This window comes from Capricornis sumatraensis, chromosome 7 (assembly GCF_032405125.1).
Source record: "Capricornis sumatraensis isolate serow.1 chromosome 7, serow.2, whole genome shotgun sequence".
Classification (NCBI taxonomy): Eukaryota; Metazoa; Chordata; class Mammalia; order Artiodactyla; family Bovidae; genus Capricornis; species Capricornis sumatraensis.
The window spans coordinates 41,311,372-41,383,460 of record NC_091075.1 but is presented as its reverse complement, the minus strand read 5'-3'; positions in this window follow the sequence as shown (position 1 = coordinate 41,383,460).

Sequence of the window (72,089 nt, the reverse complement as noted above, 5' to 3'; positions counted from 1 at the left end):
TAAAAATACATAAAAAGTAGTTCCTGAAAATCTAACCCATATAATATTTTAAAAGTTCACGAACTAGAGTCCTAAATTTGTTTAGTTTTTTTTTTTTTTTTTTTTTATGGAGAATGTGACATTTCCTTATAATGGTATGCACAGATCTTAAGTATATGATTAGATTTTATCAGATGTATACTCCAGTGTAACCTATATCACTGTCAAGATATATAACTTCTTTATCCCCTAAGAATGCTCCATTGTGCTTCTTGGCAGTCAACAGATCTTCTGAAGTAAGCACAGTTCTGATCTGTTTTCATCATTGATTATTTTTGTTTTAGAGCTTCATATAAATGGCTCTGCTGCTGCTGCTAAGTCACTTCAGTCGTGTCCAACTCTGTGCGACCCCATAGACAGCAGCCCACTAGGCTCCTCCGTCCCTGGGATTCTCCAGGCAAGAACACTGGAGTGGGTTGCCGTTTCCTTCTCCAATGCATGAAAGTGAAGAGTGAAAGTGAAGTTGTTCAGTTGCGCCCGACTCTTAGCGACCCCATGGACTGCAGCCTACCAGGCTCCTCCGTCCATGGGGTTTTCCAGGCAAGAGTACTGGAGTGGGGTGCCATTGCCTTCTCCATATATGGCTCTCTACAGTATATATTCTAGTTTCACTTGCTGATCATAATGTTCAATAGTCATCCTTATAGTAGCATGTGTCAATACACTGCCTCTTTTTATTGCTCAGTATTATTCCATCACATGTGTATTCTACAAGTTATTTATTCTTTTAGAATAGCAACTATTTGTATGGCTTTCACTAGAAGTCCTCCCTCTGTGCAAAGTCAAATAGAAACTCTCTCAGCTCAGCTACTGTCACTACTGGTCTTGATTTTCTTGTAGTATCCATGAGTGTAAGAGAAAAGGGACAGGGAAAGCCTACTCTCGATTTCATTCTTATTTGGCAATCCCTGTTATTTGGCTTGCTATCTATTCTAGTCCAAAACCCAATATCACTTCAGGAGGAAACTTGTTACCACACACACTAAAAAGGATGTTTCTAGAAAACATAGTTTACTGTCCAGAAAAATCACAGGGATTCCGCTTAGTATAGGCTTAAATCTTTGAACAGTCTCTTCTAGGCTTGTGCTGTCAGCATTACTCTTTCCCCACTTTTATCACACTTTCATGGGACAGAAAAGGAGGTCCCTTTTAGGAAGTTTTAACGCTGTGTTGTATGTGCTAGTCGTTCAGTTGTTCCAACTCTGTGCGACCCCATGAACTGTAGCCCACCAGGCTCCTCTGTCCATGGGATTCTTCGGGCCAGAATACTGGAGTGGGTTGCCATTCCATTCTCCAGGGGCTCTTCCCAACCCAGGGATTGAATCCGTGTCTCCTGCACTGCAGGTGGATACTTTACTGTTGTCTGAGTCACCAGGGAAGCCCTAACACTGTGTCAAATAAAGGTAAATTGGTTAAAAATGTTTATTTTTTCAATGCACATGTTTTCCAGAATTTTAGTGTGCTAATATGAATCATGGGCTTCTCTGGTGACTCAAAATGTAAAGAATCTACCTGCAATGCAGGAGAACTGGGTTTGACCCCTGGATTGGGAAGATCCCCTGGAGGAAGGCATGACCTTCACCCTCCACTTGGTCTTTTTAAAGGTCAATATTCTTGCCTGGAGAATCCCCATGGACAGAGGAGGCTGTCAGGCTACAGTCCATGGGGTCTCAAAGAGTCGGACAGAACTGAGTGGATTATGAATTTTCATGGAGGAGTCAGCACTTTCCAAGGTGATAAGAATACAGAACTATTTTTCTCCTAATTGAAGAAAGGCAGATATTTTCATAGGCAAGTAAGCTTCTACAGAATCCCCTTGCACAAAGCCTTCCTTAATGCAGGCATATGATGATATTTAACTATTTCCATCCCTTCTAGAGTAAGAGTACTTCCTAACTGTGCCCTGATACATCCTCTCTTGCTCCTATATTTTTTATTTTATTTTTTACTTTTCAAAGGGTCTTACGCTTCATAAGTTCAACCACTGTTAACATTTTAAGCTCTGCTTACAAAAAGTCATTTGCTCATCTATGCCATTGCCCTAGATAAATTTCTTAATTTAGCTACATCTTTCAGAGGAAGATCCCCTGGAGAAGGAAATGGCAACTCACTCCAGTATTCTTGCCTGGAGAATCCCATGGAAGGAGGAGCCTGGTAGGTTACAGTCCACGGGGTCGCAAAGAGGCGGACATGACTGAGCGCTTTCACTTCACTTCACTTCACTTCACTTCTGTACTGAACTTTTATTACTCTGTACTCTCCACCCAGGTTCTCACCCGTATCATCACAACTTCTTTGTTCTTTTCTCTCTCAAACGTATTGGCTGTTCAACTAACTATTGAAAGTGTTAGACGCTCAGTCATGTCCAACTCTTTGTGGCCCCAAAGCCCTTCAGGCTCCTCTGTCCATGGAATTTTCCAGGCAAGAATACTGGAGTGGGTTACCATTCCCTTCTCCAGGGGATCTTCTCGAGCCAGGAATCAAACCCAGGTCTCCCACATTGCAGACAGATTCTTTACCATCTGAGTCACCAGGGAAGGTTGGTGCAAAAGTAACTGTGGTTTTGCATTGTTGATCTTTGCCATTTGATTTTAGAATACATTGTTAAATAAATGTGGTTATGTTACACATCACTTTAATTCATATTTCTCCCTTTGTGGTTTTTTTTTTTTTTTTTCTAGAGAAGGCAGTGGCAACCCACTCCAGTGTTCTTGCCTGGGGAATCCCGGGGATGGGGGAGCCTGGTGGGTTGCAGTCCATGGGGTCGCAAAGAGTTAGACACGACTGAGTGACTTGACTTTCACTTTTCACTTTCATGCATTGGAGAAGGAAATGGCAACCCACTCCAGTGTTCTTGCCTGGAGAATCCCAGGGACGGGGGAGCCTGGTGGGCTGCCATCTCTGGGGTCGCACAGTCGGACATGGCTGAAGTGACTTAGCAGCAGCAGCAGCAGCAGTGATTTATAAGTTGCTGTGTATTTTATATTCATTTTTGACTATAGAAATGATGTTAGAAGAAAAGCAAATTTGAGGGATTTTTTCATTCAAGTTCAAAATGGGTCTTAAAACAGCAAAGACAAATTGCAACATCAACAACACATTTAGCCCAGGAACTGCTAATGAACATACAGTGCAGCAGAGCTTCAAGAAGTTTTGCAAAGGAAAAGAGAGCTTCAAAGATGAGAAGCATCATGGCCAGCCATCAGAAATGACAATGACCAACTGAGAGCAATCTTCTAAGCTAATCCTCTTACAGTTACACAAGAAGTTGCCAAAGAACTCAACATGGGCTATTCTACGGTCATTTGGCATTTAAAGCAAATTGGAAAGGTGAAAAAGGTCAGTAAGTGGGTGCCTCATGTGCAGATTGAAAATTTTAAAAAAACTGTCATTTTGAAGTGCTATCGTCTCTTCTAGGCAACAACGATGGACCATTTCTAGATCTGACTGTGACATGTGTTGAAAAGTGAATTTTATACAACAACTAGTGAAAACCAGACAAGTGGTTGGACTGAGAAGAAGCTCCAAAGCACTTCCCAAAGTCAAACTTACACCAAAAAATGTTCGTGGTCACTGTTTGTTGGTCTGCTGCTGGTCTGATCCACTACAATTTTTGAATCCTGGCAAAACCATTATATCTGAGAAGTATGCTCAGCAAATTGATGAGATGAACTGAAAACTGCAATGTCTACAGTCACCATTGGTCAAAAGAAAGGGCCCAATTCTTCTCCATGACTGTACGTGACCACAAGTCATCACACATCCAGAGCTTCAAAAGTTGAACGAATTGGGCTACAAAGTTTTGCCTCATGCATCATGTTCACCAGACCTCTTGCCAACTGACTCCCACTTGTTCAAGCACTTCAATAACTTTTTGCAGGGAAAATGTTTCTACAACCAACAGGAAACAGAAAATGCTTGCCAAGAGTTCATCGAATCCTGAAGTTTGGATTTTAACATTATAGTAATAAATTTATTTCTCCTTGGCAAAAATGTGTCAATTGTAACAGTTCCTATTTTAGTTGTTAAAGATGTGTTTGAGCCTAGACATGATTATGGTATGGTCTGAAACTGCAATCACATTTGCACCAACCTAATACTTCGTAATCCAGGTGTGCATTGAAATTATTTTACTTACAGAGATTAAAAAAAAATAGGTTAGACTTTGTCTCATGAGGTGGTGAAAATTTCATTTTCTTCCTGAATATTTATTTGACTATCTAGTGATTCAACATCCCATCTCTGCTGAGCTCCAAATCTCATCTCTGCCCCATGGACTAAAATTCTTCTCTCTGTCCTAAAAGACACAAATACATGATTAAAAAGTTCTTATTAATTTTAGGAATCCACTGTTCAAGTGGTCAGGTTTGAATTCCACCATTTTCCAATTTAACAATTTTCCTCTGTGTGTTTTAACTCACTCATTTTATATCCTATATTTTCTGAAAGATGATAATATTTTAGATATATATATAAAGTGCAATATAATGAAATATATATTAATACCAACCTGTCTTCTAAATTTCAGGCACAATGGAGCTAGAGCTGATATTTTCCATACATTATTATTATGGTGATAATTGCTTCTTTTAAAATCAAAACATCTAGCTTCTTTTAATTTGATTTATGAAATATAAATATATTTAATCTGTTATCAATAATTCTTATATAACTTATTAATAAATAACATCATATATTATAAAATTAAAATGATCAAATCACTAAAGTGATTATTTCTTATCACTTAAATTAACAAGAAGAAAAGTAACAGCCAACTAGTAATTTCCTTTTTTTCTTTTTCAGAACCCATTTGCTTCCTGTATTTTCTTTGTGGTCTTAAATTGAAGCATAAAAAGTCATTTGATAGAATCTCATGGTTAAATTATGATTCAGGAAAGCTCTTACACACTGGATTTTTATGAGTATCTTAATTGTAGAGCTAATGCAAGTTATAGATTTATGCTGATTAACTCCAGATGGCTCTCTGTCATGATCCTCAAAAGTTTAAATTGTCAGTTACTGATTCTACTTTTCCTACTGTGTATTCTTAGGAGCAATATCGCTCTCCCTTATTTAGAAAAGATATTCCACTCTTTGTTTTACATTTAGATTAAAATTTCTGCATGTTAATGTTTAAGTTAATGGCAAAGCTTATAGAAAAACAACAAAATGTATTTTAAATATTCAGAATCTCCCTGAATATGAAAAATTCTTATATTTAAAAACATAAAAATGTCTTTCTTTTGTGGTTCAAACTAATCCTTTAATTGGAAGAATAAAAAATCAACTTGCTAAATGATCCAACTTTATCTGTTTTTGTGTTAACAATACTGAACAAATTGCTTGAAAATAAAGTCTCACTGATTTAGCCAAGTTTAATTTTGAAAGGTATATATGCTGAAATGAGCCTCTGATCCCTAGTCATGCAACAGTACAAGTAAAAAGGAAAGAAAAAATCGCTAGTCTGAGATGGATTTTCTAACTCTAGCTAAGTGACTGTTGAATAATCTGTGCTGACACCTTTACCTCTGAGAAAGACACAATGCTTAGAACAGACTCACCATGACTGTTTCCTAAAGACTAGGCAGCTGCTGCTGCTGCTGCTGCTAAGTCACTTCAATCGTGGCCGACTCTGTGTGACCCCATAGACGGGAGCCCACCAGGCTCCCCCATCCCTGGGATTCTCCAGGCGAGAATGCTGGAATTGGGTTGCCATTTCCTTCTCCAATGCATGAAAGTGAAAAGTAAAAGGGAAGTGGCTCGGTTGTGTCCGACCCTCAGCAACCTTGTGGACTGTGGCCTTCCAGGCTCCTCCTAGGCACTAGTGTCTTAATGCTCACTAGTAGATGAAAGCTATAAAATGCAGGGTTCTCTCAGCAGTTGAAATTATATATGAAATAAAATGAAGTGAAGTGAAGTGAAGTCGCTCAGTCGTGTCCGACTCTGCGACAGCATGGACTGTAGCCTACCAGGCTCCTCTGTCCTCCAGGCAATAGTACGGGAGTGGATGGCCATTTCCTTCTCCAGGGGATCTTCCCGACCCAGGGATCAAAACCAGGTCTCCCGCATTGTAGGCAGACGCTTTACCGTCTGAGCCACCAGGGAAGTCCATATATGAAATGGTAAACAGCAAATAAATATATGTATATAAGGAATTAGGTGAAAACAAAATGTTGTCACCTTTCTTCTGGTCTGGCAAATGTGGAACTGTGTCTTTGATGATGTCCCATGTGAAGAGCTATATTCACACATGGTTTGCTTTTCTTTCATCTGGCCCTTCTTTAGTGAGGCAATCTCATTTCCCAAAATAGTTTTCTTGAATTAAACTAGCCTGATCACCTACTCCTTCTGACTTTTGCCTTGGAGGCATTGGGAAAATTTTGGATTTTCTTTTAAGAGGAATGGATTGTGATGAGAGAGACTTCAGCTGGTGAAAAGTAAAAAGTAGAAATCATTAGTCACTCAGTGGTGTCTGACTCTTTGTGACCCTATGAACTGTGGCCGGCCAAATTTCTCTGTCCGTGGAATTTTCCAGGCAAGAATACTGGAGTGAGTTGCCATTTCATTCTCCAAGGGATCTTCCTTACCCAGGATCAAACTGGGGTCTCCCAGATTATAGGCAGACTCTTTATGGTCTGAGCCACCAGGGAAGGCCTGGCTGGTGGACAACACAAATATAGAGATTATTGTCTGTTCTATTTAGAAAATCATATATATGAATAATTTCTTAATAATTATATTGTCATGGCTATGAGTATAAGTTAGGAGTCAACTCTCTGGGTTCACACTTCAGATTAATGATATGTAAGTCATGTGACCTTAGGTAAGTTATTTATAAATGGGTATAATAATAATACTTGGTTCATAAGAGAACTAATGGTTTCAAATGAGATAATTAATATACAGAGTTTGGCACACTGCTTCACAGTGTTGGTGAAATCATCATAATCATCATTATCATCATCATTAGTCTTTGGATATCATCATTTGTAATACAATTCTCTTGACAAGGCAAGTCAATAAAATGAAGGCTTTGAAAGAGCTAAAAATCAAGTATTTTATTATCTATTCAACACATTTTACCAGAGCATCTTTTTAGATACAGCAACTCTTTTAAATTAGCATTTTGTAGAAAAAAAAGACAAAATGCTAATTTAAAATTTCATAACATTTTTTCCTGGATGTTTGCATCTGCCATCTAATCAGATGCCAATACTAATATTTGCCACTCCAATGGTACCATTATAAAAATTTCACAACAGTAATTATTTAACTAGAACAAACAAAAAATTTCTAACTACCAAAATCTATCTTAATAACTATTGACAGATTAATATTCTAAATGTCCAGTTCTAATCACACAAAGGCCTCAGGTCATCACCTTCAAAGAAGCTTTCACTCAGCACTTCTACTTCTTCACATGTATCCAAGAATTTTCATGACCCAGAAAGTAATTCCGCAACTTTATTGCCATTGTTGAAAATATTTTCTATGACTCTAGAACCTTAGAATAAAGCTTTTATTATTCCTAATCTATTTTTATTGCCAAATTATTCCTTATAACCAAAATGTCCCTTATTTTCTCTTCACAGTTTACATGTTTTCTTTCTATTTAGAACTTGCTATGTTCTTTATTTTAACTATATATTTTCTTTAGGGGGCTAACCAGGCTTCAACAGTATGTGAACTGTGAAATTCCAGATGTTCAAGCTGAATTTAGAAAAGGCAGAGGAACCAGAGATCAAATTGCCAGCATCCATTGGATCATCGAAAAAGTTAGTTCCAGAAAAATATCTACTTCTGCTTTATTGACTATGCCAAAGCCTTTGACTGTATGGATTACAACAAACTGTGGGAAATTCTTCAAGAGAGTGGGAATACCAGACCACTTGACCAGCCTCCTGAGAACTCTGTATGCAGATCAAGAAACAACAGTTTAGAACTGGACATGGAACAACAAACTGGTTCCAAATCAGGAAAGGAGTACATGAAAGATATATATTGTCACCCTGCTTATTTAACTTCTATGCAGGGTACATCATGAGAAATGTTGGACTGGATGAAGCAGAAGCTGGAATCAAGATTGCCAGGCGAAATATCAATAACCTCAGATATGCAGATGACACCACCCTTATGGCAGAAAGTGAAGAGGAACTGAAGAGCCTCTTGATGAAAGTGAAAGAGGAGAGTGAAAATTTTGGCTTAAAACTCAACATTCAGAAAACTGAGATCATGGCATCTGGTCCCATCACTTCATGGTAAATAGATGGGGAACAATGGAAACAGAGACAGACTTTATCTTTTTACTCTGCCAAATCACTGCAGGTGGTGAATGCAGCCATGATATTAAAGACATTTGCTCCTTGGAAGAAAAGTTATGATCAACCTAGATAGCATATTAAAAAGCAGAGACATTATTTTGCCAACAAAGTTCCATCTAGTCAAAGCTATGGTTTTTCCAGTATTCATTTATGGATGTGAGAGTTGGACTATAAAGAAAGCTGAGCACCAAAGAATTGATGCTTTTGAACTATGACATTGGAGAAAACTCTTGAGAGTCCCTTGGACTGCAAGGAGATCCAACCACTCAACCCTAAAGAAATCAGTCCTGAATATTCTTTGGAAGGACTGATGTTGAAGCTGAAATGCCAATACTTTGGCCACTTGATGTGAAGAAGTGACTCATTGGAAAAGACCCTGATGCTGGGAAAGATTGAGGGCAGGAGGAGAATTGGATGACAGAAGATGAGATGGTTGGATGGCATTACCGACTCAATGGGCATGGGTTTGAGTGAGCCTCAGGAGTTAGTGATGGCCAGAGACATCTCGCACGATGCAGTCCATGGTGTTGCAAAGATTCAGACACGACTGAGCGACTGAAGTGGCCTAAACAGGTGATGTAGCGGTAAAGAATCCTCCTGCCCAAGCAGGAAGCACAAGAGACATAAGTTTGATCCTTGGGTCAAGAAGATCTTCTGGAATAGGAAATGGCGACCCACTCCAGTATTCTTCCCTGGAAAACTCCATGGAGAGAGGAGCTTGGTGGGCTACAGTATATGGAGTCGCAAAGTGTGGGATACGACTGAGCACACACACACACATTTCCTTAGTTGGAATACATTTTCCTTATTTTGATAACTAGACTGCTATTGTCTGATTCAAATTCTCATACTGGGTTTTTGTTTAGGGTGGATTTACATTAGTTCTATTATTACATTTATTTATGTACACATTTCATCTCCATTTCAAAACTGTGAGCTTCTAAGCAACAATCTCTGATCCACATGATCTTTTTAGCTGTCACAGGATCTGAATAATGTTTCCTAGATGTTAATTATTCATGTATTTATTAAATTATATAATGTTCTAGCCCTTTACAAAGGTCACCATGACTTCTGCTGACGATCCATGAGTCACTCTTCTATTTCATGTATACAGGTAATGAAGGAGGCGAGGGGTCTTCATCTGGAATTCATTAACTGCCACTCCTAAAGAACAATACTCTATTAAGCTTCTCTTAAGTGTCAAAGATCTTCTTAAATGAAAATTAAACTGATTGAGGAGCCAAAAAGATTTTTTAAGTACTAGATTTTTATCAAAGAACCATTATCTCAGCAAGAGTAGAGGTCAGAGTCTCCTTTATCTGCCAAGAAAATCAGAAATCTAGCAAAGCCTTGAGTGCAATTATTGGACTTAAAGAGCATCAGTGTTTCATTTCTAATGTGATTAAGAGAGTATACCGGGAATACTGGATATCAAAATTGTCAATTAATGCAAGGTTCCAACTGCTGTTTATTATCTCTGTTTTAATAAATTGTATCCCGGAGGCTTGGATTTTCCATGAATTACTGAAGGTAAATCAATTTTTAGAGATTTCTGATTTCCTGGGTTTAACGATGTGGTACCTTACCATTCTAATATATATGAATAAAGAAATATTTGGGGGGGAATAATCATCTCCAGACAGACAAGATGAAGTTGGAGATCTTTTCATTTCACCCCTGAGTAAAGGCACCAGGGAAGAAATTCTGTCACTTGAACCCTAATACCTCACTTTGGATTTCTGTGAGCCCCATTGTGAACTACAGCCGTCTGCTCATTTTTTTCTTTTCTTTTTTTTTTTTTTCAACTTTTTAAACTTCTGTTTGTATCACATTTGTATTGTTTTTTTTAATTACTTTATTTTAATTGGAAGCTAATTACTTTACAATATTGTAGTGGTTTTTGCCATACATTGACATGAATCATCCATGGGTGTTTTGCTCAGAGGTCAGGAAAACCAAAAATCCCTCCCTCATTCCTAAAAAAGACAAAGCGAAGAGTGCCAGAATATATCAAGTAGATTTTGAAAAAAATGTTACTGTACTTTTTGTTTTCAATAAAATTAAACCCTAATTCCAGTTTCCTTTCTAAATAAAAGCATCTTATGAAAAATAAAAACTTCTTTGTTATTATTAGTAGTGAAAATAATAGTAATAAATTATCTCAAGTGATAAATGTATTTTCTTCTTTTTCTTTAAATTCTAAGTTTGATCTTTGTTCTTGGGATTTCTTATTTTGTATGCCACTGCAAAATTCAAAGGTCTATATTCTTCAAAGTTTATATGAGGTGGTCAAATTACAGTATAAGGTAGGGAAGAGAGTAGACTGGCTCTGGCTGTTTCTCTGGAAGGCACAATGTCTTAATGCATTTGCCAAATCCTCTATCAGAAGTTCCCTCCCCTCCTTCATTCTGCTGTTTCCCACTCTGTTTATTGCAACTGACTTTTTTTTAAACTTAATTTTTAATTGAAATACAGCTGCTTTACAATGTTGTGCTAGTCTCAAAAGTAAAGTGATTCAGTTATACAACATGTATGTGTATAAATAATCATATATATATGATTCCTTTTCCTTATAGGCTATTACAAAATATTGAGTATAATTCTCTGTACTATACAGTAGGTCTTTTTTGGTTATTTATTTCATATATAGCAATGTGTATATGTTCATCACAAACTCTTAATTTATCCCTCCTTTCTACTTTCCTTGTCCCTTTGATAATATGTTTGTCTTCTAGGTCTATGAATCTATTTCTGCTTTGTATGTAAGTTCATTTGCATCATTTTTAGAATCTACATATAAGCAGTATCATGTGGATAAAGAAGATGCCTTGTGTTTATATAATGGAATATTAGCCACAAAAATCATGAAATAATACCAATTGTAGCAACATAGATGGACCTAAAGATTACTATATTAAGTGAAATAAGCCAGATAAAAACAAATGTAATATAAAATTACAATTGGCTTCTAATGACGACTGTGTAACGTCCTTTTCCTTGTTACTCTAAAATGTGAGACAACGTTTTTCTATTTTTGTCTGTTCAGATCAGTTCAGTTCAGTCGTTCAGTCGTGTCCGACTCTTTGAGACCGCATGAATCGCAGCACGCCAGGCCTCCCTGTCCATCACCAACTCCCGGAGTTCACTCAGACTCACGTCCATTGAGTCAGTGATGCCATCCAGCCATCTCATCCTCTGTTGTCCCCGTCTCTTCCTGCTCCCAATCCCTCCCAGCATCACAGTCTTTTCCAATGAGTCAACTCTTCGCATGAAGTGGCCAAAGTACTGGAGTTTCAGCTTTACCATCATTCCTTCCAAAGAAATCCCAGGGCTGATCTCCTTCAGAATGGACTGGTTGGATCTCCTTGCAGTCCAAGGGACTCTCAAGAGTCTTCTCCAACACCACAGTTCAAAAGCATCAATTCTTCAGTGCTCAGCTTTCTGCACAGTCCAACTCTCACATCCATACATGACCACTGGAAAAACCATAGCCTTGACTAGATGGACCTTTGTTGGCAAAGTGATGTCTCTGCTTTTGAATATGCAATCTATGTTGGTCATAACTTTTCTTCCAAGGAGTAAGTGTCTTTTAATTTCATGGCTGCAGTCACCATCTGAAGTCAATTTGGAGCCCCCACAAAATAAAGTCTGACACTGTTTCCCCATCTATTCCCATGAAGTGATGGGAGTAGATGCCATGATCTTCGTTTTCTGAATGTTGAGCTTTAAGCCAACTTTTTAACTCTCCTCTTTCACTTACATCAAAAGGCTTTTTAGTTCCTCTTCACTCTCTGCCATAAGGGTGATATCATCTGCATATCTGAGGTTATTGATACTTCTCCTGGCAATCTTGATTCCAGCTTGTGCTTCTTCCAGCCCAGCGTTTCTCATGACGTACTCTGTATGTAAGTAAATAAGCAGGGTGAGAGTATACAGCCTTGACATACTCCTTTTCCTATTTCGAACCAGTCTGTTGTTCCATGTCCAGTTCGAACTGTTGCTTCCTGACCTGCATATAGGATTCTCAAGAGACATGTCAGGTGGTCTGGTATTCCTATCTCTTTCATAATTTTCCACAGTTTATTGTGATCCACTAAGTCAAAGGCTTTGGCATAGTCAATAAAGTAGAAATAGATGTTTTTCTGGAACTCTCTTGCATTTTTGATGATACAGCAGAAGATGGCAATTTGATCTCTAGTTCCTCTGCCTTTTCTAAAACCAGCTTGAGCATCTGGAAGTTCATGGTTCATGTATTGTTGAAGTCTGGCTTGGAGAATTTTGAGCATTACTTTACTAGTGTGTGAGATGAGTGCAATTGTGGAGGGCCGAGAGGAGCTACTCCATGTTCAAGGTCAGGATGGGAGGCTGTGAGGAGATACCCCTCCTCCAAGGTAAGGAGCAGGGGCTGCACTTTGCTGGAGCAGCAGTGAAGAGATACCCTACATCCAAGGTAAGAGAAACCCAAGTAAGACAGTAGGTGTTGTGAGAGGACATCAGGGGGCAGACACACTGAAACCATAATCACAGAAAACTAGTCAATCTAATCACACTAGGACCACAGCCTTGTCTAACTCAATGAAACTAAGCCATGCCCGTGGGGCCACACAAGATGGGTGGGTCATGGTGGAGAGGTCTGACAGAATGTGGTCCACTGGAGAAGGGAATGGCAAACCACTTCAGTATTCTTGCCTTGGGAACCCCATGAACAGTATGAAAAAGCAAAATGATAAGATACTGAAAGACGAACTCCCCAGGTCGGTAGGCGTCTAATATTCTACTCGAGATAAGTGGAGAAATAACTCCAGAAAGAATGAAGGGATGGAGCCAAAGCAAAAACAATACCCAGTTGTGGATGTGACTGGTGATAGAAGCAAGATCCGATGCTGTAAAGAGCAATATTGCATAGGAACCTGGAATGTCAGGTCCATGAATCAAGGCAAATTGGAAGTGGTCAAACAGGAGATGGCAAGAGTGAAGATCAACATTCTAGGAATCAGCGAACTAAAATGGACTGGAATGGGTGAATTTAACTCAGATGACCATTGTATCTACTACTGCAGGCAGGAATCCCTTAGAAGAAATGGAGTAGCCATCATGGTCAACAAAAGAGTCCAAAATGCAGTACTTGGATGCAGTCTCAAAAATGACAGAATGATCTCTGTTCCTTTCCAAGGAAAACAATTCAATATCACAGTAATCCCAGTTTATGCCCCAACCAGTAACACTGAAGAAGCTGAAGTTTTACTGTTCTATGAAGACCTACAAGACCTTTTAGAACTAACACCCAAAGAAGATGTCCTTTTCACTACAGGGGACTGGAATGCAAAAGTAGGAAGTCAAGAAACACCTGCGGTAACAGGCAAATTTGGCCTTGGAATACGGAATGAAGCATGGCAAAGGCTAATAGAGTTTTGCCAAGAGAACGCACTGGTCATAGCAAACACCCTCTTCCAACAACACAAGAGAAGACTACACATGGACATCACCAGATGGTCATGAAGGATAGTGATACAAAATAAAAGAGGTAGTCATTAGGCAATAAACACCAAATCCCTAATGACAGATTGTTTGATCAAGGAAGACATGTATGAGAAGAAAAAATTTGAATAGAATCCTAAAGCATAAAAAGGGATCAGCTAAGATAAGTAAAGCAAAGAAGATAAATTTAATCAATGCCACTTAGAGAGCCTTTCATCAAGCACAGGCACTGTTAAAATGAGAAATATTCACCTTGCTTCAGGATATGCAAAGCCCTCACTTCTATGTGAAGCACTCAAAGAGCTCTATTTCCAAATTTGACTTCCCCCCTGAGTTTTGCTACACACCAGAGAGCCCTAAATGGAAAGTTTCAAGGTCTATCAAATCAAATCCATCATCCACTCCTCAAAGCTGTTCCCTTAGAACTCACAGGTGAACACAAGGATGGATTGATCTAGTGTTGTCTCCTTGAAATCCTCTATTAACTAAGATATGTAAAAAAGCAAAAATTGACAACAGATCTATGTATTAAAAACTTGCATAGAGCATATATGATCAGTATGGATAAACCTTTTATCAGTGGTGTGAATGCAAATAGATTTAGAAAAACACATAATTCTGCACATAGCATATGTCCAATCTAACACAGATAGGATATACTCTCAAGGAAACCAGGAAAAGATTTTGCCTTTTTCTCCCCATTGTGTCTAATTGTGGAATATAGAAAGTATGTTTGATCAGAAAACCAGATGCTGTTAGATGGTGAAAGAGTTCTCTTAACCTCTGTCCTCAGAAAGTAAAAAAAAAAAGCACATTTGACTCTATTTCAGTCAAAAAACCTAATAGTGAGGGGAAAGAAGTAGCCTCCCTCATGCAAGGAGATCCAGGACAATCTCATATTTGTTGGGTATCAGTAATTTAATAAAAGTCTGCATGAGAGCTTTGGGCTTTTATTTCTGTTCTGGCTACACTGGTCTTTGTTACTCAAACCGACCGACTCTACTGCACCTCAGTGCCTTTACACTGGCCTTGCACATGTGCCTAAAATGTCCTATGCCCATTTGCTTGCAGAAACCTACCTTTCTTCATTCAGTTCTCTGTCGAATTGCATCCTCCTTCCATTCTAGTCTCTAAAACTTTACAGTTCCTTATCCTTAGGTTATTTTGCTGCTGCTGCTAAGTCGCTTCAGTCGTGTCCGACTCTGTGCGACCCCATAGACCGCAGCCCACCAGGCTCCTCCGTCCCTGGGATTCCCAGGCAAGAATACTGAAGTGGGTTGCCATTACCTTCTCCAATGCATGAAAGTGAAAAGTGAAAGTGAAGTTGTTCAGTCGTGTCCGACCCTTCGCGACCCCGTAGCCTGTAGCCTACCAGGCTCCTCCGTCTATGGGATTTTCCAGGCAAGCGTACTGGAGTGGGGTCATTTCCTCCTCCAAGGTTATTTTAGGTGTATATATATTGTTTATCTACTGTCTGTCAATTACATAAGCAGTAGTCATTTCTGGCCTGTGCTTCATGTGTCCCCATCATTTAGAACAGTGTCTGCAAGTTAGTAACTCCTCAGCATATACTTTCTTGATAATTGAATGGATATTTGATGGCTATAAAAAGTCTAGTCATTGATCACACAATGAAGAGTACTACAGACCCAACTATCACCTTTAAATAAATAAAAACTATAAACATATGTCACAACTGTACACAGCTATTCTAGCTATTTTTCAGGAAATATATTGAAAACTTACATTATCTTTTTTTCTCAATATAAATTTATTTATTTTAATTGGAGATTAATTACTTTACAATATTGTATTGGCTTTGCCATACATCAACATGAATCCACCATAGGTATACACATTTTCCCCATCCTGGACCCCCCTCTAACCTCCCGCCCCGTCCCATCCCTCTCCGTGCACCAGCCCCAAGCATCCAGTATCATGCATCGAACCTGGACTGGTGATTCATTTCATATGTGATATTATACATGTTTCAATGCCATTCTCCCAAATCATTATAATTCAGAAAAAATAAGATTCTCTGGAAATAATCACTTGAAAAATTAGACTTTTAGAAAAGATTTCCTAAATGTCATAAACTATTTGTAAGAAGGTGTGTTTTTTAAATAAATTGAGAGTTAAGATATCATATGGAGATAAAATGAAATAATTTCAGAGGTGAAAAATAATCATATTATTGTATGGACATATGAGGACATATGAAATGCAACAATAAAATTGAAATATATTGACAGGTGATAAAGAAAAAAAACTGGCATTACTGAAAATTGAAACAAGCTGAAGCAAAGCTGCAAAACCCTCCAGATGCAGAAGTAAAAGAAAAATAATATGATATCTTAAGAAAGATATACAGAACAGAGAAATTTTTATTCCAGAAGAAGAGAACCAGAAGTAATAACAGTTGATAATTATATAATGCCAGACAATGTTCTAAGAGCTTTATTTATTATTAACCATTTAACACATACAATAACTGTATATGGTAGGTACCGCTACAATTTCTATTTTACAATAAGATTTCTGAAACTTGGGAAAACTGTAAGAATGGACCAAGGTGGCTGAGCTGGAATGGGAAATCATGCCTTCTGTATCAAAGTATCCAAGACATACTAATTCCACTAGTTATAATTTTAATAAATATGGTTTTAATTTTATCAAACTTATTATATGAATTGTTGAATGCCCACTTAAAAGTATATTGTCTGTATCGTTCTTATTATTGTTTACTTTAACTGGGAAAGTGGAAGTCGCTCAGTCATGTCTGACTCTTTGCAATCCCATAGTCTATACAGCCTATGGAATTCTCCAGGCCAGAATACTGGAGTAGTCTTTCATTTCTCCAGGGAATCTTCCCAACCCAGGGATCTAACCCAGGTCTCCTGCATTGCAGGCAGATTCTCTACCACCTGAACCATAAGGGAAGCCCAAGAATACTGGAGTGGGTGGCCTATCCTTTCTCCAGAGGATCTGCCTGACCCAGGAATTGAACCGGGGTCTCCTGCATTGCAGGTAGATTCTTTACCAACTGAGCTATGAGAGTACTTTAATTAGGAAGTGGATGTTAAAATTATATATATTTATAACTCATAATACTGTGTTTCTGCCTAAGTCTCCTTGTAGTTTTTATACTATTTTCTATGCCTTTGACCATCCTTTAATTTTAAAGTTTTCTGAATCGCATTGCTTCCAGTATTTTGTTTTTTTATTATATATAATTTTGTGGGATTTTTATTATATATGTGCTATGAAACATATATTTGATCTAGTCCTCCCATCTTCTGCAAGACACATTTTCTTCATTTCTTTTGGGGTTTTCTGGCAGCAGAATTGAACAAATACATCTTCAGCTATTTTACAAGAATCACTCAGTTATTCTCTTGACAGAGGTTTTGTTTCTATTTTCCTTAGATCTGAATTATTTAAAGGCCAAGAGTTACTCTCCACCAATAATTCAGTTGTCAGCCAGTAATATGGAAAAGGCATTATTTAATAATGGAGTGAATGGACATATTAGTTGGTTTGTTAAATGTATCAGAAAGAAATCTAGAATAATTAAGCAATTAGCTATATGGTAATAGGAAAAGAAAATTACTTTGAATGCAATAGGCATAGAATCTTCTTTACTGATGTTCCATATTAATCTCAAGATAAACATATAACTCCACAAAGGTGATCTTTTGTTTTCCCATTCTAGAAAGTCTGCTACCAGAATGACACCTAGATAGTCACTCAAATGTTAAGCAGGCTTTTTGCATACATGGAGGAAGATTTCACAGATTAATCTATTCTTTTAGACACTCATTTGCTAATTAGAATGCAACTGAAATCCAGAGTTTTATTACTAATTCTGAAGGAAATTCTCACTAAGATTGCTTAATAATTAAACATACAAAGAAACAGACAGTACTAGATGACTTATTTCTTTATTGTTCTATGGGCAATTTTTATGAATTTGTAATGATAGAAATGTCTTTAAAAATAAAACCAAAGAATTCACCTATTTTTTAAATTAAAAACAATATTTTAGAGATCAGTGAATTTAAACCATTACTCTGTTTTTGCCTACGTTTTACAATATCTAGTGTCAGAAAACAAAACTCAAGTTTTGAAAAGTAGTTTTTCCTATTTCGATACTACTGGTTCAGTTCAGTGAAGTTGCTCAGTCCTGTCCGGCTCTTTGCGATCCCATGAACTGTAGCCTACCAGGCTCCTCCATCCATGGAATTTTCCAGGCAAGAGTACTGGAAGCTGTCTGAATGACCAGAGTGATTCACTTCTTTTCCAAATAACTTTAAAACAGAGCAATTCTCTGCATCCTGAGGGACAAAGGCTGCCTCTACTGAACTGTGCAGATGCTTTAAATCCTGTAAGATTATAAGGCTCTGTGGGCAGGGCTTGTGCTTTTCTTGTTCACAACTGCATATTCAACTTCAAGGACAGTGAGGGGCACATGATACAAATTTAATTTTGATGGTTCTTTGATTTCCAACAGTTGATTGCCTAACAATAACATGTGCCTCTGTGTGGTGTGTGTGTACGTGTTTCTTCAGTTTTGTTTTTCACATGTTTATAATCATAATTTTACTTAAAAGGCCAATATTACCTGAATAAACAAAAATACAGAAAATTAATTTTTGATGGCCTTAATGAATTTACAAAAATGTATTGAGCTAGGTGAGCTGTTTATATATTTTGGTGATGAATCCCTTTTTGGTTGCTTCCTTTGCAAATATTTTCTCCCATTCTGAGCTGTCTTTTCCTTTTGTTTTTTCTTTTGCTGTGCAAAAGTTTTAAAGTTTAATTAGATCCCAATTGTTTATTTTTGTTTTTATTTTCATTACTCTAGGAGGTGAATCAAAAAAATCTTGCTGCAATTTATGTCAGAGTGTTCTGCTTATGTTTTCCTCTAAGAGTTTTATAGTGTCTGCCCTTACATTTAGGTCTGTAATCCATTTTTTAGTTTATTTTGGTGTAATGGTATTAAGAACTGTCCTAATTTCATTCTTTTACATGTTGCTATCCAGTTTTTCCAGCACCACTTATTGAAAAGATTGTCTTTTCTCCCTTGTATATTCTTGCCTCCTTTGTCATAGATTAGGTGAATATAGGAGAATGGAATAACCCAACCAAAAAAATAAGGGGAAGATTTAAATAGACATTTTTCTAAGAAGACATACAAATGGCCAAAAAGCACATGAACAGATGCTCAATATCACTAATCATTAAAGAAATGCAAATCAAAACTATAATGAAGTATCATATCACACTAGTCAGAATAGCCATCATCAAAAAGTCTACAAACAATAAATGCTGAAAAGAGTGTGGAGAAAAGGGAATCCTGCTACACCATTGGTGGGAATATAAAGTGGTACAGCCATTATGGAAAATATTATGGAGGTTCCTTAAAAGACTACAGAGCAAACATATGACCTAGCGATCCCACTCCAAGGTGTGTATCTAGAGAAAACCATAATTTGAAAAAATGCAGGCACTCTGATATTCATTGCAGCACTATTTACAATAGTCAAAATAGAGAAGCAGTCTAAACGTTCATCAGCAGAGGAATGGATAGAGAAGACGTAGTACATATATACAAAGGGATATTACTCAGCTATAAAAGGAATGAAATTTTGCCATTTGCTGAGACATGGATGGATCTAAAGACTGTCATACAGAGCGACTTACATATAATATCGCTTATATGTGCCATCTAGAAAAATTATACAGATGAACTTATTGGCAAAGCAGAAATAGAGTCATAAATGGAGAGAAGAAACTTACGGTTACCAAGAGGAGAAAAGGGAGTGGAACAAATTGGGAGATTAGAACTGGCATATGTACACCACTATGTCTAAAATAACTAACTAATGAGAATCTACAGGGTGGCAAAGGGAATTCTACTCAATGACCTGGGGTGACCTAAATGGGGAGGAAACGTAAAAGAGTGGAAAATATATAACTGATTCACTTTACTGTACAGCAGAAAGTAACACAACATTGGAAAGCAACTATACTTCAATAAAAATTTAAGAAAAATAATTTACAAAAATATAAAATATTCAAGATGTCATGAGAGTTTCTATGTACTAAATCTGTAAACAACCCTATGAGTCGGACAGGAAAATTATCCTGGTTTCATAGCAGAGGGAACAAATGATCAAATTGTTCCATACTTGACCTTAATTATAGAGTTAGTGAATGGAAAAGTAAGGGTTTGAAGCCAGTTCTCTTGACCCCATCCTAGCAGAATTTAACAAACACAAAACGCAGTTCTGTTTCTTTGATTATTGGAAGTAAATTGAGGGAGTTATTCCCCCAAAGATATATATAATAAACATGAATAATTCCAGTTTTCCTGATGCAAAACAACCTTAATTATTTAAACAACAACAAAATAAAATCATTGTTTTGATCACAGATTTTTAGATAAAAAAGAAATAGCATGACCTACAATGACCTCTATTTTAAAACACACCACTTTTTCAGAAATGTTGAAAGCATGGGAAAAATGTATGGAGATAATTTTTAACTCTAAAAGTTGTATCTTCTGCTAGCACTGTTTGCTACCCTAGCTGATCAAAGATTTCCAGATTCTTTAAGTTCCAATATACATTTAAAGCAATGCCTTTTGGAAATTTTATTAACACATGACCATAGCAATGTCTTCAGTCCTCTAGAGGAAACTGTATCATGGCTTCTTTTGCAATGTCCCACCTATTGTTATCTAATCTTACATTACTTTATTATATCAATTTCATATCATATTCAATTGCTAAGTCCCAGTTTTGTCATCTATGAAACAAATTTAGAAAAATTTTTCTCACTGGACAGGGGTGTTAAGAAGACACTCATAAAGTATTTACTGTCTGCTCAATACAAATACATTATCAATAAATATAGTTACATATATATAGTTATATATGCATGCATATAATGTGGTGTTAACAATTATTAACTTCCTTAACAATTCTATAATGGCGCTACTATCCTGATTTTGAAAAGCAAAAATACTTAGGCCCAGATGATTAGGAAACTTGCTGAAAGCCATAGGGGCATGAAAATGCAAATGCCGAATTTAGAGGAATTAACAATGAAGTTGACAAGCAAATGTTAGGAAAGCATGAGGAGGAGGTAGGACTAAGCTACTTGGGTTGTGAGGCACACAAAATAGGAAAAGGGTCAGTCATAGGACGAGGCAGGGAAGGAGCTGGGGAAAGAAAGAAACCTCAGGCTTTTGTCACCAAAGACCTTGCCCAATCACCAACAAGCTCCTTCACCATAAATTATCTTGAAGGAATAATAATGATTATTAATAGCTAATATTTATTTAGCATTATTATGTATCAGGCCCTATCCTAAGCACTTTCCCTGTGTTTACCCACTGATTCTTCAGTCCCCTTTACAGATAAGGAAACTGAGGCTCAACTAGTGGTTGACAAGGTCTGATTCTAACCTTGGAAGATCTTACCAAAGAAATCAACACTCAAGTAAGAATTTGCTCCTGTTTGTCCTAGGGCATCAATGATTAGCAAAAAAAATGGGGTGATAAATATGATTCAATGGGACACTTTGAGAAGCTCAACAATAGGGGATTATTAATACCTCATTTAAAAAAAAAATCATCATTATAACTGCTTAGATAGAAACAAGGCACTCTTCACCTTGCCCTCGTCTGCTTATAGGATGTCCTCCTGGAAACTTACAGTTCAAAGTTCTTGTTTGAGTCCATGACCCTGTGTAGTCCCTTCCAAAGCCAAATCTTAAAAAGGAAAAAAAAAAAAAAAAAAATGAGAAAAGGATTAAGTAGAGAACAGTATGTTTTGGGATATTTGACTTCCTCTATATCCTGATATGGGCTTCCCAGGTGGTGCTAGTGGTAAAGAACCTGCTTGCCAATGCAGGAGACATAAGAGATGTGGGTTTCATCCTGGGGTTGGGAAGAACCCCTGGAGGAGGGCACAGCAACCCACTCCAGTATTCTTGCCTGGAGAATTCTATACACAGAGGAGCCTGGCAGGTTATGGTCCTTAGGCACATAAAGAGTCAGACATGATTGAAGTGACTTAGCACACATGCATGTACCCTGAAATAAAATTTATTTTCTTTTGCATCCATTCAGTCTCTGAATGGAGAAGGCAATGGCACCCCACTCTAGTACTCTTGCCTGGAATATCCCATGGATGGAGGAGCCTGGTAGGCTGCAGTCCATGGGGTCGCTAAGAGTCAGACATGACTGAGCAACTTCACTTTCACTTTTCACTTTCATGCATTGGAGAAGGAAATGGCAACCCACTCCAGTGTTCTTGCCTGGAGAATCCCAGGGACTGGGGAGCCTAGCGGGCTGCTGTCTATGGGGTCGCACAGAGTTGGACACGACTGAAGTGACTTAGCAGTGACTTAGCAGTCTCTGAATCCCACACTCAGATATAAGCTTTCTGATGACAGAACCTGTTTTATTCTGCTTTATCCCATGTGCCTAGAATAGTGTGTAGTTCACAGTAGGCATTTATTAAACAATTGCTGAATGAATGAACTAGTGTCAGACTTCCAGGAATCTGAGCTTTAAAGCTACCATTCACTATTCACTCATTGTGTAAACTTGGATTATTTATTTGTTATCTCAGAACCTTGCTAAATTACAGTGATAAAGCTTTTACTCATAGCAGTGTTGTGATTAAAAGAATGGAGTGTCGAGCACCTAATTCTGTCCATAGCAGGACTCTGGACTTCTTAGCTCTTGCTTATCCTGCAAATGTCTACTTCTGACCCTTAGTATACATTACGAATGCAGAGAATTAGCATGAAATTCACAGCCAATTCTGAGGAAATGGCTTGTCACTTAGAATGTGTCTCCTCTAGAAAGTTTATAACCTTAATGGTTTGGTTAAATTCTTAGATCACCTTAGCCAAGCATTATCTCAATCACTAATTTTCATGCCTGATATATTTTTTTTCAAATTATCTGAAGAACCACACACTGTCTGGGGAAAGCTTTCTAATCTCATCTAGAGGGAATTAAGCTAGTCACAAGCAAATCTTTCCTCATCAATAACCAATTTAAACCATTATCCCAATTAAATATCATTCTGAAAGCAATCTTAATCAATCTAGACTTGATGGGCTTCCTGAAAGAATTGCCTAATTAAACTCTCTATAGAATAAAATGATTCTGCCTAGTCAACCCAATAGTGACAGGAAACTAAGAAACAGGAGAATATTTGGAAGTGAATCTTAGAGCATCCAACAGAGTTCAAAGGCAATAGAGCTAATGTCTCCCTCACGGGGTATTGCAGGGACAGAAAGATAATTCACATGAAGTGGTTTTGAGATATGCTCTGAAAGGAGAATTATAATCATTATTTTTGGAATGTGGCCTTCATGTCATCTGACTCTTATTTCTGCACTTTCTTTTTAATTTTAGCATTCTTCCTTTGTGTAAACCCAGAATCTTATCTCTTCCACCCTTGGGACTGTGGCACAAGTTGTCCTCTCCACAAAGGTACCTTCTGAAGAGGTAAGTAGAGGCTAAAATCCAATCCAAGTATATCTCCTCTCCACACTGCTTGTCTACAGAACTCTGCCCATTCAAAGAGCTAAGTCCTTTCTTAATCTGCATAGAAAGTGTTCTAACAGTATTTCATCCTTGCTGTTTTACTTTCCTAGGGCTGTCATAACAAATTAATACAAACTTAGAGGCTTAAAGCACATAATTGTGTTTTGTAACAGTTCTAGAGGTTAGAAGTCTGAAATCAAGGTGTCCACAGAGTGACACATCCTCTGTAGGCTCTAGACTAGAATCCCCCCCTCACCTCTTCCAGCTTCTGGCAGCTCTTGGCATCCCTCCATGGTGGCTGCATCTCTACCCAGCTTCACATGCTCTTTTGTGCTCTCTCCTTTTGTCTCTCTCTGTTATAAGAATACTTCTGATAGTATCCAGGGTCCAACTGCATCGCTGAAGGTCATTTCCACATCTTAAAATCCTTTATTGTATCTGTAAAAATCTTTTCCTCAAATAAGATTTACAAGCTTCAAGAACTAATACTTGAAATATTTAGATGGTCATTATCCAGCCTACTGTCTATCTCCTAAAATGCTTTCAGATAATAGCCTAATATCAGTGGATGGGGGAAGCATGATTTATTGAACATAGTTTGTTTTTTTTTTTTTTTTTTCCAAACTGAGGAGAGTTTAAGCACATTGAGGTCTCATCACTATTTGGAATGAATAATTCAAACTCCAGTCATCCTATTGTAACATGGGGAGAATGTATATAGCAAGGCTATTCAATGGAATGTTCTGAGAAGACGGAAATTGGGCAGATGCTCCTAAATTCAGGACTTCAGACTCTTTCTGCCAACTTTTTTATGCCACATTTCTTTGAGTATCTGGGCAGGAAACAATGCTGAGACTCACACTGAGTTCCTCACACCTTCTTCTGAGGTACCACAGCCCTCTGTGCTGCAATATAAGCTCTGTAGCCCATCTCTAAGAACATTCTCACATCCTTATCCCATGGCCCTGATAAGATATGCTTTGGGGTCTGTTTATTTTTCAATTGATAATTATGAAAATATAATTCTGGATAGATTCATGTGACAGGAAACCCATTAGAACTAATAAAGCAGCCTTTCATTATGAAACCTTGAGCTATTTCAAAAAGAAGGTGGAAAAAAAACGCACAAGTGCCTCAGCTGGTAAAAATTATTCTTCTCAGTAAATGAATCTAACTTTAGTAGGAAAATGAGTAGAGCACTGTATTTGGGGAGAATATCTGCTTTATCGATTCCTTATTAAAAGCACAGTTCTGTGACATTAAAAGTGAAATATGCTTATTGAATATAATTCTGAAAAATATTAAAAAAAAACAAACTGTAAGAAAGACCAAGAAGCATAAAGATAGTTTCTAAATAGATCAACTCTCTCAAACCCAAATCTCACTAATTTGGTCCAAATCACTGTTATCTCTCACCCAGATTATTACAATCATATTCTATCTAGGCCCACAGCCTGCAATTATCTTTCTATCTGCAGCCAGGTAAAGATTTATACATTGATAAAGATTTTTTTCCTCAGTGATGGCATCATCTCATATAAAGCCAATTTCCTTCACAATTCACTTTTATGTATAACCCAGGAGTGTTATGGTCATTAAGGAGTGTTAACACCATTCCCATTATGGCCCCATAATCTCTGGCTGAAGTTGTAGAGACACTTTTAAGTTCGGTCAGAATGATATTACTCTCACCAGGGCACCTCTCAACATGGTTGCTTCCATCTCCCAAAGCACTTCACCTACCCGCTATCTTCATTCATTTCTTGCCCTCTCCCTTCCTATTCATTTATCTTGCCATAGCTTTCAGGTCGTGTTTTCTTGGAAGTCTCCACTGATTCTACAATTCTAGATTAGGTGACCATTCTCTGGGTATCCACAGTATCCCCACATTTGGTCTGTATGGTCTTTATACTTGACTATACTTGTTGCTCATCTGGGTATGTCATCTGCCTACTAGACAGCATACTTCTTTTTTTTTTTTTGTAAATTCATGTATTTATTTTAATTGGAGGCTAATTACAATATTGTACAGGTTTTTGCCATACACTCACATGAATCAGCCAGGGGTGTACATGTGTCCCCCATCCTGAACCCTGCTGTTGACAGCATACTCTTTAAGAGCAAAAATCATATCTCTTCTGCTACAGTATTTTCAAAGTTTATCACAATGTTTAACACATTGGAGGCACTCAACTTATACACTGAATGTATACTGAGTTTTAGAGAAATGATTAAGAGCAAGGATCCTAGATCCACATATCATTTCTTACAACTAACTTTTAACCATAAGCAAGCTAATTTATCTCTCTGAATCTCAATTGTCTCATAAAAAAAAGGAGAAAAAAAATAAAAACAGTATATGGCTGATGCAAACTAGATTACCTCCCAAAACTCATGCCCTTGTATGATTTCCTCCTGAGTGCCTGCAGAATCTGTGACTTGTCTCTAACAGATAGAATATGTCAAAATGATGGTATGTCACTCCATTGATTAGGCAACACTGTATGGCAAACAAGACAGACCATCCCTCCCATGACTCCATTGCATTGTATGACTCTGTCTTAGCAGACTGCATTAAGAGACATTCCCTGCTGACACTGAGGCCACAAATGTCCTTGAATGAGGCCTTGAATGTCCTATGGAGAGGATCGCATGGCAGGGAAGTTAAGGCAGCTTCTAAAAACCCAAGAATGTTTTCCCAGTGATGGTCAGAAGTCTGGGCCTTTACTTTTAAAGCCACAGGAAATGAATTCTGCCCACAATGTATGCAAGCTCAGAAGATTCTTTCCTAATTGAGGCTCCAGATCACTGCGCAGCCCTGTAAAAGTGCAACTGCAGCTTTAAGGTACCTGAAACAGAAGACATAGCTAAAGCCATGCTTGGACACCCAATCAACAGTAGCTACACCATAATAAAAAGCGGCTAAATTTACGGTAACTTTTTTTTTTTTCACACAGCAATAGGAAACTAATATATAGTCCCTTTTTCATAGAGTAATTTGGAGGGCTAAATAAATTAATATTCACAAGATGCTGAGAACCATGCCTGTCACCCAACATTTTTCAAATAAAGGTAAATTAAATGTTTTTATTACTCAAAAACAGCTAATGCTTACATTATGTATTTTGCCTTTCTCTCCACTATTTTCACTGTATTTTATTTCTAGATTTGTACTGTTTGTACTATACTATCACAAAATATGTAGTATAAAAAGTACAATCTATTAATAATTTCCTAGTAATAATATTAAATTATGCAGACATGTCAAAATTTGAGTAACTTTTTCCTATTTTTGTATAGTTAGGATCTTTTTAATTTTTCAATATTATAAACAATGTTGATTTTGTCATGATTTATTGAAATTACAGCATCAATTATTTTATTAACTTTTGAACACATAATTTAAAATTTTGTTTTCTTTCGTTTATTTGTTTCTTGCCATACAGATGATTAACAAGGAAGAATATTAATAGTATCTTCTTGAGTGAGTGATAGTCACTCAGTTGTGTCTGACTCTTTGCAATGCCATGGACTGTAGCCTGCCAAGCTCCTCTGTCCATGGGATTCTCCAGGCAAGAATACTGGCTGCTGCTGCTGCTGCTAAGTTGCTTCAGTCGTGTCTGACTCTGTGCGACCCCATAAACTGCAGCCCACCGGGCTCCCCCGTCCCTGGGATTCTCCAGGCAAGAACACTGGAGTGGGTTGCCATTTTCTTCTCCAATGCATGAAAGGAAGTGAAAATGAAGTCACTCAGTCATGTCTGACTCTTAGCGACCCCATGGACTGCAGCCTACCAGGCTTCTCCATCCATGGGATTTTCCAGGCAAGAGTACTGGAGTGGGGAGCCATTGCCTTCTCCTGTATCTTTTTTATAAAACTATTAATGAATTTATAATAATTTATTACTTAAATCTAGCTCTTCTATAATTAAGTCTTCTCAGTGCACTCCATGTTGTATAACATGAAAAAAAAGACCTCCTACTCATTTTATCCCAACTTACCTTAAGAATGAAATACCAGACTGGGGTCAACTGATCTTGTCCCTTAGAAACAAACTAAATTGCTTAATTCCTCCTTAAGCCATTGACCTGGAGACAAGGCTGCATATGTATATTCTGAACTGACATGTAAGGATTTCATTTATATTAACTAATATCATGTACCTTCCAGGAGTTTAAAGATGTCTAAATTACTTGATGTGCTGTGAGTATTACATCCATCTTGGTATCACATCAATTACCCCATCAACTCTCAGAGGGTGAAGATCATGTTTATTAGATCATGTCTATTATTATCATCATTTTTATCATTATTCTTATTTTGAATCTGGTCACAGCCACATGACAAGGCAGTGCTTAAGAGACTCACGGACATACATTTCTTTTATGAAGTGAAAGAAACTTCAACAGATCTCAAAGTCCATTTGAAGAAGAAATGGACTGTATTTTGGAATAAACAAATGTTACTATCATTTAGTAGCTCTGAGACTCATAACTAAATTGACTCTTGGACAATTAAATGTGAACTAATATGCCATATACCACATGTGAACCAAATTTTGTGCATGTTTTTTTTCTCTTTTTTGGCCTCCATTTTAAGAAAATTATGTCACAAAGGGGGACTCTACTTTTAGCCTTGTTTCTGAAGTGAGGAGACATATAGAACCAAGCACAGCATAGTCCAGAACCTGGAATAGCCCAGATCAGCCTAATCTAACTACAGACTATGTACGATGGATGTCTAACTACAGACGACAGAGGATGAGATGGTTTGACGGCATCACTGACTCAATGGACATGAGTTTGAGCAAGTTCTGGAAGCTGGTGATGGACAGGGAAGCCTAGTGTGCTACAGTCCATGGGGTCGCAAAGAGTTGGACATAACTGAGCGACTGAACTGAACTGTGTACATGAATAAAAAATAAATATTCAACACAATTGAAATATCAGGATTGTTTGATGATACAGCAAAAGCTGGCGGATGGATAGATAGATAGATAGAAGGACATGTGAGTAGAGATAGATCTCCCCATTTGTCTGTCTGTCATCTATCTATAACTACACTTCTATTGATCAATATAGACATATATAGGGATTCCAAGGTGGTGCTAGTGGTGAAGAACCCATCTGCCAATGCAAGAAATGTGGGTTTCAATCCCTGTGTCGGGAATATACCATGGAGTAGGAAATGGTAATCCACTCCAGTATTCTTGCCTGGAAAATTCCATGGACAGCGAAGCCTGGCAGGCTAGAGTCCATTGGATCACAAAGAGTCAGACATTTTGAGCATACATGCTCACACAGATATATATAGCTATATCTGGATCTACATCTAGCTACATCTAATTATGATACTGATTCTACTTCTTAATAAAGTTATGCACTTGTGGAACTATTAATATAGCAGTTATTATTATAATCTTTGCCATTACCATAATAGTTAAGTGTCTAACTCTTTGCAACCCCAAGACTGTAGCCTCTGTCCATGGAATTCTCCAGGTAAAGATACTGGAGTAGGTAGCTGTTCCCTTCTAGGGAGCTTCCTGACCCAGGGATTAAACCTGGGACTGTAGCATTGCAGGCAGATTCTTTATCATCTGAGCCACCAGGGAAGCCCAAAGTTATGTTAGCAACTCTAACAATAAACACCAATATTTCAGTTGCTTAACATATTAAATATTTATATTTTGTTGATATAACCCTCCAAAGTGTTCCAAGATTTTCTCCCTGCGAAAAATCAGAAATGCAGCCTCCTTTTATTTTGTATTCTGACCATTCTCTAAAAACTCAGGGATTCTCTGGGCCCATCAGCTAACTTGACTTTGAATATTCTGTGCTTCAGTTTTCTCATCTGTTAAAATGTACAATTTTGGTAATAATATTAATAAATATACACAAAGTATTTGGAATAGTAATGGCATAGATTATATAGCCCTAAATATTGGCTTTTTATCAATTTTCACACATCCTGGCCTTCCTTTAGGGTATTTCTGTGCCTTTCTCTTTCACAGATAAGATTGCCAAGTCATTTAATATCTCTGTGTCAGTTTCTTCAACAAAAAAGTGCATATAATGAAAGTCTTTTGCAGAATTGTTGTGATGACTACAAATTATCCATGTAAAATACCACAGTATATGGCACATAGTAAGCACTTAATAAATAAATATTAACTCTTGATGCTTGTATTTTAGCATAATAATTCAAAGTATTTACTTCTTTCTTTTTCAGATGTCTATTTCATCCAATGGAAGGGAGATAAAGAAAACTCACAGGAAGCATTAAATTTAAAGCCCAGGAGAAAGATTCAATAGAAAACAGACAGAAACAAAAACAGTCTTAGGAATAAACTAAAAGCAGAAGTATACGAATTCCAGGTCTTAATCATTTGTTCTTAATGTCAAGTGCTGTTCTTAGTCACTCAGTCTTGTCCAACTTTTGCAACCCCATGGATTGTAGCCCACCAGCCTCCTCTGTCCATTAGGATTCTCCAGGTAAGAATAGAACATTGGAGTGGGTTGCCATGCCTTCCTCCAGGGGATCTTCCCAACCCAGTGATTAAACCCATGTCTCCCGCATTGCAGCCAGATTTTTTACTGTCTGAGCCACCAGGGAAGCCCAAGAATACTGGAGTGGGTAGACTATCCCTTCTCCAGGGGATCTTCCTGACTCAAAATTGGACCAGGGTCTCCTGCATTGCAGGCAGATTCTTTACCAGCTGAGCCACCAGAGAAGCCCCATTTCATTCTTAATAGAACCATGCATTTTAATATGAAGCACCTTTATTTAATCAGGCATCCATCATGTAATGAATTAAGAGACAAAGTGAGGCAGGAGGCAGGAGAGTCTCTCATATGTATTATTTGCCCTTCTTCCTCCCTACTCCCTCCCCACCTTTGAAAGAGTCTTCTTTTGCTCCCCTCTCTTAGTTATTTCTTTACATTTATCCAAATTCCCAGCCATGCATTCCAGAGAGCATTGCTTTGGCTGAATCTCCATGGTCACATGTGATAAATCCACCTGCATGCATCTTAACTCTCACTAGACAGAAATTGGTTCTTGGATGGTTTAAAGTGCAGAAGATGAGAAAGATGCTGGCGCAAAGAGAACACAAGGCAGCCTTTCCCATCCTGTGTCTTCTCTGACTTGTTCAAGTTGGAGGCTGGTGGCTTTGCCATGGCCTTCTTGAGAAAATTCATATTCTAAGAATTTTTGCCCAGCCAATCACGATGTTAATAGTACCCCATGGACTGAAGAGAGTCAGAGGGAGTGTTTGCTTTGGCCAACGTTTTCTATTATAAATGTCCCATTTTTGTTATATTTGGATCTGACCTATTGCTGGGTTTCATATACAACTGATGTCAGAGTCTTTATTCTTTGCATAATTCTGCTTCCTTCAAAAAAATTATGCAAAGCTAGAGTGTATCTCCAAGAGGAAAGAGAAGGAACTTCTGATAAGCACAACTATCTATATCCTTCAAAATGACTAGGCTTACTCTGTTCTCTTCTAGATTAGCAAACTAAAGTAGGCCCTTAAGAAAAATTCATCATCTCTGAAATTCTACAAACTTTCTTGCTTGTTTTGTGCATTAGAGTAGGAAGTGAAAATTTAGATTTCCTAGGGCAATGTTTAGGTTTGGAAGACAATATTATTATCAAAAGCAGAAGTTCATGACTTCTCAAGGGTTAATGAAAGCACTTCACAAAAGGGGGAAATTGGTTTATGAATTCTGAACTATTTCAAATACATGTGCATATGTTTATTCTTTCTATGACAGTGTCTATAACTTTTATCATCTATTCACAGGAGCAGATACCCTACAAGAAGAAAAGAGTTAATGCTTTTAAATTTAATCATATTGCAACCTCAAGAGAGTGCCAAATCTAAGCATTTTATGAGAAAATTTTCCCTCAAACTAGAAAATATCAATAACTAAACCTACTCTTACCTGATACTGTTATAAAATTGAAGACTGTGTTGAGTTTTTCATTAGACATAAAAGCTTTCTTGATATTTTCTCATGAACTACCAACTATTTTGATCTCTAATCAAAATATTGTAATGTTTACTATAAAATGTAGCTTGTGCAAAGAATTCATCTTTGATGTTGCACATTTATACTTCTTTATTGTAAGGAATTTTTCTTTTTTGTATTCTTTGGAGCTTATTTATAATCTTGATTCTCATTTTTCTAAAATTTCTATAAAAAGAAAGAAATAATTGAATGCATGTGATGCTGTATCTCAGCTGTTAGTTTCCTTTCTACTCTTGCTGTGTTTTTCCTCCACACACAACATGAACATGTTAAAAGCAAAGTGAGTAAACCCAGTAGTAGACTGTCTAAATAGATCCAAATGAGGTCAAATTATACTAATCATGAGATTAGCTTATATCCTTGCTACTACTCGGTTGCTGGGATTTCTTACCAGTTAGAAATCAATAAGTAACAGCAACCAGGAGAATGAAATTTTAAATTGAAATGTGGGCATCATATTTCTATTACATGAGATATGACAGGAGAGACAGAGACAGTAGAGAAAGAGGCAGTGAGGGACAGAGAGAGACAGAGAGAATGTGTGTATTTCTAGTTTGAGTTTTCAGTATACAAGGGCAATTTTGTATTTTACTTAGTAACTTGAATGCATAAATAAAACAAGTTGCAGAATTTTACAGATGGAAGGAGGCTTATTATTATCTTTTAATATTATAGATAATTATAGCACATCTGAGCAAATGAAAGAGAAATTAAATTGAAGAATCAATTCTAAGTGCTTAGTACATTATGGTAATACAGGATGTGATTGATTTCTTCCCATATGCTGGGGGCTGTGCCAAGCACTCCAAGTATAACATCACCTTCATTTTCAAAATTACTCTAGGAAGTAGGTTTTACATATATATATACATCCAGTATACATATATATACCACTTCAGTTCATTCTCTCAGTCGTGTCTGACTCTGCAACCCCATGGACTGCAGCACGCCAGGCTTCCCTGTCCATCACCAACTTCCGGAGCTTGCTGAAACTCATGTCCGTTGAGTCAGTGACGTGATCCAACTACCTCATCCTCTGTCGTCCCTTTCTGCCTTCAATCTTTCCCAGCATCAGGGTCTTTTCTAAGGAGTCAGCCCTTTGCATCAGATGGCCAAAGTATTGGAACTTCAGCTTCAGCATCAATCCTTCCAATGAATATTCAGGGCTGATTACTTTTATGATTAAGTGGTTTGATCTTCTTGTAGTCCAAGGGACTCTCAAGAGTCTTCTCCAACACCACAGTTCAGAAGTATCAATTCTTCAGTGCTCAGCTTTCTTTATGGTCCAACTCTCTCATCCATACATGACTACTGGAAAAACCATAGCTTTGACTATATGGACCTTTGTTGGCAAAGCAATGTCTCCGCTTTTGAATATGCTGTCTAGATTGGTCATAGCTTTTCTTCCAAAGAGCAAGCATCTTTTAATTTCATGGCTGCCATCACCATCTGCAGTGATTTGGGAGCTCAAGTAAAGAAAGTCTCTCACTGTTTCCACTGTTTCCCCATCTATTTTCCATGAAGTGATGGGACGAGATGCCATGATCTTAGTTTTTTGAATGTTGAGTTTTAAGCCATCTTTTTCACTCTCCTCTTTCACCTTCATCAAGAGGCTCTTCAGTTCCTCTTCACTTTCTGCCATAAGGGTAGTGTCATCTGGATACACTAGTTATTGATATTTCTCCCAGCAATCTTGATTCCAGCTTGTGCTTCATCCAGCCCGACATTTTGCATGGTTTACTCTGCATATAAATTAAACAAATAGGATGACATTATACAGCTTTTCTCAAATTAGAACCAGTCCATTGTTCTACACCTGATTCTAACTGTTGCCTCTTGACCTGCCTACAGATTTCTCAGGAGGCAGGTAAGATGGTCTGGTATTTCAATCTCTAAGAATTTTCCAGTCTGTTGGGATCCACATAGTCAAAGGATTTGGTGTAGTCAAAAAAGCAGAGTAGCTGTTTTCCTGGAGTTCTCTTGCTTTTTGTGTGGTCCAATGGATGCTGACAACTTGATCTCTGGTTCCTCTGCCTTTTCTAAATCTAGCTTGAACATCTGGAGGTTCTTGGTCCATGTACTGTTGAAGCCTTTTTTTGGAAAATTTTGAGCATAATTTGCTAGTGTGTGAGATGAGTGCAACTGTGCAGTAGTTTAAACATTCTTTGACATTGGAATGAAAACTGACCTTTTCCAGTCCACTGTGGCCACTGCTGAGTTTTCCAAATTTGCAGGAATATTGAGTGCATCACTTTAATAGCATCATCTTTTAGGATTTGAAATAACTCAGTTGGAATTCCATGAACTCCACTAACTTTGTTTGTAGTTATGCTTCCTAAGGCCCACATGGCTTCACATTGCAGGTTTTCTGCTGTAGGTGAGTGATCACACCATCGTGGTTATCTGGGTCATTAAGATCATTTTGTGTAGTTCTGCATATTCTTGCCATCACTTCTTAATATCTTCTGCTTCTATTAGGTCCATATTGTTGCTATCCTTTATTGTGTCCATCTTTGCATGAAATGTTCTCTTAGGATTGCTCATTTTCTTGAAGAAATCTTTAGTCTCTCCATTCTATTGTTTTCCTCTATTCCTTTGCATTGATCACTTAGGAAGGCTTTATCTCTCCTTCCTATTCTTTTGAACACTACATTTAGATGATTATACATACATATATATATATAATATATATAAAGTATCTTGTCATTTAATATGTGTTTGTGTATTTATTATTTATCCATTTAGATTATACACACACACACACACACACACACACACATACACATATATAGCCACTAGGCTTCCCTGATAGCTCAGATGGTAATGAATCTGCCTGAAATGTGGGAGACCTGGGTTTGATCCCTGAGTTGGAAAGATCCCCTAGAGGAGGGCATGGCAACCCCCTCCAGTATTCTTTCCTGGAGAATCATCATGGACAGAGGAGTCTGGTGGGCTGTAGTCCATGGGGTTACAAAGAGTCAGACACGAATGAGTGACTAAGCACAGGCACATGTGTGTGTGTATGTGTGTGTGTGTATAGTTATCATCATTTCATGAATAAAGAAATTTCACCTGATCATATGAAACATCATTGTGAATATTTTTTAGCATTTGTGTCTGCTTTTTCCAGATAAATGTTAATAGACATGTAGATGAGAGAGTAGGAAAAGACAGAGGTAGGTGAGTGGATTTATCATACAGAAAGAACAAGGACAGAAAGAGAAGCAAAGGGATCTCTATGGATATTAGTTAATGTTAGATCATTCTTAGTTCTTATGGTTATCGAGAATATCACTATAACTAAGGTGAAGTTTCTGAAACCCCTATTTAGTGTCCTTTTTGTCTTATTTGTGCCAGATGTATGCTAATTTATTTATTTTAAACTTGTTCTGTAGTTATTCATTTGCATCTAACAAGCAAAAATATCCATCCTAAGGAAACTAAAGCTGTAGATTTCCACATTTTCTCCACTGCCACTTTAAATGTAAAACCTAAGATGCTATAATTGTTGATTTCTTTTGAAAACACTTTAATTCGCCATGAAAACTGCCTCATTGTATTCATGCACTTTAATAATTGCTTTTGCTTTTAAATTACAACTGTTACTATCTATTGTCCAAATACTACTAGGGATCTTTATGGAACTGCTGTTTGGAAGTATGAAGGATTTTAGGGTACATGCTCAGGCCCACCTTGTTCTTTAAAGTTGTCACCTAACTTCTGGGGTGTTTGCTCATCCAGCCGACTAGATCTCTAATTCTGATTTCTCATTAGCATTTCATTTGTCCTTAGAATTATTCATTGATCAAGAACTTGGAAATTAAAATCAAAGAAAAAGTATTGCTTAAAGCAGTCAAATAGCTGGTAGATCAAAGATATAGGAAAACTACCACTACAGTGAATTTACACATGCTGCAATAAACCTGTTTGTGACCTTTATATCAAGAAGCACACCATATTAAAACTGCTTGGTGTCTTGTTAGTTCATCTTACTAGAACTGAAGCTTTTTGAGGTCAGGAACTGTATCTGCCCACTATGCATCCAAACTTCTGAGTTTAGAGGAGGCACTCACTAAACACTAAAAATGAATGATGGGAAGAAAAATTCAAGGTACATAATATTCTTTCAATGTGATGTGCAAAATATCCTCATGATTGTGTCGACATTTCCTACAAAGCTGCATAACTACATCCATCTGCACTATTGTGACAGGTTTCTAATTTTATTTTTATCTCTATTATTTTCCCCTTTAATTTCCCCAGACTCAGCTTTTAGATGAATAATCCTAATTCACTGTTTTGCAAATGTCACCATTACATAAAATCTCCAGGGTCTCACCTATATCTGCAGGATTCTATACTAGAATTTCCACCTCTGTTCCAATTGTCTCAAGTCATAGAATCGCCTGTGACAAAATTACAGCTCTAATTGATCTAAACTTTGTCTAGTCAACAACACGTTTCCCTTCTCTCCCTAGACTATTTTCTTTATACCTTATCCTTTTAGTTTCTTTATCTTTGTTTTAATATCACCTTTCTTTTAAAGTCTGTTTCAAAATTGCCTTCTTCTACAAAGATTAGAATCCTATTTGTATCTCATATTCTAAGGAATTAAAGACTCTGATAGATATCAAAAAATTATTAGAGTTTCATATCAGAACCTTCATAAGCTTTCCTGTGTCTGTACACAGGTTAGAAGTCAGATTGAGTCATTGAGCATTGGCTTTTACACATACCACCTGGGTACCATTGAGAAAAATCAGCTTGCTCATCTGAACTTTAGTTTCTTCATTTGTAAACTAGATATAGTAACTTTCCCACATAGAAATATCACAGGAATGAAGTAGAAAAATACTTAGAGTGCTTAGAATGCCAGTTTTTTGTTTCAAAGCTTAGTTATCTTTAATACATATCTTGAGTCCTCTAATATTTGATCATCCCAGTCCAGGAAATTAAAAGTAAAGCATAGCATTCTATTATTAGAAAATGTGAGGATTTTCTCAGTATATACTGACACATCAAATTTGTCTTGGAATAACCAGAACTTTTATGATTTAAAAATATTTAAAAATCAAATACTCAAATAATAATTTTCAGATTATGAAGTCTAGTATTCATACCAAAAAATGATATATTCAATTTGTTTGCTCTGAAGGGTTTAGGAAACTGAAGTGGTAACTCAATATGTTTGGCCCTTTTCCAAATTTTCAGCTTTAATTCCTCAGATCTCCTAATAGTATGGCCCTCAAAACAAAGGAAGAATTTGCAAAAAAAGAAAAAAAAACGTCTAATTGCAGAAAGAAAAACGAGGTTGAATGTGCTTGTGTCTTAGGTTATTTATGTAACCTTTTGAGAATTAGATATGTTTGAATAAAGCTCCATCACTTGCTTTCCTAAGATGATGGTTTCATTAAAAAGCCTTTCCGCTGAAACCTGGAATGCATTGCCTGGATAAGCAGGTCAGAGTTCACAATTCAAACTGCTCATGCAAAGCATGTTCAAAACTACCAGAAAAAAATTTTAAATGATAGCATCTTCCTCTGTGTGTGTGTGTATTCATGCTTTACATTATGAGGGTAAAAATGTACACCTACTTGTGAGAAAGAGGAGGCAAAGGAGGTTGGGGATGCCAGGATGGGGTTTAAATGAACATTTCACATACTTCTATACTATTCCTGCAGTGATAAGATGGTACAACCTAAAGACATTTATGGCAGTCTGGAGGGAGGTAATCTTTGACAAGAGAGAGAAAAATAAACCATATTTATCTCTGATGATTTATCAGATTCATAACCATAAATCTTAAGCCAGAATACTCAAGGCATTCCTTTATCTTTTGAAGTTGCAAAACAGAGCTTCTCTACCTGTCTTGCATCTCCCGCTGAAATTGAGGGCCTGTCATTTGTGGGCTGGGCTACTCCAGGGTGATAGGAGGCATCACAGAAGGTCAGAGCCGGGAGAGCTGTTTGTCAGCCAGAAGGGCTGGTTTCCTCCTCTCACTGTATGTGGAATGCTGACCGTGACGAATGTGCCCCATGTAACTGCATTGTTAGCATCGGGCATCTGACAAAGCATTGTCAGAATGTCTAACACAAAGAATTCCAGGGAAGCAGATATCTTCGATGTTTTCTTTCTTCCTCCAACATTTGTCCCAATTACTGAATACATATCCAAAATAAAGCAGAATATTATGGCATTCATTTACTAAATTATTTATTCAGTTCATTTTTATTGGACACACACCACTTTGATGAATAAAATATGTGAAATAACAGTGTTCATGGAGTTTATAATTGATACAAAAAATAAATATATCAGATATATTAAATTAAATACGTTAGTTCCCATAACAGTATGAAAATAAAGCTGGATAAAGCAGATAGAGAAAGAAGGAGGAAGCAGAAGGTACTGGTTGTTTGAAATCAAGTGGCCAATTTAGGACTTTACAGTATGGAGGCATTTGATCCAAGCTATGAACAGAAGAAGGGTGTGAGTCAAGTTGTCATTTGGGAAAAAAGTGCTTCCAGTAGTGAAAGTTGCTCAGTCGTGTCCGACTCTTTGTGACCTCATGGACTATACAGTCTATGGAATTCTCCAGGCAAGAATACTGGAGTAGGTAGCCTTACCCTTCTCCAGGGGATCTTTCCAACCCAGGGATCAAACCCAGGTCTCCCGCATTGCAGGTGGATTCTTTACCAGCTGAGCGACCAGCAAACGTGAAGTCTCTGAGTCAAAAGCATATCCTGATAAAATAAGAAAAAAAAAAAAAAAAGTGGTAAGATATAAGGATAACAGTGGTCCAGGTCACATGAAAGATTTTTTCTCAAAATAAAGCCCATGAATCACAGTGTGAGTGAGACAGGAAGACATGGGTGGGTTTTTGAGCAGAAGGGTAAACTGACCTCTGCCTACATCAAGGCTGTATATTGTCACCCTGCTTATTTAACTTATATGTCAAGTACATCTTGTGAAATACTGGGCTGGATGAAGCACAAAGTGGAATGAAGATTGCCAGGAGAAATATCAATAACCTCAGATATGCAGATGACACCACCCTTATGACAGAAAGTGAAGAGGAGCTAAAAAGCTACTTGATGAAAATGAAAGAGGAGAGTGAAAAAGATGGCTTAAAACTCAACATTCAAAAAACTGAGATCATGGCATCTGGTCCCATCAATTCAAGGCAAATAGATATGGAAATAATTGAAACTGTGACAGACTTTATTTTATTTTTGAGCTCCAGAATCACTGCAGATGGTGACTGCAGCCATAAAGTTAAAAGACATTTGCTCCTTGGAAGAAAGCTATGACCCACCTATATAGCATATTCAAAAGCAGAGACATTATTTCACCAACAAAGGTTTGCCTAGTCAAAGCTATGGTTTTTCCAGTAGTCATATGTGGATGTGAGAGTTGGACTATAAAGAAAGCTGAGCTCAGAAGAATGGATGCTTTTGAACTGTGGTGTTGGAGAAGACTCTTGAGAGTCCCTTGGACTGCAAGGAGATCCAACTAGTCAATCGTAAAGGAAATCAGTCCTGAATATTCATTGTAAGGACTGATGCTGAAGCTGAAACTCCAATAGTATGGACACCTGATGTGAAGAACTGACTCATTGGAAAAGACCCTGATGCTGGGAAAGATTGAGGAAGGCAGGAGGAGAAAGGAATGACAGAGGATGAGATGGTTGGAAGGTATTACCGACTCTAAAGACATGAGTTTGAGTAGGTTCTGAGAGTTGGTGAAAAAAAGGGAAGCCTGGCATGCTGCAATCCATGGGGTTGCAGAGAGTTGGAAGGTGGAGAGAAGTGCACAGGCTCTGCATATATTTTGACTGTAAGGAGGACAGATTTTGATGGATTAGATGCTGACTATGACAGAAACTGAGGAATGAAGTCTGACTTCAAAGTTTGGAGCCTGAACAACTGGAAGAGCAAATGTGACATTTACTGATTATTTGTTGTTGTGTTGCTAGAATCAGAATGTACCTTCAGAAATAAATGCTGTCTTTCAAATGACTTTTCTTAAAATAATATCTACTTGGAACAGTGCTACTGCATAGCTCAAAGCAGTTGAAGTCCTCCTGATTAATTTCATTCCATCAATGAAACATATAGAATATTCAGTCTCATTCAATTTCATTTTAAAAATCAAACAGTGGAGTATATTTACCTTAATTTTGGCTCTTAATAGGACATGATTTCAAATCTATTACGAGTTAGTGCAGGCACTGAAGATGGTGAATATAAAAGGTAGCAAAAAGAAAAAATCATAGAGTTTCATTGTAATATTACATGTGCAGTTCAGTTCAGTCACTCAGTCACGTCTGACTCTTTGTGACCCCATGAATTGCAGCATGCCAGGCCTCCCTGTCCATCACCAACTCCCAGAGTTCACTTAAACTCACGTTCATCGAGTCAGTGATGCCATCCAGCCATCTCATCCTCTGTCGTCCCCTTCTCCTCCTGCCCCCAATCCCTCCCAGCATCAAAGTCTTTGCCAATGAGTCAACTCTGCATGAGGTGGCCAAAGTACTGGAGTTTCAGCTTTAGCATCAGTTCTTCCAAAGAACACCCACGACTGATCTCCTTCAGAATGGACTGGTTGGATCTCCTTGCAGTCCAAGGGACTCTCAAGAGTCTTCTCTAACATCACAGTTCAAAAGCATCAATTCTTGGGCACTCAGCTTTCCTTACAGTCCAACTCTCACATCTATACATGACCACTGGAAAAACCATAGCCTTGACTAGACAGAACTTTGTTGGCAAAGTAATGTCTCTGCTTTCTAATACGCTATCTAGGTTGGCCATAACTTTCCTTTAAAGAAGTGTCTTTTAATTTCATGGCTGCAATCACCATCTGCAGTGATTTTGGAGCCCCAAAATATAAAGTCTGACACTGTTTCCACTGTTTCCCCATCTATTTCCCATGAAATGATGGGACCAGATGCCATGATCTTCATTTTCTGAATGTTGAGCTTTAAGCCACCTTTTTCACTCTCCTCTTTCACCTTTATCAAGAGACTTTTTAGTTCCTCTTCACTTTCTGCCATAAGGGTGGTGACATCTGCATATCTGAGGTTATTGATATTTCTCCCGGCAATCTTGATTCCAGCTTGTGCTTCCTCCAGCCCAGCGTTTCTCATGATGTACTCTGCATGGAAGTTAAATAAGCAGGGTGACAATATACAGCCTTGACATACTCCTTTTCCTATTTGGAACCAGTCTGTTGTTTCATGTCCAGTTCGAAATGTTGCTTCCTGACCTGCATACAGATTTCTCAAGAGGCAGGTTAGGTGGTCTGGTACTCCCATCTCTTGAAGAATTTCCCACAGTTTATTGTGATCCACACAGTCAAAGGCTTTGGTGACAGGGTCCAGCCCCAGTGGATCCAGGGAAATTGAAGTGGGGATGGCATTGGTGAGGGAAAACACTTATTTATTTATTAATATAAGATTAGATTAGGAAGAAATAGTGTAGTAGGAAAACTAAGTGGAAAAAAGAGGCTGAATAACTTGGTTTACATAGAAAGCCAATAAATTTCCAGACAAGGAGCTTGCACCGTCTATGTTAGGCCACCAGCGTCCGTTTGAATATTGGAGAGTGCCCCGCCTTGGGCTCTCTCTCTTATGAATCTTAGAAGCCGGGACAAATAAGTAGACATGGAGAGCCTCCACGCCCCAGATGGGAATTCAGCCTGAAATTAGAGTAAAGAGGAGACACGGGGGAAACCAGTCCTTCCATTGACTGGCCCCCCCTCTATTGTCCTTCAAGGCCTTTTATACTTTTGATTATACATAGAGATCAATGGGTAATACAAAATTATGTAGAGTTAGCAGCCCAGACTCTTTCTGTATATCTTTTTGTATACAAAAGATCTCAGGTGATTTACATTATCTTCTGGCCAAGAGGCTTGCTAACATTTTTTGGCTCTCTTCCTTAATGAATGTTAATCTCGTTTCCCCTGAAGTGTTTTTCTTTAATCTGCATCTCCTTAAAGCACTAAAGTTACATCTCTATAGAACAGAGGCGCAGTGGGTTATAACAAAGAAGGTACTTAACTCAAAGGTCTAATGTTGCTACTTGTTTTTTCTATATACCAACTATATCAACAAGTAAAAGATATGAAAATTTGTCAGCAAGTATTGGCTCAACAAATGAAACCTTTAAGCATTCCTATTCTAATGATTTGACTCCTCAGAAGCCCCTACATTCCTAGGATGTTTTAAGCTTCCTGTGCCTCCCGAGGTCAGGAGGCCTCAAACAATCACATGCGCAGCTGTATGAGTCCTGCAGGCAGGCTAGAAAGCCATCAGAGGGGTTTTTGGATTGAAACACTCATATTATGCCCAGGAGATTTATTATCTAAAAGCTCTAATTTTTTCCAGAAAAAGGTGGTGGGGGGACAGCCCCCTGTTAATGACAGAAGAGTAGGTGGAAAGCATAACACAGTAAAGTAGGCAGACTCTGGTTTTAGGGGGTGGATGCTCAGGAAATTCCAGGGGGAACCCCTGAAGCCTGATCACGTCCTTGCATTTTTATCAGGCTTCCTTCCTCATGACCTTGTCACGGGTGGAATTCCTCACATTGGCCCTCGGTACTTTGGCATAGTCAATAAAGCAGAAATAGATGTTTTTCTGAAACTCTCTTGCTTTTTTCATGATCCAGTGGATGTTGGTAATTTGATCTCTGATTCCCCTGCCTTTTCTAAAACCAACTTGAACATCAGGGAGTTCACGTTTCACGTATTGCTGAAGCCTGGCTTGGATAATTTAAGCATTACTTTACTAGCGTGTGAGATGAGTGCAATTGTGCGGTAGTTTGAGCATTCTTTGGCATTGTCTTTCTTTGGGATTGGAATGAAAACTGACCTTTTCCAGTCCTGTGGCCACTGCTGTGTTTTCCTAATTTGCTGGCATATTGAGTGCAGCACTTTCACAGCATCATCTTTTAGGATTTGAAATAGCTCAACTGGAATTCCATCACCTCCACTAGCTTTGTTCATAGTGATGCTTTCTAAGGGCCACTTGACTTCACATTCCAGGATGTCCGGCTCTAGGTGAGTGATCACACTATTGTGATTATCTTGGTTGTGAAGATCTTTTTTGTACAGTTCTTCTGTGTATCCTTGCCACCTCTCCTTAACATCTTCTGCTTCTGTTAGGTCCATACCATTTCTGTCCTTTACATGTGCAAGTAACTAGTAATTTCTGGCAAGGGATATAGAATTTCCAGACATATCCACCCATGTGGTACCAGTTGTTGCTCTAATCCTATACATAAAACATTTCAACCTTGCTCAGCTTGGCCATGATAGTAAATGTTGGAGTTTCTCAGGAGAGCTTGAAAAGTTCGGTCAGATTAAATTTGACTGCATTTATTTTTAATAAGAAGAAATGGAAGAGAAATAACAAAAGAAAAAGTCTTTGTCCCATAATTAAATAAGGGTAAGTTTTTCTTAAACTACAAGAAGTCTAGGGGTCACAGTCCAACTCCTTTGCTCAAGGAAGTCATAGCCCAGGTTCCTACTAGCTTCCTACTTTACTATGTTGGCATGTGGCTTTCACGTTTATGATGACAAGGGATATTACCTAACTCCTGGTTCATGCCTGAGTCCAGGAATGAGAAGGATAAGAGACAAAAGTCTTGTTCAACCTTGAGTCTTCCACTTCTATCAGAAAAACAATTGGTTGACCACAAATCCCATTCTCTATAATTCTGCTTGTATCTTATCTCACAGAACTAACTCACAAAGACATCATGAGTGTTAGCTATAAGCTATTTGTATTGTTGTTGTAACTGCTTGGTTATTTTTTTATTTGTTTCATTTTATATTGAATGATAATTCACATAACAAGAGATGTTTGTATGAAAAGGTCACAGCTTGAAAAATTTTTGTAAATGGAGCACTCCAATCCAATCTGTGCCCACATCAAGCGCATAATATTATCAGCATCCATGTACTCATCTTAGCCTCTCTTTCCATCACTGAGATAAGGAATAAAGTCTGAGTGCTGAGTTAGGCACACAATTGATATTCAAAAAGGTAGTATCCAGAAAGAAAAACACCAATACAGTATACTAACACATATATATGGAATTTAGAAAGATGGTAATGATAACCCTGTGTGCGAGACAGCAAACAAGACACAGATGTATAGAACAGTCTTTGGACTCTGTGGGAGAGGGGGAGGGTGGGATGATTTGGGGGAATGTCATGGAAACATGTGTAATATCATAAAAGAAACGAATTGCCAGTCCAGGTTCGATACAGGATCCTTGAGGCTGGTGCACTGGGATGACCCGGAGGGATGGTATGGGGAGTGAGGTGGGAGGGGGGTTCAAGATGGGGAACACATGTACACCCATGGCAGATTCATGTTGATGTGTGGCAGAACCAAAACTATATTGTAAAGTAATTAGCCTCCAATTAAAATAAATAAATTTAAATTAAAAAAAAATCTCTTTATGTAAAATACACACCAATCCTTGTATCTGCAGTAAATAAGTCTGATTTTTAAGGTATGAAAGTAAGTGCTGTTCATCTATGTCTTATGATATTGTATCCTTTTCTAAGCTCTGGAAATTATTCCATCTTCAGAGATTAAATATTATATTATGTTTTCTTCTTTAAAAAAAGGTAGTATCCATTATAAATAACTAATTATGTGCTCTATGACTAGTTTGCTGTTGTTTAGTTGCTAAGTTGTGTCCAGACTCTTTTGTGACCCCATGGACTATAGCCCACCAGTCTCCTATGTCTGTGGGATCTCCAATACTGGAGTGAGTTGCCATTTCCTTCTCCAGGGGATCTTCCTGACCCAGGGATCGAACCCACATCTCCTGCTTGACATGCCAATTGTTTACTGCTGAGCCACCTGGGGCAATAATAGTAATAATGATATTAATAGTAATAGTAATCAACACATATTGAGAGCTTTCCAAGATGAGGCACCGTTCATTTGTTTCTCATGGCAACACTCACACCAAGAAAGATTATTATCCACACTATATAGATTAGAAAAGTAGGCTCAGAAAATATCAGGTAATTGGAAAAAGATATCCGGTGAAATAGCATAATGAGGATTTTAACCTAGACAACAAGTCTAGAGAACTTAAACTTTTCATTATCTTGCTTTGTTTTCAGCAATGATCACTTCATTATAGAGCAATCATAGACTTCCTAGGTAACTTCAGGTAGTAAAGTAGGTATCTGGGTATGTGCATACTGGTAAGTCTATAAAAAAATCCAATTTTATGGGTTTAAAATACTTGCTAGTAACACAATTAATTCACCCATGATCTAACTAATTACAGAAAATAAATATTTAAAGCCAAAATCTTTTCCCTAAATATTGAGTAACAAACTATTTAGATCACATGGTATGACTGACTTAGGATAAAGATGTTTCACCTAATGTAGTAAAGGGACACATTCATGAATAATAAAAAAAAAAAAGCTACAGCTACACTGGACTAAGAAACTGGCTCCCATTGTTCAGCTCTAGAAGATACAAGAGAAGATGATGGTCAAGTTCACCTGTAGACAAAAGGTCAAATCAAATAGAAAAGTTGTATGATGAATGTTTGGAATTGCTAAAAAAAAAAAAAACAAAACAAACCTGTATCATGTTTGCTTTGGAGTCCTTAGATATGCCCAGTCACTTTTGGTTATCCACTGCTTTGTGACTTATTTCCTATAATTTCCTTCATTCTTTTTTCTTACCTCAAATTGGTAGTCATCATTGAAAAACTAATATTGAAATACATGTAGGCAGAAATGTCTATTTTTGAACGTGGGCCCCTTGTCTTTTAATAACTTTCATTCACCAAACACTATTTGTAATTATCAGTGACAGGGACTGGACATACAGAACCATGAGATTATTGCTTTACTTTACAACTCAGAGTTGTCATGAAAATAAACATTTTTCAAGAATAAAACATAAAATGGAAGTTCAAATGAGGAAAACTGCCAATTCATAGCTATCATTAATTAACTCCAAGAGGACCATTTTAACAATGGGAGTACTGAGGCTCACTCCAAGAGGACCATTTTAACAATGGGAGTACTGAGGCGCCTAGAAATTTAGCATTTTGCCCAAGGTAATGCAACTAGTAGAGAGACATCATTGTTTGAACCCAGGGCACTATAACTCCAAAGCCTGTGATCTCAACTACTCTATAAAAACTTGAAGTCACCAATTTAATCCCTTAATTATACATTTAGCATCTTACTGTGAACTGCAAAATTCATACTATAAACATCTTTGGGCATTGATAGTTAGGAACGTAGAATTGCAAATTAGAAGTCTTACGTTCTGTAAGATATTGGGTGTTTGATGTCTTTGGGTAATTTGTTTGGCTTTACTGGAAATTATTTACCTCTAAATTCTGTTTTGTAATAATCTCCAGGTCTATGAAATACTTCACATGCATAAAATCATTTCCTCTTTGAGTCTCATTTGTTCTTATCCATAGAACAGAGACACATTTATCACTGATAAATACCTACTAAAATTTAGAACAACATGGAATTCAAGAAAATTCCTGTCCTGAAATGCAAAACTGTAGGCTCTTTAAAGAATGAAAACATTTTTATTGTATTTGTCACTGTATCCTCAGGACCAAATATAGTTATAGGGACTTTGTAAATGATAACTAACTTTTTAAAAAATAAAAGCTATAAAAAGAGAAGGATGTCACCCTTAACATAGACATTTTTTTCTCACTTTTGTTTCAATTAATTTGGGAAACCAATCTTTAATGAAAAAGCTTGTGTCGTCATAGTACTTAGGATTTCAAGCTGGAGGTTCATAGAATGGGTGGATGATTGCTGCAATTCAAGATACAGCAAGGAGACAGGCCGTTACTCATGCCATGCATTTTTTAGAGTAGAGAAGAATTCCAGGTCAAATGCTGATGCTAAAGAAAGTCCTAGGTTCAAACTGGAAATCTTCCCAGTTTGATGTCTATTCTACTTTTTAGGTATGGACATTGAATAAGGTATAGAACCCCACCCTCACCCCACCCCACCCCCTTTTTTTTTTTTCATAGACTAAGTTCATTTTGAGCAAATGTATCTCTAAATTCTAGCCCAGACCTCTGAAGACCCAGAGAGCTTCATCCAGGCGTGGCATCTTTATGACTAGTTCTTTGGTATTCAGACCACCGAAATCATCCAGGAAATCTGCTCATCTTTGAAACACAGCTTCTTCCAGTCAACTCCAGAACATCTCACTGCCTGAAAGATACAATGAATCTTGAAGGATGATTCCTCTAGGAAAACACACATGCCCCCAAATAACCCAGTTCCCAAAATATCTGCAAAGTATTCGCGTACGAGTATAGTATTTTTAAGAACTAAGTTTCATAAATAATGAGAAAAGAAACGTTAGGAGGCAGGTGGGTGTGATAGGGGGATAGTACCATGATCCAATAAACTAGAGAATTCTGTACACTAAAGTCTTATGCTTTAGTGTGCTGAATGGTATCATGCAATTCCATGAGTCAACCTGGACTCAGCGGGGTTATCCCTCTCCTGGCCTCACTGGGATGACTTATGTGTTTTAGTCGGAGGGCAACTGTGGCAGAGGCTGGGTGTGTGCTCTCTTGTGCTCCTTCATTTAGCCTCTCTCTCCACTTGGCAGCTTAGCCTCCATCATTTTGCAAGGTCATTCTCTCTGGTCCCCTAGTTTGGGTTTCTTTGGTGGCTCAGAGTTTCAAGAGAAAGAAAGCAGTGTCCAGAACTTAGGAGTCCTAGAATACTACATCTCCTATAATCTATTGGTAAAAATCAATCATAGGTTCAAGGGGGGAATATATAAATTTCTTCTCATAAAGAAGTTTGGCTACCACAAGTATTATTCACTTACACTACAGATGTGTATAAAGATGGTTATTATTACTATTATATCAGTGTCACAGCTTCTTTTCCACAGATTTGCCTCCAGATGACAGCTTTGTGGCTGTTAGTACTGAAGAGGAAAAGTTAAAATTTTACATAACCCTCTGCTCCTTCTGCCTCTGTGACTCAGCTTTCTCCTTGCAGTCTGGATCACGTAGGCCACGTAGTCTCAGAAAGTGGGGACTTACAGAACTGGAGCTTATCTCACTTACTCATGTCCTGCTCTTTGCAATTGTCCAGCCCCTGCAAATCTGCTTAATCATGCCTGTCCATGTAAAGGTCAGGCATTCCTTTCCCCATCTTGACTGCTGTTCCCGTGGGCACAAAATCTCTTAGTTTAACCAGCCTATTAGCAGCTAGTGTTGCCCAATTGTAGTCTGTCTATAAAAACTCTGTAACCCCTTTGTTTGGGGCTCAGAGCTTGGAGTGTTAACTCCTCTGGGCCCGCTGGCGTAATAAACCTGAGTTCTCGAACTCTCTGAGTGTGGTGCTTTGTTTCTCGATTACTGGTTTCTGCAACAGTACCAACAGGAAGCTGTTAGTACTGCTGTTGCTGTTTCATCATTCAGTCTTGCCCAACTCTTTGGGGCCCCATGAACTATAGCCCACCAGGCTCCTCTGTTTATGGGATTTCCCAGGCAAGAATACTGTAGTGGGTTGCTATTTCCTTCTCCAGGGGATTTTCCCAACCCAGGGAACAGACCTGAGTCTCCTGCATTGACAGGCGGATTCTTTATCACTGAGCCACCAGGAAAGCCTGTGAGTCCTACAGTGTGGTAGAAATCACAGTGGGGAAATGGGTAATTATGAGTCTACAGCTGAAAGGAGACATCCTGCTTCTCGTAGAACGAGAAAAGACTCGTTTTGTTGTAAGGAATTAGTGTCTGGCTCTGATATCTCTAGTTCTGTGACAGCAAATGCTGAAATGTTCTGAGACTTGGTTAGGTCATCTGTGCTAGTGTTCCTGTAGATGTGATTCTGAAACTACTCCAAACCTGAGTGGCTTAAAATAAAACAGCATGATTAGTTCCTGGATCTGCAATCTGGTCAGGAAGAGAGGAAAGTTTTTTCTGCTTCTCACCATCAGCTGAGGTGGCTCAAAAACTGAAGCCTGTAATATCTGAAGTCTCTCTTACTCGCATGTAGGGACTTGGTCTTGAACAGCTGTGGAATAGAACAGCTGGGGCTCCTGGAGCTAGTCTATTTCCATATGGTTACTGAAACATGTTGAGTTCAGGGGAGCTGAACTTTGTTCATGGATATGCAGGTCTCCAAAGGCCTATTGGAAAGACAGTGGGAGAGAGAGAAGGAGAAAGAGGGAGAAAAAGAGAGACCCAGCCTTTTGGAACTGTGTAGAATATGCATAGCATTCTCTTTATGAGGAGTGAGTCATTTAATGTTGATGCAAATTCAAGGAGTGGGAAGTTAGATCCTACTCTTTGTGGAAAGAGGGTCAAAGAATTTGCAGACCTGATTTAAAATGTAACATTTCTGATTCTATGTTATCAATCTCAAATTAGCTGCTGATTCATTGAATGTTACTTGAGGCTCACTATGCATTCAGTTTCTTTTTTTTCCTCGCCTGGCATAAATCCTCCTACTGGCCCAAATATCCCTACTTCAATTTCCCAAAATATCATTTGAAAAGATTCAGATAGAGCATCCTTTCAAGAATGCCAGTATCACAGGTTTCTCTGGAATGTTCATTTTGTACCCAAGCAGATTCTTCTGTACTGGTTTAGGTATCTGCCTGTTATCAGCTTTCATGGGAGGCTCAAGTAATCTTTTAGAAGGGCTAGTTTTAGGCAAGATGAACCAGGCATTGGCATTGTTACTGAGATGTCAGCCTCTCCCCTACTACTGGGCAGAACTTTAACTTGCTCTGGGGAAGTGTGTTGGTCCAAGGTAACTCTAGTATTGAAATGAAGCCCAGATACAGTGCAGAGACAAGCTTTGAAGTCTAGAGGAAACTTGGGATGAAGCTTCCATGGTGGACTCTTTTTAATTCTATTGCTCAGAGACGCTCAGCTCAATCATACCTCTTTAGGCCCCATGAACTGTAGCCTGCCAGGCTCCTCTCCATGGATTCTCCAGGCAAGAATATTGGAGTGGGTTGAAATTTCCTCCTCCAGGGCATCTTCCTGACCCAGGGATGGAACCCACATCTCTTACATCCCCTGCATTGGCAGGCAGATTCTTTCCCACTAGCGCCACCTGGGAAGCCTTAATTCTGCTGCTAGTGAACTATACAAATTGCTGTCTCTGCCTCCTTGAGACTCAGTCTTTGTTCTTCCCCAGTACCACTCCCTTGGCTTCCTGAAAGCAACACATCTTTCAAGATTCTGCTAAAATATCATCACCTCTATCTCAGTTGGATTCTCTCAAGCTCTGGTAATACCTGTTTTCTTTGTGTTTCCACGAAATATGTATACAGACTTCTATTACAAAACTGATAATACATTAGTAATTCCTCTTTATTTTCTTGTCTGTTTTCTCTTATTAGGCCATAAACTTTCTATGGAAAAAACAGACATCTTGGGCATCATTACATCTAGTGACTGGCTCATCACTCCTAACAAAGTATATGCTACATATATACTTATTGAACGGATAGAAAAAAAAAAAATGACTATGCTAACATCATCTGTCCTTTCTATTCCTTATGGCTGCTGTATTATTGCAAAACAGGGACACAAAGATCAATATGTTTTTAAAGTGTTAATTCATCTCCCAATGCAATGTGGTTTTATTATAATTAATTTTATGAAGTGAATATCAAGAAGACAATAGCAAAAAGGCTAAAATATAGGAAATTAAACATGGCTTACAATTCTACTCTTTGCTAAAAACAATACAAATGATGAATAATGATTTTTAAAATTTTCTATTTGCAGTGGAGGCTAGAAAAAATGGTCATGGCTGTTAAGGGAAGAATGACCAGTATAGTGATAAGATTTGTGGTGATGTCACATTTATAAGTACTAAAGGAACTAAGATTTTTTGTTTTTTCATTTTAATTTTTTTAGCCTGGAGAGACAGCGACTCCAAAATCTAATGAAAATTTATTTGAATTGTGTAGAAGACTGTCAAGTCAAAGAGACTTGAGCTTTTTGTTTAGATCTAAAGGGAGAATCATGATCAGTGGATAGATGTTGAAAGGATGCATCATAAAAAGTAATTACGAAGCTGAGCTTTGGCATCAGACAAAAGCGGTTAAACACTTCACTCTGCCATTTATAACCTCTGTTCTTTGAAACAAGTGACTTAACCTTTCTGAACTTCACTTTTCTGATTTCTAAAATGGAGATGATAAAAACACTTATCTTTTGGAGATATTTTAAGGATTAGATGAAGTAATAGCTGTATTATGCTAAACCAAGTACCAGGGCAACAACAGAAGCTCAGTCAATCAGTGAGAAAATGGACCTGATTACATTTGTAGTTGTTTCTCATTTTTATTTTCTGGATATGGGGATTTAAAATCTACAAAGACAAGAGCATGGACTTCTTAGACTATCAAGCCACTTTCTACATGAGAGCAGAGCTTGTATGACATTTTGAAAAAGCTATTCCATTCTCAGAATGGCAAAAGTTATAACCAGGAAATGCAGAAATATAGGGTCCATATTAGAAAGGCAGGCATAGAACTGAGGCAAGAGGAGAAGATAATCTCTTTTAAGAAGTATAAACTATGTATCAGAGTCTTCACTCATAATTTTGTCACCGTTATTATCACAGCAACCCTGAAAGTGGTGATTCTTTATTCACTTTTTCTTTTCTATTTTAAAAATAAGAATTCTGAGGTTATATATATGATGCCACCTTTATAAGGACAAATGAAACTTAGAAATTCACTTGAAGAAGCTCACATCATAGTTAAAGAAGAAAAAAAAATAATACTCTCAAGTATGTCTATACTCTTTTATGTGTGTGTGTTTTTGTTGTTGTTGTTGTTGTCTATATTCTTTAAAAGCTTTATTATACACAGAACTGTAGATTTAACCAAGAAATAGACTGATAATACAAAAAAGAGTGAAACTAGCAGTTCTCCCCTCCCAGACACATACCTCTGTTAGCATGTCCATTGCTACATTAGCATTGTTTGATAATAACTTCATAATAACTAATCATGTCAAGTTTACTACTAGTAACAGGGATTGTTATTGATAGTTATTACATGATCCATTTAGACAAAATTTTGAGTCTGGTAAATTTTCTTTTGAAAGATGTGTGTGTTCAACTCAAGAAAGATATGAACTTTCTCCAATCCACATAACTCTAGATTGGGAATGGTGGAGTTAAAATGAAAAACATGATCACCAAACTTTAACACCCATGTTTTACTCCTATGCAAAGGGGCAAACTGCCATGCCATGGTCAGGTCCTGAGCAAGCCAAAGAGCCACAGAATGTTCCTAAGGGCGGGGTGAGGGAAAGATTCATGAAGGCCCATTTGATCTGCTCTTTCCTGTTCCTGGGTCTAGCAGAAACACAGGCCTCAGGTGTGGTGGGATCATTTCATGGTGGGCTGTCAGAATAGCAGCTATCTTCACGAAGTCACAGGAACTGTGACCCAGAATTACATGGTGTGGTAAAAGAATGAGTTCTGGACTAGCAAGCAGGAGATTTGAACTTAGATCTTGTTTGCTGTGTAACATGTAGGAATAAGTGAACAACTTTGGATCCTGTTTTCCTCAACTCTACAAACGAAAACTTGTGAGAAAGTAAATTTTAAATACACTGTTCAGCTTAAAAATGTTATTGTTCTTTATTTCTCAAATAGCAAACCAAGTCCCATGTATGGCATTTGAATTATGTATTTTTTTTACAAATGTGGCTGCTTTAGAATCTCAGACAATGGAAATATCATCAACAAACAGAAATATTTGCAATTCTCATGTGGATCTAATTAAAGTTCTTTCAGTCTGTAAACTTGGGTGATAATTTTAACTAATTATTGTATTTTTCTCTCAGTTTCTTCACAAGAAATTTTACATACAATATAGCTTGGACTGTTCTGGTATTAGAATCAGGTGACACTATTATTATACCCTGAAATAATTTTCATAGGTATTTTGGCACAACTTGCTCAAGAAATTGGCTTTAGAGAAAGGAAATGTGTTCAATTGCTACCAAAAGGTGTCCTATGGGAGTTATATAAAATAAACTCAGGCTTAACAGTGTTCAAAGGAAAATTATTATTGAGTGTGCTTCTTTTAAATGCAAATGGAATTTGAAGTTGTACACTGGCACTTTCTATCCCAGTGGAGTTTTATAACCACCTATTATTTTATTATGCCTCTTCTCCACCATGTATCCAGAGCTCCCAGGCAAACAAATGACTAGAATCATTTGTCTTTATCTTTCAATGTCTAAAAAATGGCAGTCTTTTCATAGGAGATAAGGTAAATCATTACTGCAAAGCATTTTTGAAATCCACTCTGGGTTCTTGATATTTACCCATAAAAAGATTTTGAACAATGAAATACCATTATTGTCAACTAAAACTGTAACCCATGTGACTTGGGAGAAAAAGGTCATATGCTCTCCATCTCCTCTTCTGACCGTTCATCAGGAAGATATTTTTAGTAGAATTTATAGTCACTCACATACCACACACATTCATATGTACAATTTCATGTTAATTATATATCTACTCATATAATTGATAATCTAAAAGAGAATCAAGCTGAAATGCTTGATCTCTGATTTAAAAAAGTATTGATTACTGATGAACAAATTAACTGTGTGATACTATTTTATTTTAGGAGTTATATTTAATCATATGTGAGCAAACTGTTTTCAATTCCCTTAGATATTTTCATTTTTAAAATAGTTATTTTTATATCAACTGGTATATTAATTCCTTCTGATTTAAGTTTGCTAATATTTTACTAATTTAATTAAGGTATCATACAGACCATAATGAACAGTTAAGCAATGATTATGTTTCCTTATTTGTGATAATCTTTGTATTGGTACTGTGAACACAAGGTGCAATACTTTTAGTCTCTCTTTAAGCTCTCTGTAATTCAATGTGTGCTGAAGTTGAAGGCAGGGATTTGTATCTAAATTCACATGGTGGGTTATTTGATAATTGTTTTCTAAATGAAAGAAAACTGAGAGATGAGACATAATTTAAGAACTGTGTACTCACCCATGAAGTATTAAGCTTTTAGAGTTCAGCAAAGCTCATTGAGTGAATTTTGAAAAGGGGAAAATTTATTGAAAGAAGTAAACATCAAACTGCAGTCTTTCAAGGGAGTTCATGTTATAAATTAAGGAAAGAGAGGTGAGTAGACATTGTGTAAAAAGAGCCAGGAGGGGAGGATAAATTAGCACAGAGATCTGTGGAGAATGAGTATAGTTTAATCTGTATATATCTATGTATATACATATATGCATCCTCAGTTACTTCAGTCATGTCTGACTTGTTGCGACCCTATGGACTATAGCCTGCCAGGCTCCTCTGTCTATATATTTATATATATATAGACATATAGATAGATAGCTACAATATATATAAATAACCTTACCCTTACTTGTCTCAGAGCAGCATCAATAATATCCATATTATTTTAGTTTTCCCTATGTCATTCCTCAAGATTTATATATTACAAAACTAAGAACATTCTCTCTACACTCAATCTAGATGGCCTATATTCCCCACCCAGTATAAACATATACACGTATATTCTCTCTCCTTCTTGTTCTTACAAACACACACACACAGAAACAGAATACTCTGCTATCTAGTATTTCCTGAATTTTTTCTCTGTTAACTTTTTAGACTATGCCTTTTGTCCTTGCATTCATTTTTATTGCTGATAAATCTTTTAGAGCTTCGCACAGTGGAGTGGAAAGAAATCTCTCGTTAAATGAATTTTAGCAAAATTATTCCCCTTTACCACGTACCCTGCACAAATCATTTATATTCCTGAACTCAACCTTCATCTTTAAAACAGAGGTAGAAAAATCACTTATATCCCAAAATTAATAACTTACAATGTTTTTGAGAATCAAACAGAATAATATCTATGGAAGAAGTTGTGTAAATGCTAAAGTAGTAACAAAAACAACAACTGAAACTATGATCCCTACTGAGTTAATTCACCGATTCAACAGACATAGAAGAGGAACAAGGTAACTAACGTACAAGTTGGGAAATACATAGGAAAAACTAAAATTGTTTATTCTCTTGGCAAGTTCTCTTTGCTTTATGTAAAATCAAAACAGTCTATGGCATGTAAAAAAAGTCAAAGTGTCAATAAAAAGAGAAAATAAAAGAAGTACAGGATGAAGCTGTAAGATCACATATAAAGTGGCTATTTTTGTCCTGACTTATACTCTCATCTTCTACAACTTGCCATGGAAAAATGTTCAAACATTTTTCCAACTCGATGTGTACTGAGTGTCACCAGTGGTAGAAATCATCACCACTTGAAGGTAGATTTGACTTTTAAAAATTGCTGAACATCAGAGTAAATCCTGGTGAAAGAGTGGAGTGATTAAACTGAAAACCTGTATTTTTCATTTAAAAATAAACTAATAATTTAAAAACTATATTTGATTCACAGATTGGCTTGAAGACATTTTTAAAATCACTTTGAGGAACAAATACAACTGAACTCATTGCATTATCCTCACTGTTGTAGATGTAGTACATTTTTGGATACAGAAAAAAATGGTCAAGGCTCTTTTGAAAAATCAGTCTTCATGCATTATTGTCACACTTCATCCACTGCCTCGCACTTGGGACAAGTGTCTGCAAAGTAACGCAAATGAGACCAAGTATTCACACATGCAGAGATTCCTGGTCTCCTGCCTTATCAGATTTTTACCAGGATTTACTCTTGCTTGAGGTTTATATGCTTAAATAATACATGTCTCTTGACACTGGTGATACTTCGAGATGATACTAAAGGAGACAAAAGGCAAGCAGCAGCTAGCAGTAGCCATTTGAGCTAAAGTAATATACAAATCAGGTTGGATTGTTTCTGTTTACCATAAATCTTTAAACTAGTTATTCTTCTCATGCTCCAGCCTTCCTTTCTCAGATATTCAGTCTGTAGAGCACAGTCATAGCCTGGAAGCTGTCACCTTGGATTATGCAACTGGGTTTCCCTGTCTCCTCTGGTCAGGCTTTTCTAACTGATTATCACTGCCATGATCCAATCCCTCTTTATCTCTTTATCACACATGAGCTGACTTTCTTTCAGACTCTTCCATGCCAGCATCTGGCTTGTCTCTAGAGAGTCTTCTAAGAGGATCTGGACATTCTCTACAGGAGGGTTTCAAATTTTGACTCTACCTGTTTACAACGTAAATACAATCTTGGTCTTTATCGCCATTCTCCTGCCTCTTAGGATTAAGACTTTATCCTAACATAGATCACATCTGCCTAAATCCAGCATCTCCATCTCATTTCTTCTTTTCTGTGATCAGACCCTACTAGCTATTTCTCCTTCCACACCAGCATTCACAAATTCTTATCATGTTAGAGACAGTGCAGCCGAAAAGAGTTAAGTGATATACTAAATGCTAGAGATTTATACAGTCTCCACTATTTGAATAAGATAAATTAGAACAATCACCTTAAAATTAAGTTTATCTGTGATGCATTCCAGGAACTGTACTAGGCACTTTACTGTTTGGTCATTTAATCCTCAGAATGATTCTGCAAATTTACAAATTCAATACTTTTTTGTTGAATGCATTAATGTTGATTTGCAGTATTTGGATTCTTCATTCATCCCAGCACTGCCTCTACATTAAATACTTCGGAGATATAGGGCAAAACATGCAATCTTTCAGAGAAAAATGGAGTTTAGCAGGGTCATAAAATATAACATGGATCCACACTCAGCCATGAAATACAGTGGCAAGCAAAACGTGAGAAAGCAACACAATTTTTGGTATGCCAGTCCTTCAAGAGCAGCTAACATTGAAGAAAACAGAAGATGAAGTTGGGGAAAGCTGTCACTCTTTGATGAAAGTCTACCTGGGACTCTTCCTAAATGACTTAGACACAGAGCCAAAAGGAATCTAATTTTATATGCATTTAACTATAAGCTCCATTGATGAGTGGCTCTGTTTACAGTAGAATTGGAGGGTTCATCTGTCAGGATGGGAAAGGTTTTGGTGTCTCCTCTCCAAGATAAAATAGAAAACTGTCCTAAGAGGTAACATTAACCAGAATACTCTTCAGATCTCCTTCTTATGATCTCTTTTAGAGATGTTTTTGCTAAAATGATATGCACTTAAGTCATTATTTTTTGGGGCTCCAAAATCACTGCAGATGGTGATTGCAGCCATGAAATTAAAAGACGCTTACTCCTTGGAAGAAAAGTTATGACCAACCTAGATAGCATATTCAAGCAAAAGAGACACAGATGTATAGAATGGATTTTTGGACTCTGAGGGAGAGGGAGAGGGTAGGATGATTTGGGAGAATGGCATCGAAACATGTATACTATCATGTAGAAATGAAGTGCCAGTCTATGTTCGATACAGGATACAGGATGCTTGGGGCTGGTGCACGGGGATGATCCAGAGAGATGATATGGGGTGGGAGGTGGGAGGGGGATTCAGGATTGGGAGCTCGTATACACCCATGACAGATTCATGTCAATGTATGGCAAAACCAATACAGTATTGTAAAGTAAAATAAAGTAAAAATAAAATTAAAAAGAAAAAAAAGCATACACATTACTTTGGTGACTAAGGTCTGTCTAGTCAAGGCTATGATTTTTCCTGTGGTCATGTATGGATGTGAGAGTTGGACTGTGAAGAAGGCTGAGCGCCAAAGTATTGATGTTTTTGAACTGTGGTGTTGGATAAGACTCTTGAGAGTCCCTTGGACTGCAAGGAGATCCAACCAATCCATTCTGAAGGAGATCAACCCTGGGATTTCTTTGGAGCGAATGATGCTAAAGCTGAAACTCCAGTACTTTGGCCACCTCATGGGAAGAGTTGACTCACTGGAAAAGACTTTGATGATGGGAAGGATTGAGGGCAGGAGGAGAAGGGGATGACAGAGGATGAGATGGCTGGATGGCATCACCGACTCGATGGCCGTGAGTCTGAGTGAATTCCGGGAGATGGTGATGGACAGGGAGGCCTGGCGTGCTGCAATTCATGGGATCGCAGAGTCTGACACGACTGAGCAACTGAACTGAACTGAACTGAACTGAAGTCATTTTATGTATTAGTACTTTTGAATTTAATAGTCACAAAACATGCCTATTATTTATTTTCTTTGGTTATATATAAAATGATGTGACTGATGGCTTCCAAAAGAGAGTATATAAGCAGAGTGTAGAAGATAAAAAAGAGTAATGAAATTTACTGCAACCTCCTATGTGAGACTACAAGTTATGCACTTAAAATCATATCATTTGTTTGCAAATCAGTAAGATCATTATTATTCCTGTTTTATAAATGAGAATACTAAGTTTTGGGGCTTCCCCAGTGGCTCAGTAGATAAAGAATCTGCCTGCAATGCAGGATACACAAGAGATGTGGGTTTGATCCCTGGGTCAGGAAGATACCCTGGAGAAGGAATGGCAACCCACTCCAGTATTCTTGCCTGAAAATCCCATGGACAGAAAAGCCTACTGGATTACAATCCAAAGGATCACAAAGAGTTGGCCACAACTAAGGACAAGCTCTGTTTTTTACCACTTTAATGAAGTCTTCCAGTCACCCACTTAACAACTAGTAGACCAAATATTTTAGAGCAGTGATTTTTACTACTTGGTTGGTGCTTTTAAAAAGGAAAACAAAAATCCAGGGCCTTCATACTCCATGAATCCAGTTTTTCAAAGACACTGAAATCACATTTAAATGCTATTATATCATTTAAGCAATTTATTTTGGTGACAATGTGACTGTAAATATAAACATACATTTGAGCACTAAAATCTTGAGATATTGTGCTATTCTGATACTGTTACTAAAAGGACATTCAATATTCTTTTTTAAAAATATTATTATGGGAGTAAATAGCAGATTTTTTAAAAATCACTTTAAATACGTAGGGTCTAGAAAATGTGTTCCAATTGTTCTGGAGAGATTTGTCTATCATTGGCAAATGATTCTGAGGTCCTCATCCAATAATAAAAGTTGTAGTTTTAAGTTATTTAATTTGTCCTTACACCTATTTCAGAATGTTTCCTCTATTTCTAGTAAATTTCTTAGAGCAGTACAGAGCCAGTCTCTGGAAATTCAATCAGCACAATAAGGTTGAAATTTTATATTTGAAAATTTCACCATGGGATGCCAAAAATTCTCAATATAGGGCTTCTGAGTTTAGGTTCTCATCTCCCAAATGGAAGTTAAGTAGTATTCACTCCTTTGTAGTTATTTTGACACTGACGTTTTGCATGTCTTTCTACAGTGACGTGTTTAATGGGAAGGATATCATTCCCTTGAGTCCAGAATTAAGGGATCATCATAAATACAACCATAAACTGAACAAAAGTCAAACAGCCATTGGTGATCATAGACCTGATAATGTAAGTCAAAGACTGACACGGTTCTTGTCACTGAAGGGGATTACTCAGCAGTTCAAAGCACACAGTAGCAGAGTGCTGTCTGTGGATTTCTCTTAAGAAAAACAAACTCTACCAGGAAAGGAAAGGCTAACATTTCAAAGCTATGAATCCCCAGGAACTGAGGAAAAAAGGAAGGGAACATAATTGGCATTTATTTAACATGTTATTATGCTGCTTAATTGTATATTCTGTTTAAATCTTAGGACAACCTTCTTTAGTTGATATTGGTTCTATTTTACATATAAGGAAACTGAGGATTAATAAATTCTACAAATAATGATGAGACTGGATATATAATCTAGGTCTCTCTGGCACTAAAAGCCACAGTCTTTTTCATATGTCCTATTTATTCTCTACTGAGAGAAATGGATAATGGAGCAAAAGATTCATTTGAGAAATAATAGGTAATAATTCTGAACACAAATGTCTTATTTTTTTCCCTGAATTGCTGGTTTCTTCTGTTATAATGCCTTTCCTGGCATGTGGAGCATGATAATTCTATTCTGCAGCATGTTCATGGTCTTGAATAAACAGCTCTCATGAAGTCTCTTCAAGATGAAGATATATTCATGGAGTTAAAAGTTTAATTATTTATGGTTCTTAATTATTATGGGGTTCCCTGGAGGCTCAGTGGTAAAGAATCCGCCTGCCAATGCCCGCCACTGCAGGAGAAGTGGGGCTGATCCCTGTGTCAAGAAGATCCCCTGGAGTAGGAAATGGCAACCCCCTTCAGTGATCTCCCCTGGAAAATCCCAGGGGCAGAGGAGCCTGGTCGGCTACAGTCCATGGGGTTGCAAGGCGTTGGACACGACTTAACAACTAAACAGCAACAGCTTAATTATATTCAGTATTAAACATTTAAGAAAACAGAAATATATGAATTCAGCTTGATAATAATAAAAGCTCTCAGAACAAACTCAAATTTTAGTTCCAGCTCTTCCCCTCACTAGTGTGGAATGCTGTCTGTTCTGTTTTTTCATTGAGAACAAAGAGAAGAGGTTTTCTCTTTTCCTCTGTATATGCTTTAGATCTAAATGTAGTAATATAATCTTTGCTAAGTGATGATATTTTTTCTTTTATATTAGCATTATGGAAACGGAAGTGTGTATATTTATGCATTGTCTTCAGAAAGACATAGGATCATTGATACATGACAGACCTGATTAAGTGTCTCTATTTCTTCATGGGCTGCTGTGTGTGACATGGTTAGCCTCTGAGCCATACACAGTGACACCTTAGCTCGCTCTCCAGTAACTACCCTGCTTAAAGGAGAACATCAGTGATGATGGGAAGTGAAAAAAGCAGACTCAGAGAGTGAAACTTAGTCTCCCAGGCATATTCTCCCTTTATAACACCCTACAACAGAAGGTGCCATGTCTGAAAATCTGCAGGGAATTCCCTTTTAGTGATCACAGTGATGATAGTAATAATAGCTGTCACTAACTGAGCCAGACACAGTACTAAGTTTTTACACAGTTAGCCAACTTAACACTCACAGAACTTACTAAGTTCCCATTTCCCCTGCCTCTTCCTTTTTCATATGTACAATAAGAAAAATGTAGCATAATTAGGTCGCTTGCCCAGTGTTCAAAAGCTGCAAAGGGAGAGAGCCAGGAATATAGGTCTTCATAACCTGAAAGTTCACTCTGTAAATCTTGAAATTCTATAGATCCCCAAACTATGTTGCCCACATGGGTTCTGTCTTAGAATTTTAATTTGTTTTATTTTTAGTGATCATAAATTAATATTTTAAAATCTATTACTCATTGTCCTGAATACATATATGCATGTATCTGTCCATATTTTATCAATCATTTTCAACAAGATAATCATTGCAAAAATTTTTCAGACTGTTAATGTCCTCTTAGGCTGGATGCTTGAGACACAAAGAAGCTCTTAACTCCCGTACATACTCTTAATTTTTAAGGGATAGAGCAGAGCTTGGAATACACGTACATTTAAAATCAAACCTATTGCCCATCTGATTTCTCTTTTGTAAAGCACTCAACTAATCATATAGTGATTATTTATCAATACCTATCATGCCAGACAACTTAAAAAATTTATGTGAGGTGAGATCAATACAAAGATGCCATATGTAGAAAGTAAAATACACCAGTGAGGATTATTTTTTAGGATAGTCTGTAAATTTTTTTGGTTTCTCACCTAACTGTTGACTTTCTGCCCTTATTCCCTAACTCATGTTTATTTACTCTTGGACTTGACCAACCTGCATGGTTATTGGAGAATGAACTAGCTGAAGAATTTGAGCTCACTGACCACTCCTTGCTCTACCTCTGGCCAAATAATTGCTTCAGATCACTGTGCCTAAAAAAGCAGCTGGGATGCCAATGCTGTGCAGAAACCTTTTTGACTGAAAATCAAGAGACCTGGATTCTGTTATTATCTCTGCTGTAAAATAACAAGGTGACCTTGGCATGTTGCCTGGGGTTCCTAGACCACAGTTGCCTTGTCTGCAGGTAAAAGTTTTGAAACAGATCATCTGCAAAAGCCCTTCTGGTTCTGAGGGTCTATAAACACTCTTCCTTCTAGTCCCCTCTCAGAATAGGGCTGCTACTGCCATCCTAAATTGTTACTAGAGAAGAAAGAAGGAAACAGTGATAAATAATCCCATTGTGGTTGCTTTGGAGCATCTAATGAAAACCACAGTGACTTGCTGTGAACAAAGGACCCGTCTTTCCAGTATTTATCTGGTTTCTGGAAGGATATTGTTCAAGTTTCACATGAATAGTTCCTTTTGTCTAATTACTTATTCAGGACAAATACTCAGTTTTCAAGATCCCCCCTGTAATCCACAGGCCTTCCTCCATCACTTCTCTCACCTCCTTGATGACTCTGTTCTCTTCAGTGACACTAATCACGGTGTCTCCACTTTTTGCCATGTACCTCCACTTTATCACTATCACCCATGGTCTCCACGATGAAGCCCTTATCAAGCTAGCTGGCATTTTCACAAAGACTGTCAAATAAATTCCCAGTGCTCAGGAGACCCATTTGTGTTACCCAAACTCTAGATAAGCTGACTGTCTGATGCAATCTCCCACCAGGGACATCCCTGATAGCTTTTTCTACACTTACCATGAAACTCCATGTTTGTATAACAGCAGCATCTAAATACCCGCAGCAAATGATTTATTCTTGGAAAAATGAAGATTAAGCAAGCTTTCCGTCATTTCACAGAATGAGCTCTTATAGAAAGCTAAGCCCAAGGTATCTACATTCCCAAAAGACAGAATCCACACCACTGATCTACCCAACTACTGTACACCCTCCACCTTACTTCCTCTCATAGATATTCACTGAGGACATACTATGTGATGTAAGTATGTTACGGGCTGTAGATACAGAAAAGAACAGGTCTGATGATATCCCTGTCATTGTAGAATAAATAGTTTGATCTACTTCTATTAAGGCACTGATTATGTTTTAATATAAATATATAATATTCAGATATGTTTCTCCAGTAGATTCTGAGGTTTTAGAGAGCAGGACACCTCATCTAAATCATATCTTATTGCAATGATTGCAAATATACAACAGTTCTCAGTACACAATAGAATTTTAATAAATATTTATTAATATATGAAAACATGGATTTGTATAAATATACACAAATACAAATCACCAATGACTTTTCATTCAATTTAAAATAAAACCCAAATGCTTTGCCAAAGTCTAAAAAGCCTTCCTGGATGACTCCTCTGCCTCATTTTTTTTTTTTTTTTTACTTTCACTCTCACTTCCAGTATCCCTTTCTTCTTCCTCCTTAAGTAGGTCAAGTCCTTATTAACCTCAGGACCTTTGCATATGTCCGACTGAAATGCTTTTGACCTAGTGCAAGACCCAGTGAGCTCTTTCTTGTCACTCTGTTCTCAGTTCAAATGGCTTCAGCGGTCACCTGCTCTGTAGTTTCCTTTAGCTTCCTGAGTAATTATCTACCTCATTGCTCTGGTATATTTTCTTTATAACACTAACATTATGTTAAATAACCTAGCTGTCTCTAACTGAATAAGTCACAACCTGTCTGGACATTTAGCCTAATTCACAAACATAGAAAATTAGACTAAATTATTTCTTCAGCTCCTTTGAGCTCTGAAGTACTATAACTTATTAGCAAAGACTTAACACAAAAAAAAATAGAAAAGACCAGATAATGCTCAATTTTTTTTAGCATTTTTTAGTCAACAATATATTGTGTACATTAAAGTGAGTCTGTGATACTGGTTGCTGTAGATTGGTGATGCTTTACTCACTCTCTTTAGAGTAGGAAGTGGAATGATTGATATAAAATAATTTATTAAGCTTTTTCTAATCACTTTCATAAGAATACAGCAGCTATTCTTTTTCCATAGTAATTTCTTCTTGTTGTTCTTGAATTTATTGATTTATTTTCTTCTTTGTTACAATTGTTTTCTTTTTTAACAGATTTAGTGCATACAATGAAAGAGCATATATCCCACATTAAAAAGAAATGTCTTGAATTTACATATGTGAGAATCCTGTTTGGCTGGGAACATTCATGAGAGAGAGGGGAAGGAGGAGGTAGGATATGAATTAGAGCTTAACTTATGGCAGTATTTCAACAGCTGTTTCTAAGCAGAGGGATCCATGTTTAAGTGAAATGTAGGAGGCAGGAATTTGCCAGCTGTTTGGAAGAGAAAATGGTGAAAATCACAGTTTGTTCAAACTTCATTCACCTGCATATCTTTCTGAGTGCCTATAAAAACCCACCTCTTCCTTCTATAGCATTATAGAAGTAGAAAATATTAATCATGCAAGTATGTATATAATTCAAAATGGTGACACTATCATGAGTGCATATAACAGCAGGCCTAACATAGTCTAGAGGTCAAAGATGGCTTTGCTATGAATCTCAGGGTCAAAAGCTTTCCAAGTTTTTTTAGTAACAAGATTCTCTTTCCATCTCCAAAGCAGCAATAAGAGTTTATTACATTTCACCTCAATGATCTGGCATTAATATGACTCAACTATTCTCTCCTTTGCCACAGATTATCTGAAAAATAACCCAGTTAATCCAACTAGCTTGATGAGTTCTTTGAAAAGCACTCACACAAAAATATGTCTTATGCTAACCCATAAACCGTCCTTTATCATTGCAAGAGCTCATCATTTAAATCAACTGTGGGTGATTGTGGCTCACCATACAGGGGAAAATAGCCTCTTGTGTGAGGAGAACTTCCATATTGGGGTCTATGGGGTTGACAGTTATCCAGAAAAGTGTTGTGACAAGCACCTGGTGCTCTGGAGCATAGGGAGCCAAGGGTTACTAAAATAGAGGGGAGAACACAGCTTTCTTGAAGCGCAGGTGAACACCTCTCAAACAAGCTGAACTGGGTCTGGTAGCCTACCTAGAGAAAGATGGTGCTTGAACTAGATGTTGAAGGATGAACAGAGGTGGCAGGAAGATAAGTATAAAGAGGGGTGGAGAGAGCATGATGTAAAGCTTGGAAGTATAAGACAACTCCAAGCAGTTAAAATTAAATGAGGTAACATGAAACTTCATCTCACTGATAAACACATAGCACAGTGCCTGATATATACTAACCCTTTAAATATTCATGTCTCCATTGATGGCTTTGTCTAGAATAAGAGTAAGATAAAAGTCTGACCATGCACTTGTTTCCTGAATGCAAGCTAGGGATAAGAATATTATTTCCACCAACAGAAAGGTGGACAGAAAATATAATTTGTGCTACATACTAGCAAAACAGAGAACATTGTAAGAGATATATGTGAAAGTGCAAAAAGCAGCTAAATATTGTTGTCATCCAAGAATATTGGCAGTTTGCATCACTGAAATGAAGACTGTGATATCTAGGTAACTGTTTTTAGAACCTTATCCTTTCCAGGCTAAATCCAGATTGAAGAGAGATATTAGCCCCTGTCTCTTCCTCTGGAATAGATAGATAAGGTTGATATATGTATCTGAGGGTAATACCCCTTGAGAGCCTTGTTTTCAGGAGTGTAGGGAAAGTATGACTGGTCCTTATTGATTTCTTAATCTGTTCTATATTTATAAAAGTTCAGTGGTAGGACAGCAACAGCTAGTTTATGGAGAGTGGAAACAAATGCCCCCTTCATGGATTACAGCCTTGTCGAGGCAGAAAGACTTCCATAACTCAGAGAAGCTATGTGCCATGTTGCACAGGGCCTCCCATTGCACATTATTCACATTCTAAACAAAAAGAGCTAAGCTGGCGTCAAGCTGATTGGTAGTTGTAGGCAACTGTGTTGTTTTGATGCTCCTTTATGTTCTTTTCAGTAAAGTTGCCTAAAGGAACATGAATATCCAATGCACAAAAGAAATATAAAAAAAAATAAAGACATGAGCAAACATTCATCTGTATTAGTAACCAGAGGTGGAAATTAAATTAATGAAATGCTCTTTTTTTCCACACCAATTTGATTTTTAAAATGAAAACGCTAAAAGTTCCTGAGTGTGTGTTATGACATGTGTTTCTTAAACTATTGTGGAAGTAAAATTAGGTACACACTTTCTGGAAAGGAATTTGGCATATATATAAAAGATCTAAAAATATTCACCTCCTATGATTCAGTATTTTCATGTCCAGGCCTCTACCTGAAGGAAATAATCAGAAAAACACTCAAAATGGATGTAGAAAGTTATTACTGCAATTATCTATTACAAAAATATAATGGAATGTAACCTGAGTGCATACCTACACAGGAGTGTTTAAATCAATTGTGTTAAATGAATACAATGTCACATCATTTATAACCAATGGAAAGCCCATATAGTTTCTTAAAGAATGTTTATAGCCAAAGGAACATGCATACAAAATTACGTTGTTAAAAAAACCTACAGAATCTAAGTTTTATATTTAATGTTATTTCAACTTTGAGACATATGGATGTGCATGTGATATATGGGTTTTTGTGTTTATGTGCCTATGCGTCTGTGTTTTTCACATTCAGAGTTAACATATCAAGAAAACACTGGAGAAAAAATATATGAAATATGAATAATGTTAATCTGTAGATTAGGAAGAGTATGTGTGTTAATAATGCTTCTTTCTCCATATTTTTCACATTTTCTACATTGAATATTATCAATTCATGATTAAGTATGTTTTAACTGGGTCTAACAGACTGATGCTACAATTTCATGTAAAAAAGATCTATTCTTATCTGCCAAATTAAGGCAGATAAATTCTATCTTATAGTTCTCATAGTTCTATAAGAGTTTGAGTGTATAATATTTCCTTAATTTAAAATATTAACATTATTACATAAAGTTATATACTTAAGTTGTAAAAGTACCCTAATTTTAAAGTGAAAATAACATCTTTTGGAAATTTACAGTCAAAATATGCATTTTGTAAATTTCAGATGTTATATTTTATAATGTGACTCAAACATTGAAAATATAAAAGTTAGAGAAGCCTATGTACTATTTACTTGCAATCTAAGTATTCAACTTGCATCTGCATTAAAAAGCAATTGATTTTTTCCTTTTCCTTTTTCTCATATCTCATCAATTGTGAAAAGTAGAATCTGTTTCTTGTATAGTGTGTTAGAGTTTTATTTACATAAATAGCTGGTTGAGTCAATTTAAAACAATAATTAAGACAAATGAAAAACAAAATGATTCATTTTCGTTTCTTTTCTCATCAAATCAAGATCAGAAGGGTCAAATATTTTCCCGAATAATTAAGAGACCAATATTTTTAAAATTTTTGTGATTTGTTTCCAATCTGAAGATCAAACAACTTCTAAGTCACATTCACTTGCTGCTAGTTCTACGTTTCAAAATCATGTATTTTACAGGAATCAAGTAGTTAAAATTCTGTTATTTAAATATAGGTACAACAAAATGGCTAAAAACTCAGTGGAGACTTAGAATGATATGGATTTGAAATTTGAAACTCAACTTCCTCACTTACAAGTGTAACCTTTCAGAAGGTCTTATGAAACTCTGAGCCCTCATCTACAAAACATGACTAAAAATGTACCTACTTCATTAGATCGCAGAAAAACATGAGGTGACACCTGCGCTGTTTAAACCCTGTATTTGGAACTTCCCTAAGCATTCAATTGATTATAAGCATTATACATATTTTTTTAAAAACACAATTATTTCTGGAATCCTTACTCCCTAAATGCCAGGCAATGCATTTAAAATGAGTTTCTTTCAAAAGTATTTCCTCTCAGCAAACAGCTACATGTATATGTGGACATTGAAGAGTAAAGTGTTTTAAAGACTCTTATCTGTAAGCAAGAGAAATACATTTAAATATCTTTCCATCTCCCTTTTTCCTTGTGACATTTAAAAATTTATCTTTAAAATTTAAAACAAACAGAAACAAAAATGAACAAATAAGCAAATAAAACTAAGCCATTGCTGTGATAGAGACCTTTTTTTATTTTAAATGTGGCACAGTAGTTTTTTCCAATTTAATTTTTCATAAATGCCGCCATCTAGTGTTCACTATTTCAACTTTTAGTACTGACCTTAAACATACATTCATGGGGAAGTATTCTTCCCAGTTTCACGAAAGCAGATATTAACAAGTCACTGTATTTAAAGTTTCCAAGTCCCTTAAAAAGACCTCTGATACTGGAAGCAACAAGGTAATGGTGAAATAAAAGTAAGCAAGGTATACAGTAGAGTGTATACGTCAGTCCCAACCTCCCAATATATCCCTCCCCTGCTACACACCTGAAATTAACAGAACATTGTAAATCAAATGCACTCCAATAAAAATTTTAAAAATAAAAATATTTTAATCATTCTGGGGTAAAAAGAAGGCAGATAAAGTTCAGCATTTTAGACACAGTATTTTACCACTTTTGTAAAATACAAATGCATTATAATTTTAATTTTCTCTCTCTCTCCCTTACTCTCTTTCTCCGTGAACCATTCTCTACAAACTCTTTGCTCTCCATTTGATCTATGGTTCCCAGCATATTTTTTGGCCTATAGTTGGAGCTCAGTGGCATATGTAATACATGTAATAAAATACCTAATGCTTATATGCCAGTGTTTGATTTAATCTTTTCTTACATAATATCTCACTTAATCACTGGAGAAAGATCCTATCATTGCTTTTTCTTACATATGAGGAAAATGAAGCCTGCTGCTGCTGCTAAGTCGCTTCAGTCGTGTTCGACTCTGTGTGACCCCATGGAAGGCAGCCGACCAGGCTCCCCTGTGCCCGGGATTCTCCAGGCAAGAACACTGGAGTGGGTTGCCAGTTCCTTCTCCAATGCATGAAAGTGAAAAGTGAAATTGAAGTCTCTCAGTCGTATCCGACTCTTCGCGACCCCATGCACTGCAGCCTAGCAGGCTCCTCCCTCCATGCCAGTTTCCAGGCAAGAGTACTGGAATGGGGTGCCATTGCCTTCTCCGAATTGAAGCCTAGGGAAGTTAAATAAACTTTATATGAACATGTAGCTGATGAGTGGCCACACCAAGATTTGAATGACTCAACCAGTGGCTCAGTGGTAAAGAATCTGTCTGCAATGCAGAAGACACAGGTTCAGTCTCTGGGTTGGGAAGATCCCTTGAGAAAGGACATGGCAACCCACTCATACTCTTGCCTGGGAAATCCCACAGACAGAGGAGCCTGTTGGGCTACCGTCCATGGGGTCTCAAGAGTCAGACAGCAGAGTGAAGAGCTCTCACTTTCAACCATAGGTGGCCAGTGAATTATAATATTTGCAAAAGTTATTTGGCTCTCAGAATACGAACAGCTGTGCACATGCCGACTGATAAATGAGAATTGAGGGGTAAACATATTTGAAATCATTTATCATTCTTGGAAGATATTACTGTTTCTAAGGAATTTGAAACATTATGAAACTGAAGTGAATCTACCGAGGGAAACAACTGTCACTTATTTACAAAATAGAAACATATATTTTGTTCTATTTCAAAAATAAATACATATCAATAGTTTAGATGGTTGAATTCACTCTTTTTAAAATAAATTGAAAACTCCCCCCAAAAAATTGCAAACAAAGATAGGACAAATTTACTTACTAAAATTAGTGGCTTATTGATGTGATTTTAATTATATTGTGCAGTTTGTCTTATTATATTAGTATGTTATGTTGCAAATAATTTTTATTTTTGTCTTTAATCATTATGTGTTCCCTTTCTACTCTACAAAGACAGGTTTCTAAGTTTAAATAACTGTTTTAGGTCAGAAACTTAACATGAGAATACTGACGTTCACTGAAAGGTCACACATTCATCAGTTTCATACTATAAACACCTGTACTAACAACAAAAGGGAAATTATATGCATTTCATCTTAAAATTCAAACAAGAAATACATTGTTAGTTTGCCCAATTGACTTCCAAAAAAAATCAAACAAACCACCCAATGGTGCAATGATACCAGTGGTTTTTCATCAAGCATTGTAAATAACCAATTCAATTCCCCATGAAAACCAGAATCTTCACAATGTCACTGCCCAATGTGAATTTAAGTGATTGGCATGATTGAGGATAGATTTAAGCCTATATTTTTAAAGAAACCATTTCCTTTTAAAATTCACTTGTGGAAATGTTCATATTCATAAGACAGTTATAATAAAAATAAATTTAAATACCAGGGCTGAAAATTATATTAATAACATTCAAAACAATTTTAGGATTGATATTGTATTTTCTAACTCATAGAAGCATTGGGTGTTAAAATGTCATAGAGAATATTCATGCAAGTCTTTGTCAACTAGAAAAATAAGAGCTGTAAAATGTTAGGAGCTTTGTCCAAATACAAGTGCTATTTGTAAATCCAAGACTACAACCTAAAAATTCATTTCTCAGTACAATGCACTTTTCACTAGAAGGAAAAGCAGCATCTTTTTAAGTTCCTCAAAGCAAAAGCTGGATAAAAACAAATATTATAGGGACAGTAGTGATGGAGTTAAAATAATAGATCTGACAATGATCACAAAAGTAGGTAAGTAATCATAACTCATCCATCTATTCTTTGTACAATTATTCAATTAACAAGCATTAACAGGGCATGGACTCATAGTTTTACATAACAGCTAAAATTTAAACAGTAATTTCCCTTTTATTTTTACAAACATAATTGACAATTTTTGTGAATAGACATAATAAAGATTGAAGCAGTATCTATGTAGCGAGACTTGGAAATGTCCTTTTATTTTTGTAATGTTTTTGTGACATTTTTTCTAGAACCTTTAAAACAATTTATTTCTTTACTATTGTTTTTGTGTATATTTACCTCACTAAACAGCATGGCCAGCATGGATCTTTGAAAACATTTATTAACAAATGACTTTTATTTATTAAATATTTATTTATTAAAATTTATTATTTAAATTATTTATTTATTTATTTAAAAATGACTTCTTTTCTCTAAGGAAAAGTCCATTTTCTCCTCACTGCCATCTTCCCCCTCCTCGCTTCCATTACAATAAGAAGACATCTATCATCTCCCGTTTTTCCTAAATTGTTTACAGAAGAGGAAATAAATACGAGGAAAACTGTATAAAAACAAATCAACATATTTCTCTAAACAAAAAGAAGCAAGATGAAGTTTTCAATATAATGTGGTCAGCTTAAGCGATGTCAACTCAGTTGCTACTGTCTTAATAATGTGTTTCTGAAGAGCCTATTTTCACTTCATTCTTACAGAATTTAAGACTGAATTATGCAAATTGATCATCTCTATCCCTCAAATCTCATATACAATAAACATTTTGTGCTTTGTGTTTTCCCTGACCAGATCTAAAATAGTAAGATCAGAAGCCTACAATTCTATATGCTGCTCAGTGGGATGGATTGGGAGACCTTATTTTGTAGTATTACTGATAAACTATTAAAATATAACTGGAAATTCATAATTAAACATTTTCTCCAACTAGATTTTAGTACTAACATAATTTGTATAGTAGCATTCCTAGACAATTTGTTGATTAAAAGCTGCTATACAAACCAGCATGGTTCTAACCTTTAATTTTATAATCTGAAGGGTAGTTGCTGAGATGATTTTAACATTAAGTATAAAGAGATGAAGTGGTACCTAAAATTATATTACATCTCATGTTGTTCCATATACATTCAGAAAGTAAGATACATTAGATGTTTAAATTGGATTCAATATAGATGTGATTTATAATCATATGAAGTAGATTAATTGCAGAGGCATTCAATTCAGTTCAGTCGCTCAGTCGTGTCCGACTCTTTGCGACCCCATGAATAGCAGCACGCCAGGCCTCCCTGTTCATCACCATCTCCCGGAGTTCACTCAGACTCACGTCCATCATAACTGAACCAAAATTATGTGGAGAAAGAACCAAATCCCAGGCCTCCCTTTTCATCACCATCTCCTGGAGTTCACTCAAACTCACATTCATCATAACTGAGCCAAAATTATGTGGAGAAAGAACCAAATACAATGAAGCTAGGGGAATTTCAGATACGGTGTTGTTCAAGTTGGATTTCTTCCAGCCAACATATTTTCAACTTTACTCCAGCACGAATATGCCCATACTTAATATTTCACAATTCACGTGTTTTTAATCATATGCATGCATTGTTTTTGTTAAATTGTATATAGGACATATGCACACGTAAAGATGCATACAGGTACATGCTGTTGTTAAGTCGCTCAGTTGCATCTGACTCTTTGCGATCCTGTGGATTGTAGCCTACCAGGCTCCTTTGTCCTTGGGATTTCCCAGGCAAGAATACTGGAGTGAGTTGCCATTTCCTTCTCCAGGAGGTTTTCCTGACCCAGGGATCAAACCCATATCTCCTGCAATGGCAGTCATTGACAAGTGGAATCCTTACTGCTGAGTCATCAGAGAAGCCTCATCTAAGTACACACCTGCAGACATTTGTGTGTTTGCTTATAGCAGCTTACTATTCCATTTTTATCTTCTATTATGGCCTGTTATGTCTCCTACAATAACTCCTCACCACTACCTCTATAAGATTCAAATAATATTGAATGTGTGTACTCAAATTCTAGAGGGAGAGAGTTCTATGCCAGTTGCATCTGGGGTTGAGGGTAAGGGGTAATGGTACAGGGGGTGAGGTATACCCATTCCTAACTATGCTGCATTTATGTTTAACTTGTACATTCAGTAAGTTAATTAGCGATAGTACTGTTTTCTATAGTACAATCACAGATTATGAA